General features: G+C 41.3%; 4 protein-coding genes across 4 annotated transcripts in view; all 4 read left to right on the forward strand.

Annotated features, from left to right (window-relative positions):
• The window catches only part of LOC133137573 (protein asteroid homolog 1-like), a 14,627-nt gene extending 1,819 nt beyond the window's left edge, over positions 1-12,808 (forward strand). The window contains exons 2-11 of the mRNA XM_061255905.1: positions 1-326; positions 740-929; positions 1,969-2,161; positions 2,541-2,673; positions 10,032-10,118; positions 10,486-10,605; positions 11,082-11,201; positions 11,674-11,787; positions 12,118-12,190; positions 12,696-12,808. The exon at positions 1-326 is cut by the window's left edge and continues 1,044 nt beyond it. Of these exons, the coding sequence (XP_061111889.1) occupies positions 1-326; positions 740-929; positions 1,969-2,161; positions 2,541-2,673; positions 10,032-10,118; positions 10,486-10,605; positions 11,082-11,201; positions 11,674-11,787; positions 12,118-12,190; positions 12,696-12,808 (1,469 nt within the window). The remainder of the gene's footprint in view (positions 327-739; positions 930-1,968; positions 2,162-2,540; positions 2,674-10,031; positions 10,119-10,485; positions 10,606-11,081; positions 11,202-11,673; positions 11,788-12,117; positions 12,191-12,695) is intronic.
• Positions 12,809-17,094: 4,286 nt separating this feature from the next.
• LOC133137574 (protein asteroid homolog 1-like) lies at positions 17,095-28,696 on the forward strand. Its single transcript, XM_061255906.1, has 7 exons — positions 17,095-18,459; positions 18,878-19,067; positions 20,101-20,293; positions 20,725-20,857; positions 27,223-27,315; positions 27,589-27,712; positions 28,584-28,696. The coding sequence occupies exons 1-7, from the start codon at positions 17,095-17,097 to the stop codon at positions 28,694-28,696; spliced, it is 2,211 nt and encodes a 736-aa protein (XP_061111890.1).
• A 7,802-nt stretch (positions 28,697-36,498) lies between these two features.
• On the forward strand, positions 36,499-40,331 carry LOC133137575 (protein asteroid homolog 1-like). Its single transcript, XM_061255907.1, has 4 exons — positions 36,499-37,878; positions 38,292-38,481; positions 39,489-39,681; positions 40,061-40,331. Exons 1-4 carry the CDS (start codon positions 36,499-36,501, stop codon positions 40,329-40,331), a joined length of 2,034 nt encoding a protein of 677 aa, XP_061111891.1.
• An 11,009-nt stretch (positions 40,332-51,340) lies between these two features.
• LOC133137576 (protein asteroid homolog 1-like) lies at positions 51,341-55,187 on the forward strand. Its single transcript, XM_061255908.1, has 4 exons — positions 51,341-52,702; positions 53,116-53,305; positions 54,345-54,537; positions 54,917-55,187. The coding sequence occupies exons 1-4, from the start codon at positions 51,341-51,343 to the stop codon at positions 55,185-55,187; spliced, it is 2,016 nt and encodes a 671-aa protein (XP_061111892.1).
• Positions 55,188-58,839: the final 3,652 nt, after the last annotated feature.

Genomic DNA, 58,839 nt, shown 5'->3' on the forward strand with positions numbered 1-58,839 from the left:
GGGGCCACTTGCCCTCTTTCATTCTTGACGTCCTGGTGCTGCAGAAAACCATACTGGGAGTGCAGGTGGAGAACTGCCAGCTTCCCAGCAGCCACACAACCTCCCTGCCAATCCGCCAGGTCTTCTATGGCCTGCTTCTGGATGGGAATCGGAAGCTTCTCCAGGGGCAGGACAGCGAGCAGGGAGAGACCACAAATCCAACCGAGGGCAGCCCGCTTTACCATGTGCAGGAGTTTGACAGGCTGGGTCTCAAATTCAGGGGAGCCTTCATTGACGCCATTCTTCCAACTGGGATCCAGCAGCTGCCTCTGGAGAAACTGAATGAGGTAGCTACGCTTAGTCATTGTGTCAGTGAAGCTTTTTGAGCCCTTCACACCTTCTTCAAAAAATACTATGTGGGTCCTTTAATGAGCATTTAGTTCAAATTCAGCTTTATTGCGCATCCTTCTTCATCCGCACAGTTAACCAGTTATTCCAGCTGAGTAGTACCATTCTTACGATGTGAGAATTTGAGTTTATTGCTCTCACCTCCAAAGGACATTTCTCTCAATGTTCTATCTCCTTCCAGTACTCAATAACTAGGCATTAAACCCCTTGACCTAAATTTGATGCCCAAAGATATTGTATTCATTTGCATCATACCATATGAATAATGGAGAGATCCATATCACTTCTGTTTGCTTGACTATGTTTCATGTAATCACTTGTTTTGTAGGTGCCTTTACCTGTCCGACTCCAGGTTCTCCTGGAGACTCTGGGAGCAGACGAGTCCATTACTATAGCCGATCGCCCCCACCTCAATTTACCTGTATGTGTCACCTGCTACTGGCTAAGCAGCTCCAAGCCCAAACCTAACCTGCAGATGGTCCAGGCTCTGCTGCTGGGCATTGTGTATGGAGAACTCTGCAGACTTGGAGGCAGCCAGAGAGGTACAGCCAATTGTAAGGCATACTGTCCCTCATATATGCTAGGGATTACTGTCTTTTTAGGATTATTATTTAATAGTAATAATAAATTCAATTCATATAGCGCTTCTCATTTGCGGTGGCAAATCTTTACAGCAGATTTTATAGATTATATATTTTAAAAGCAAGGCCTGTTGGCAAAAAAAAAAGGTTTTAAAAGCATCAGTAGATGGGGTAGTTCTAAAATCATCAGGGAGGGTAGTTCCAGAGGTGAGGGGCTCACGAGCAGAAGGTCTCCCTTTGTCCAGATGTAGGGGGAACCTGAAGCTGTAGGGAACAACATTTTATCAACATACACAGGCACACAATCACATCAAATCTTCTAAAATCTAGTTTTCCAGGAAGTGGATGAAAAACACTTTGGCGTGTATTATACACTAAGATGTGTTTATATGGGTATGAATTCATAAAATTGAGGGAAAAGTACATTTTCATTTCAGCTTGTCTTTAAGTGTAATTAAGAAAAAGTTCTGGGATTGCACTCATGTTTGGAATGAAAACCAGCCCACAAATTGATACCCCAGAAGCAAGATTCGGAACCAATAGTGCATGCATTGTGTAACTTATATTGGGACAGTGCAGTGGGACTGTTAACTGTGTCTGGACATACATTTTATCTATATCAGTTTAAGTTATCATTGGCACTAGTGAACATTCTATCATCTGTAGAACGCAATGTATCATATACACTAAGATGAGCAGTACAATACCACATCTGTAGTTGGTTACACATTTCGTTATGTGTACATTGAACTGTATATGTATAATGCTGCATAAATTCCACAATGGTATGGAAATAATGTTTCCAATCCAATAGCATGACTCCCATGCTGTTTGTTCTTTGCCTTTGTTCCTTGTCTCCCTTAGTGCAGCATTGGTTGAGTTCTGTAGGAAGCTCAATGGCTCATCTGAACTGATGTCACTGACAGTAATGACAGTCACTGATGCCCAGACGGGTGGTGTTACATCATCGGTAATGGTCAACACAACTCTCTCCCTCTAGGGCCAGCGGCTGAGTACCCAGGCTTGAGGGCAGTCTGTGATAGGCTGGGCAGACTACGGGTCAGAGCGAATAAGAGGAGAGGGCCTGATTTGGACGTGGCCCATGCTTACAGCCAGTGGCAGTCCTGCCTGTGGATGAGCATCTACCTGAACCAGCTGCTCTGCAGTCCACTTCCAGAGCCAGAGTGTGCCTGGTACAGAATGCCTGACTGTGCCCTTTCTCACAAAGGGCTGTTTACCCTTTCAGATAAAACAATATTCCAGGAGAAGTAGTCAGGAGAAACATGAAAGCTCAAATTGTCAGAAACAAGTATGGCCTGTTTGTTATTTTCTTACCTGATACTTTCACAAATAATGTTAATGAGTCATTAATTCCACAAATCCTAGAATTCCAGAGGTGTTGTCCCATGAATTTGTTTTAGCTATTCACATGAGCACTGCAATGATCTAACCCCCTATTGTTGACACTCCCAATCAAGAGCAGTTCAGGTCTTCTGAGTGAAAGGCTCTTGGTAAAGGGGTGAATTAGCTCGTGCCCAGGTCATGCAGACTTTTGTGTCTCTCTTGGGACAGGCTGTACAGTGGGACATTCGTGCACGGTGCTGTGGTGGAGATGAAGTGGGGCAGTACCCCAGAGGACCTGCTGATGGGAGCCCCCTTTCCTGCACAGCTCTACATGGACATCCAAGTGGCGGTGCAGCGCTCTGTGGGTGCTGACTTTTTCAAGCCCCAGTCCACAAAGAGGGAGAATGCCAGTAATTAGATCAGGGTGTTGGAGCTACACAGAAGTTTTTCTCCTCCAACAAGTACGCTGTACTAGATGATGATGCTGATGAAGAGTAGGTAGCACTCATTTTTAATGTCACTGTTTTAGGAGGAGACAGGACACATAGTGGCATTTCATTTGTAATTACAGCTCAGGAAATGCTTGCCCATTTGCACTGTACCTGTAATGTTTCTGTATCTGTCCTGCTTCTATTTATGTTTATTCTTGTTATATATTCATTATCATACAACCTTGGTTATTGTTTTCCATTATAGTTTCTCATTTGTGATCCCTTGTTATGTCTGCGTCTGAATGTTTACCAGCCGAGTCACTCCCCTGTCTGCATGTCCCACTATTCGTGTGTTTACCGGAGTTTCAGGTTTTCAATCTATGCAAATGTCTACTCCCTAATCTGGAGCCATATGTTTTACATATTTTGTTTTGCCTTCACCCTTTTGTACGTTCGGCCTTTGCTTGACTGGATATTTGACCTTTTTCCCCGTTTACTCGACTATTCTTTTGCTTTCTGCTTTTGGCATTGTCTTGGATCTCTTTGCTCTTGAACTCGGAATAAATTACAATGTTTTTAGATTATCCCCTGGTCTGCGTCCGAGTCCTCAGTGCCGTACATAACAGTACCTAGAAACACATTTTAATAGCATAGCTGGAAAGAGTTTACTTTGGCAAGGCATTCCGATATACTTTTTAATACCGCATGTACACTGTCGTCTGGATGGTAGGTGTGCATTATAAACATATAATATGCAGGTATTGCAGCATTACAGGAAAAGACTCCACACCGTTGTACTTGCCAGCAGTGGATGCACCGAGTACTAAACCAGAGGTGCCAAAATTGATGAAACCTTGATTTTGGTGAAATCTTATTTTTTTATTTTGGTTGGTTACATTGAAACATTATTAAAGTATTTTTCATGTTGGCAATTTGAGTTTCTCTCAATGATGATATTATTTATTGTGCATTGCCAGTCAGGAGTGCCAATAATTCTGGAGCCCACTGTAGATTAGTTAATGCCAGTGGTTCAAATAACATTGTAAAGTTTGACCGATTAAATCAATTATCTTCCAGCCTCCTAAACAATCCCCCAATCATTATCAGACATACTAGCTATTCACATGATCACTGCAATGATCTAACCCCCTATTGTTGACACTCCCAATCATGAGCAGTTCAGTTCTTCTGAGTGAAAGGCTCTTGGTTAAGTGGTGAATTAGCTCATGCCCAGGTCATGGCATTCCATGTGTAATTACAGCTCAGGAATTGCTTGCCCATTTGAATTGCTTGCCCATTTGCACTGTGTCTAAAAATAAAAATATATTTTAATAGCACAGCTGGATTTTTAAAACTTTTGCAATGTATTCAAATCATCAAATTCTTTTTAATGCACATACATTTCATTATGTGTATATTTCTATTTATAGAGGTCATATTTTAAAGCCTTAATTATTGACCACAATGTACGGCAGCTAAGTGCATAGAGAGGAGATCCCTTGAAATACACTTGTTTAAAAAAGGATATTGTAAAAGTGAATGAATGACCAAATATCTTTTTGATAATGTACAGCTGACAAAAGGTAAAATAGGCTCAAATAGGTGCTGAGGATATGAACAGCTTGGTTTTATCACTTGTATTTTTAGACTGTATTTGTGCTTTGCAGTTGGAGACTGATGTATCTTTCATTTTTGAAAGTTCCAAGCAGCTTAGCTTTGTATTTGAATGCATTATGTACTGGCAGCACAAATAAAATTGAGCATAGCAATGCAAACAATATGAGTCAATTTATATGGTGATACTACATACTGCCAGTCTTCACTGCCATTTGTACCACTGCAGTAGTGCAACGAGCATCTCATTTCTAGAAAAAAACAATATAGCTTCATGTTCTAGCCAATAAATATTTGTTGATGCTGCATTTGGGTAAGTTAAAAACTGTCCCTCATGACAAAGAGGTTTTCACTCAAACGTTTGAATAAAATGCACTGTGATACATCTCACCACAAATATATTTTCCCTGCATACTGTATTGATGCGAATAAATTGTAAATAAAAGCTTGATTTATATTGCTTAAGATTATGCTGCTGTGAATTCTTTCTGCAGGATTTAAGTTAAACATAGTAACAGGTGGCACCCAATGAACAACTGTTCATGGAAGTTGTAGTGCTTCACACATCTGGTGGAGAACCTGATAATTACAGCCACAATAATTGTTAGTCCATGTCCCATGCCCGGACAATGGCACTGTGTGATGAGCTTACGATTGTTAGTGTAGTTCATATGCATGATACAGTGCTTAGAGAATGGGATGTACCCAACAGGGACTGCCTCTGTACTGTTCCACTGTGAGTCCCAGGTGGATAGGCACTGTCTGTTAATAGCACAAAAGCACTCTCACCTGCAAACCTCAGGTCAATCTGTACAGCTGTCAGTCAGTCCAGACACAATGTGAGCTGCTGTGGCATTTGGAGCTGAAGCACTTTGCATCTTGAAATGATGAAAAGAGATTTTCTAGGAATTTCACATGGAAATGATGTGAAAATATATAACTTGGGGTCAATACAATCAAATACCCTTTGGAAGTACTTTGGTATAAGCAAAGTATAAGCATTTGGTCATAAAATATTGGAAGGGTTATAGATTGGCTGTCCATCTGGTATGTAAATTAGAGGCAGAATAAATGTATGTTTACAATAAATGCATGGTCATATTCTGCTTCATTTCTGCATAGATTCATTGATCTGCGTCAATCTTTGTGCCAACCATAATCTCAAATAATGTATCGGTCATTGAATGGATACATTTTTTTAAAATCCTCCTCCAGGCTCCATAATAAAATACAACAAATGGGCTTCATTCCTTCCCCGATCGTAATCTGCCATACCATTTTTAAGCACAACAGTGCCCTCTACAGAACTTTGTTTTGTTGAGATTACGAAAATATAAGCTTTCAATCACAGCTAATCAAACAAGGCATTTTATAACGAATGTCTCTACTCAAGCTCCTCCAACTTCCCTAAATACATTATTCCAAAGGTATTTTTCTATGAAAGACATACAATTTTGTATTTCCAGGCAGGACACCATGGATCTTCATTCAAATTGAGCCACGTAGGGGCAACTGCAAAATACAAGACTGATTTCCTTTTTTTTCTCTCACGTAAGTCTCCAGCAATCATGTTTATTTGTGAAAAAAATATTCTGTGCGGGGGTAAAGAAAAAGTGAACAACATTCTTCCAGCAAATTCTCTCCAAGTAGGAGAGGTTGTTTTTTTCCACAGTTGTCTACATAAACCCCTCTGTTGACATTGCTTCAATTATCCACCACTTCCAACTGTTCTTTTATATTGAGGGTGTTTTCTGATTTCAACTGCAGGAAGCCTAAATATAATTTTTAAATATTTTTGGGCATGGTCCACCTCTATGCCATGAGATATGCAAGATATGATTATTTTATTTTCTGTTATGATTTTATACTATAATTGTCTTGTTAATGTATTCTTTTATTTGTAGGTACCTAAGGTGGTCTTGGTTATGTAAATTGCATTTATCTTTTAATTTCTTTTTTTTTTTAACACAGTTTTACCTTGATTATCTCTGTCTGATAGCTGGTTCAATAATGTGGTATCTCCCAATTCTTGCATTAACTTGTACCTCCTCTCTTACTGTCCACTCAATTTCTTTCCATCTGGCCTCGTAGTTGTATTTTATTCTGGGTTTATTTCCAATCCATCTACACTCACCAAGCACTTAATTAGGAACATTTTTACTTTATTACACCTACTTATTCATGTGATTATCTATCTTGCGGCAGTGCAGTGCACACAATCTTGTAGATACGGGTCAGGAGCTTCAGTTAATCTTCACATCAACCATCAGAATGGGGAAAATGTAATCTAAGTGACCCTGGAATGATTGTTGGTGGCAGACAGGATGGTGTGAGTATCTCAGAAACTGCTGATCACCTGGGATTTTCACACATACTAATCTCCGGGGTTTGCAAAGAATGGTGCATTAAAAAAATCCAGTAAAACAGAAACGCCTTGAAAATGAGAGATGTCAGAGGAGAATGACCAGACTGGTCAAATTACTGGTCACAGTAACACATACAACCACACATGACAACAGTGGTATGCAGAAGAGCATCTCTGCACACACAACGCACCATAACTCTAAGGCTACTTCCATCCAGTATCTTAACACGCTTATCCTGAACAGGGTTGCAGGGGGGCAGGAATACACCCTGGACAGGTTGCCAGTCCATCACAGGGCACACACACCATTCACTCACACACTCATAACCACGGGCAATTTAGACTCTCCAATCAGCCTAACCTGCACTGTGGGAGGAAATCGGAGTACCCCGGAGGAAACCCACGCAAACACGAGGGGAACATGCAAAACATGTAAACTCCACACAGGGAGGCCACGGCCGACCGGGATTCAAACCCAGGACCTCCTTGCTGTGAGGCAGCAAAGCATAATGTCCAAATTATTCGCTCCCTTAACAATTATTTAAGATAAAATGAAACAAAGTGAAATTGGCAATACAATTTTACTTTCATTTTGTTAATCTCAATCAAAAAGAACTATATTGACCATCACAAGTTGGTCACAAACAGTTAAACATACCACTTAGCACTGAAAGGGCAATAATACAAAGGAATACAAACCATATGGAATGGTTGCAGACTTGCCAGGAAGAGGATGCAAGTGCATATTATCCCCACCGACATGGCAAGATGGTGAGGGAGGCCATGAGTAACCCAAGGATCGCAGTAAGAATTGCAGACATTGTTTGTGTCTTGGGGCCACCAAATCTAAAGCAAAACATAAAATGGCACCTCCATGCTGTCTTTGCGCAAACTCTTTGGAAGGGTGGCACAAAGACAGCTCTTACTGAGCACAATAAACAAAGCATCTTGAGTTTGCCAAGCCTCATTGGAATTATGCCCAGAAGAGAGTGAGATGAGACCAGCATTGAATGTTTGGCGGCAAAATGGAATGCATACAAGGAGAAGCACCTCATACATACTGTCAAATATGGAGGTGGGGGTGGGGGGATGTTTTGGGGATATTTTGCTGCCAGTGGTCCAGGGACACTGTTTAATCAATAGCATACATTGAATTCAACAAAGTACCAGGAATTTTCAGCAGTCAATCTGGTTGTCTCTGCTAGGAAGCTGGGACAGGAAGATTGTCCAGCGGGCAATGGCTCCAAACATGCACCAAATCTACACAGAAATGGTTGAGTGAAAACAACCTACATGTTCTGGAATAGCCATCTCAGTCTCCAGACTCTATCTGGTAAACTACTCAAGCACACTAAATTACTATTAGGTCCCATTCTATTTGAAACATTTTTATTTGAAACATTTTGAGGGTCCCGAATGATTGGTTTAAATTACACTCAGTGACGCACCACCAGTCATCTTTACGTCATTTCTCCAGTATTTACATTTCAAATCGAGTTTAGGCTGTGACGTCACAGTAGATGCCTTTCAGTTCAGAATTAAATAAATACAAATAATCCTGCTTTGGCAAGTATTCTGCTGAGTATACTAGAGGACAGGACATAAGTAATAGAAGATGGATATTAGAACCGGATTTTATAGCAGAATCCTCTCGGTAGGCTATTTCTTTTTCAATGTATTATATAAGTTATATATAAGGAATGGAGGAATGGTCAAAAATCTCTCCAAATGTGTTCTCTAACCTAATCACAAATAATAGAACTTAAAGACTCATGGCCCTCATCTTCAGGGGTATTAGATTTTTTATTTGAAAAATTTGAGACTTTGGTTAATAAAGTACACTTCACATGTTGGAAAATCAAGTTTTACAATAATGGTATTATTTTTTAGTCCAACGAGAAGATCGTAGGAAAGAGATAAGTGGCTTTTAAAAATAGTATTAAAGGAAAACAAACGTTATTTTCAGGCTATTCACATGTTGCTCTTTATTTGTTTATATATATTTTTTTACAAAGTATGATTTTTGGAAAATCCCCAAAGCGAGTTTCACCTCCGGATTTTCAGTTTGCTAGCATATGCATTCCACGTCTGGACAATAGATGAAATGAAATCAAATAAATGAATTAATTCACGGAAAAGTACTTATATATTGTACATTCAGCAGAAGGCCGATGATTGCAGTAACCAACATTGCTATTCAGCTTTCGCTTTTACCTGCTGTGGCTTTTCATCAGACTAGGCTGCTGAATGGAAGGCCTCGGCTATTATCTGGTTGGTATTTGTAACTATAAATAATAAGTAGTTATTTATCCATCATTGCTCATTATGAGTGCACAACCAAATGATAATACCAGCTTAATAAATAGGTTAGGCCTACCGGTTGTCACAGCGTGTTCAATATTTATTGTTGGAAAATAAAATGTATACAATCTGGTGGTATTCATATTAACGCTATGCATAGCCTCCTAATTTAATATGAAATAGTTTATTTTATTGGTCTCTTTACATGAAAAACACATAATTTATCAAATCTTCCAATCAGAGTCAAATTTCTTGGTACACAGATAAACAAACTAAACATAAGTATCTAAACAAATCATACAGATTAAATCATCGAGCAGTTAAAGACGATGGAGCACTGGTGAAATGAAAACAACAAACAAACTAATTGAATATGAAATAGGCTAAAACAATAAAAACCCCAAGATATTTACAACCTGATTATTCACGATTATATTAATCTTTGCATCGCCATGTCCCTTTCTATGGAAATAGCCTCTGGTAATGGTAAATTCTGATTGGTTGTGGGGCCACATAATTCAACAAATAAAAATGTAGTGCATTTCAGAATTCAATAAATAAAAACGAAATTTGGAAGGGACTATCCTCATTAAAAAGTTCTGGTCAGTTTAAACACGTTTTAATACGCATAGCTACGCATCAAGGCAATATGGATATGAAACCAAATTCGATTGAATTCATGCGAGAATCCAAGAGGTAGGCTATTTATTTTTAAAGTTATGAATTCCAAAATTAATTATTGTTAATTATCTTGTTGTTTTCTGAGATGCTGTCGAACTGTTTACTGTAGCCTAGCCCCAGAAAATGTAGTGCACAATTTTCCGAAAGAGATATTGTCGTTCTAAACCACTGATTTAAACAGACAGTCCAAAACCTATGGGCTTTTTCATTGAAACGTAACGTACGGTGAAGTGCAATCCCTCCAAAATGACCATAAGTGGGCCTATATTACTACCTTGTCCACACTGTAATGTATCTCGCTTTCTCTTGGCTTTTGTCATACTGCAGACTAAAGGTTACGGTTATGTTTTCGTGGAATGCATGCCGACTGTCGAAGAACATCTGGAGGTGCACGTGGTGGGGATGGAGGATGGAGTAAGTACCGTACAGCACTTTCATTTTCTTATCAGTCATTTAGTAATGACCCAGTTTTAACCCAGGAGAGACACAGTACAACTGTGGTACCATACATTATGACATCTAATTGCTTTTTAAGGGTGAACATGACAGTTTAAGAAATAGGCCAGCAGTATAGCATAATAAAGAACCTGGGCTTGTTACAGAAACATTTCAGCTTTCTTTCCCAGGTGAAATGCTGCTTTTGCACCCTTGAGTAAGGTCCTTAATCTAAACTGCTTAATTAAATATCTGCAAAAATGGCTTGTTTGTAAAGTTAGTGTGAAGTCGCTCTGTAGAAATGCACCTGCTAAATGACTAGAACTGTAATGTAACTATCCTGCAGGAGACCCACAACACCATCATCGCAGTGGCTGAGGCAGAAGCCTCCAGCCAGCTCTGCCATGGAGAGGAGGCCATCCCCAGCATTGTTGTGATGGTGGATGTGGTGGAGTTGGAGGATGTAGTAAGTACTACACAGTGCTTTCATTTTCATTTCAGTCATATCATAATGATCGCCATAATGTTGGGGCGGGGGGGGGGGGGGGGGCGTTAGCTGAGGAGGAAGTGCAGTCGTCTGGTAATCTGAAGGTTTTTGGTTCAATCCCCGCTCAGGGTGTCGAAGTGTCCCTGAGCATGACTCCTAACCCCCAATTACCCCCAAATCCCGACAAGCTGATTGGTACCTAGCATAGCAGCTGGTCACCGATCGCTGTTGGTGTGTGTGAGTGGGTGTCTGAATTTACCATCCAGTATTTCTCAGCTTTAACCCAGGAAACCCTATTTGTTTATTCTCCATGAAAGTGTTGTGCAATCCTTAAAGTCCTTAATCTCAACTACTTAATTAAATATCTGCAAAAATGGCTTGTTTGTAATGTGTGAAGTCGCTCTGTAGAAAAGCACCTGCTGAATGACTAGAACTGTAATGTCACTGTCCTGCAGGTGACCCACAACACCATCATCGCTGTGGCTGAGGCAGAAGCCTCCAGCCAGCTCTGCCATGGAGAGGAGGCTGTCCTCAGCACTGGTGTGGCGGTGGATGCGATGGAGTTGGAGGATGTAGTAAGGACTTTACACAGTGCTTTTATTCTCATTAAAGTCATTTCATAATGATCGCCATAGTGATAAGGGGGGGGGGGGGGGGGGGGGGTTAGCTGAGGAGGTAATATGGTCGTCTGGTAATCAGAAGGTTTTTGGTTCAATCCCCGCTCAGGGTGTGTTGAAATGTCCTTGAGCATGACTCCTAACCCCCAATTACCCCCAAATCGCAACAAGCTGATTGGTACCTTGCAAAGCAGCCGATTGCCAATCGCTGTTGGTGTGTGTGAATGGGTGTCTGAATTTACCATCCAGTATTTCTGTTTTAACCCAGGAAACCGTAGTTGTTTATTCTCCATGAAAGTGTTGTGTAACCTTAAAGTCATTAATCTGAACTGCTTGATTAATTTTCTGCAAAAATGGCTTGTTTTTAAAGTGTAAACTAGCTCTGTAGAAGAGCACCTGCTAAACAACTAAAACAGTAACTGTCTTGCAGGAGACCTATGACACCTCCACCATCGCAGTGGCAGAGGCAGAAGCCTCCAGTGAGCTCTGCCCTGGAGAGGAGGCTGTCCCCAGCACTGGTGTGGCAGTGGATGCAGAGGTTGTCGTAAGTATTTTACACAGTGCTTTCACTCTGGGAAACTACAACCTTAAATGTGCTTCCTTATGTTTTTTAAGGATGAACTAAAGACCAAGATACCGTAATAGACCGCAGTGTTTATATGAATTTTATGACAACATTCTTAACATTTCCTGGTAAAAAAATTCAAAAGATTTACCTGCCCAAAAACAGCGAACTGAAGAGTGATGTCTGGTCAGGTACTCAGTGTATATCTGTTGTGCCAATAGTTGTATTTATGATGTATTTTCATATGGGTCAGAACTTTGTAGAGGCCCCTGAATTTGGTCTTATGTCCTCTACCATGCCTTCATCCAGTGTGCTGCAGATGAAGAGATGGGGGCGCTGGGAGGTGGGGAAGCAGCCCATCAGCCAGAGAGCCTCCCACAGAGTGAGTCTCACAGATAATGTGCTCTGGATGGAAAATGGCGAAATGTACATTTTGCTCTTAAATTCACTGTGTATATATGCATATTCAATTGGAACCCCTCAGCTCAGTTAAATCCCGAAATTGTGTGATCAAAGGGAATCCAGAAAATGCTCTGCAACCCTTGAATGATTACTTTACTCTGGTATTATTTTACTATTTACGATCAAACTTAATTACTTAACTTAAAATGTGAAGACCAGTGAATACTTGAATAGATAGTTGACGTACTAAAACGATTCAGATTTGTTTCCCCCATTTGATTACACTGAACTCTCAGGTTTTACAGTGATATTAACAATAAGGGGACACTCTGTTTTTCTCAGAGGTGGGAAAGAAGAAAGCTTTCCGGAGCTTCTTCAGCAGGGTGTGGAAAGCCCTCAAGAGCTCGCTGTGCTGCTGCTCTGTGGAGGAGACAGAGTGAAACACCACCCACCCTGCTCCTCCCCCACCTAAACCCACCTCCCAGCCTACCCCTACCCAACCACTCCCCAGCCTATACCCCCACCCAACCATCCCCCAGCCGATACCTCCATCCACCCACATGAGAGGCAGAGGCTGGCCATTTACCTATCGCGGTAAGCCAATGATACTGCAACTGATGAGCCAGCACTGGCAACTAACAGGCCTGTGCCGACGACTGATGGGCCAGCAGTGAGCAGTGGCAAATGAGAGACAGCATATGAGCCTGACTACTGACTCTCCTAGGCTGGCAGCTCACTCACGTGGACTAGTAACCCAATCTCCGAGACAAGCAACTCATTACATTACATTACATTACATTATTGGCATTTGGCAGACGCACACTTCGTGTGGTACACTGTCACCAGAGTGACGTACAGTTGATTTGACTAAGCAGGAGACAATCCTCCCCTGGAGCAATGCAGGGTTAAGGGCCTTGCTCAAGGGCTCAACGGCAGTGCGGATCTTATTGTGGCTACACCGGGATTAGAAGCACCGACCTTGCCTCTCCCAGTCATTTACCTTAACCATTACGCTACAGGCCGCCCCAGACTCAATAGTTTAGACTAGCGTCCCACCTGCCTAGACTAGCAGACCACTCTCCCAGACTAGCAACTCACTCAGCTAGACTAGCGACCCGCCTGCCATGACTAGCAACCTACCCTTCTTGGCTGCTAATCCCTTGACTGGCAGCATATTCACCTAGGCTGGCGATTGGCTTGTTGGACTACTGATGTACCGTGATGCTGATGATCAACAAGGGGTTTAACATATACAGTGGGCTCCAGAATTATTGGCACATGAAGGAAAAATGGCTCAGACAAAGGTGATTGAGCTTGACTGCTCCGTGATTGGATCAGAGACAGGTAGATAGACATAATGCTGAGTCTAATTCCTTTGTTTTTGCAATAGACTGAATGCATTTTGGGTTGAGATAAAAAGATGAACACAAGACAAGTGTTCAGAATTTCAGCTTTTATTTCCTGGTATTTACACCTGATGTTTTAAACTACTTTAAACATAGCCTTTGGATCACCCAATTTTTAGGTGTGCAAAAGTATTGGAACAGAGTATTTAAGTAAATGAAAGTAAATAATACTTAATATTAAATTTGGTAGCATATCCCTTGCTTGCAATAACTGCATCAAGCCTGTGATCCATTGACATCGCCAAACTATTGCATTCTTCTTTTGTGATGCTTTTCAAGGCTTTTACTGCAGCTTCTTTCAGTTGTCTCCTCTTTAGGAGGTGAAATGCATGCTCTATTGGGTTAAGGTCTGGTGATTGACTTGGCCAGTCTAAAAGCTTCCACCTTTTCTCTCCAATGAAGTTCTTTGTTGTGTTAGCAGTGTGTTTTGGGTCATTGTCTTGCTGCATGACGAAGTTCCTCCCAATTAGTTTCAACGCATTTCTTCATAAGTTGGCAGACAGAATGTTTTTGTAGACTTCTGAATTCATCTTGCTGCTACCATCATGAGTTACATTATCAATAAAGATTAGTGAGCCCACTCCAGAAGCAGCCATGCAAGCCCAAGCCATGGCACTTCCTCCACCGTGCTTCACCGATTAGCTTTTATGTTTTGGATCATGAGCAGATCCCTTCTTTCTCCACTTTGGCCTTTCCATCACTTTTGTAGAGGTTAATCTTAGTTTCATCAGTCCATAAAACTTTGTTCCAGAACTTTTGTAGCTCATCTCTGTCTTCTTTGCAAATTCGTCTTCCGATTTTTACTACTGATGAGTGGTTTGCATCTTGTGGTATAGCTTCAATATTGCTGCTCTGTAAGTCTTTTTCGTACGGTTAAGATGCGGTTAAGATACCTTCTCCCCTGCCCTGTAGAGATTGTTTGTTTGTGATGTCACTGCCTGATGTTTTGTGGGTTTTCTTCACAGCTGTTTTTTCATCAACTGTTTGAGGCAAAACCCAAGGCTAAAACCAACAGTAGACATTCAGTACTATTTATTGTTTAAAGGTACAAATAAATACTTCTAACATTCAAGAGAGGAATTGCTACGACAAACAACCTCAGACCACAACACTGTTTAAGCTTCCCACAGTCTATGAATATAACGCGTAATGTAAATACAGTTAAGTGCTCTCGTTTTGGAAAGCTGACAGTGAAAACGCAACCTCTTTTCGTTGTGTTCCCCTAAGAAAATTTTCGCCAAACAGGTGACTTTATGAAATTTTGACTTTGATGCGCTGCATAACACAATTTATATGTTTTGTCTTTTTGAAGTTTTCACTTCAGCTAACCTTTTTCCTTCAGTTTAGCCCTCCTCCCTGATCTAATCACGGAGCAGTCAAGCCATTTTTTCTTCATGTGCCAATTGTTCTGGAGCCCACTGTATATGTTAAACCCCTTGTTGATCATCAACATCATGGTAAATCAGTAGCCCAACAAGTCAATCGCCAGCCTTGGTGAATGTGCTGCCAGTCAAGGGATTAGCCGGCCAAGGAGGATAGGTTGCTAGTCTAGGCAGGTAGGACGCTAGTCTAAACTATTGAGTTGCTAGGAGGGGAGATTGAGTTCCGAGTCCACGTGAGTGAGCTGCCAGCCAAGCCAGCCAAGGAGAGTCAGTAGCCTGGCTCGTGCTGTCTCTCATTCCCACTGCTGGCTCATTAGTGGTCGGCACAGGCCTGTGAGTCATCGGTGCTGGCTCATCAGTTGCTTTTATCATTGGCTTACTGTGATAGACCATATATATAAATTAAACATCTCAACTTTCAACTTTTTAGTCATAAAAGTTTATGTTACATTTTTAAAAAAGCAAAATAGAACTTGAAACATCTATGGGGCAGGTTGAAACAGCGTCCGAATTGTCAGGAAACAGACTGGAAAATTATTTGTTTTAATAAAGTCAAAGGTTGGTGAATCCAGCATTCGTACCGTTTCATCTGATAATTGTCTTGTAGTAATGGTCTATATTTTGTCTTGACTAACCACATATGGCAACATTAATATGTAAATGAATACCCGGGAAGAAATGGATAAGAGCGAGAGGTAAATACGATAATGTAATTGTACGTGGAATATACAACGTTATCGTGAAAGCTGTTGTTGCTGATGCATTTATAATAGCATGCCCCGGCTGTGCTATAGCTGTACTCCTGCATGGCTCACAGTCTCTGTTTGCTAGTGAAATGTGCCAAAACTATACTGCTTTATAACCCACAAGACAGTGATTTAAATGGCGTACATGTGGAGTCATCATCAGTTCATCGAAAAACACTTTTGTGAAAAAAGCGTGCTAAAACACAGATTTGTTAATAACTTTCAAGTTTTCAAATCACCATGCCACTCACATACAAGAAGCGGGTTGCTATAATCAGTTCTAGGATTTTTTTACTGGGGTGGCCAAGGGCTGTCTGGGGGTGGCCACTATATCTCCTGGCTTCACACGCATTAAGTATTTTTGGATGAAATCAGCCAAAATATGCGTGAGTGTAACCATGTCAAGGAAAAGACCCAATGCTGTGATCCTTGCCAGAGGTGGATGCACCCAGTACTAAACTAGGGATGTCAATAATGAACCTTGATTTTGGTGAGATCTATTTTTTATTAAAGGAAAATTCGATTTTGCTAGGTTCCATTGAAACATTGATAAAGTACAGTCTTTTTCATGTCGGCATTTTGAGTTTGTCTCAATTTAATATTTTATTTTTTGTGCACTGCCAGTCAGGGGTGCCAATAATTGGAGCCCACTATACATTAGTTAATGCGAATGCTTCAAATAATATTGTAAAGTGTGACCAATTAAATACATTCTCCTCCAGGCTCCATAACAAAAGACAAATGGACTGTTCTTGCTAACGTCGTTCCTTACCCAATCATTATACAGCCTTCCTTTTTAATTGCAACATTATAATCTAAATAACTTTTTTTGCATACATGCAACAGTATCTTTAACAGCATGAGCCCATCTTGACCCTCTAAATATTCCATATGAAGAAATACTCAAGTTAAATTCCAGAGTCTTTAATCGAAAAATACTGTATATTTGAACTTGATTAAAACAGATTGACCAGTTGTACATAAATCAGGACATCATCTCAAGGTAATAAGGTCCAGAAGTATTTTCAAGTACCTTGTGATCTGTGCAGTAAAATGCCAGTGAATTGAACTTTATCATCATCTGCTTTCATGCTAGTCGTCTGCTGGTGTGTTTCTGTCTCTGTTCAGGAGTCAAACAGGTGGCTGCTCCAGTCAGCTGGGACTCATGGCCTTAATATGAGTCATAGGATGGTTCAAAACAACAACAAGGAGCTATGGGTTCTGCACAGGGGTTTTGTGCATGCAGACAGATGGGCCCAGGGGTAGCTACCGTAGCTATGAGGAATATGTTTTATATTTGCTGGTGGAGGCTGTATATAATAACCTTGCACCTTGCACCTAGCAGAAACCATGGGTGTGAGAGCACTCACAAGTTACATTGAAGGAAATAAGAAACAGTTTTATGAGGAACGAAAGCTAAAAAACACCAAACTTGTAATTGATGGAAACAGCTTGCTCTGCAACTTTCACGTCAAATCAGGCTTGGACCAGCGGCACGGGGGAGACTATGAATCCTTCGCAAACATCATCCAACAATTCTTTGATTCCCTTACCACCTGCAACATAAAGCCCTTTGTCGTGATGGATGGGGCGATTGATTACAGTGGCAAGAAATTTCCAAGACTAAAAGAGCGAGTCCAGGGCAGGATCGAGTTGGCTAGCAAGATGTCAAGTGGGAAGGCAAGGCAGTCCCAAGTTTCTCCCTTCACACTCCTCTCCAGAGCGGTCTTCAGACAGAAGCTGTCCAGCCTTAATGTCCCCTTTATCTACTGCATGTTTGAGGCTGACCAAGAGGTTGCCTGCTTGGCCAATAAGTGGAACTGTGCAGTGCTAAGCAAGGACAGTGATTTCTATATCTTCGACTTGAAGGGTGGGTACCTCCCATACGAGTTTTTCGAGTGGCACAACATCAGCATGTGCCAGGAGACCAAGGAAAGGTACATTCCAGTCTCCCATTTCTCCATCAACAATTTCTGTGCCTGCTTCAATAACATGAACAAAGAGCTGCTCCCTCTCTTTGCGGTGATTGTTGGCAATGACTACACCAGCCCAAGGTCCATGGATGCGTTTTTCAGCCGGGTTAACTTCTCGCAAGTGGCCCAGCCTGCACACTGGTGGATGCACGCCCGCATTGATGGTCTGCTCCATTGGCTGTCCCAATTCCCTGGGCTGGAGGAAGCGATGGATGAAGTTCTTGTCCGAGACAGTGCCCAGGATATCACTCAGGATATAATCTCCGGAATGCAGGAGTACAAAGTCTCCCACAGCAACCTGGCGCAGTACTTCATGCACGGAGCTTCAGTGGACAACCTGGCAAAATACTACACACCAGCCAACCTCCCGGAGCCTGTGAGACACTTGCCCGAATGGCTGCTGGATAGACTGTCCAGGGGCCACTTGCCCTCTTTCATTCTTGACGTCCTGGTGCTGCAGAAAACCATACTGGGAGTGCAGGTGGAGAACTGCCAGCTTCCCAGCAGCCACACAACCTCCCTGCCAATCCGCCAGGTCTTCTATGGCCTGCTTCTGGATGGGAATAGGAAGCTTCTCCAGGGGCAAGGCAGCGAGCAGGGAGAGACCACAAATCCAACCGAGGGCAGCCCGCTTTACCATGTGCAGGAGTTTGACAGGCAGGGTCTCAAATTCCAGGGAGCCTCCATTGACGCCATTCTTCCAAGTGGGATCCAGCAGCTGCCTCTGGAGAAACTGAATGAGGTAGCTACGCTTAGTCATTGTGTCAGTGAAGCTTTTTGAGCCCTTCACACCTTCTTCAAAAAATACTATGTGGGTCCTTTAATGAGCATTTAGTTCAAATTCAGCCTTATTGCACATCCTTCCTCATCCGCACAGTTAACCAGTTATTCCAGCTGAGTAGTACCATTCTTACGATGTGAGAATTTGAGTTTATTGCTCTCACCTCAGAGCCAAAGGACATTTCTCTCAATGTTCTCTCTCCTTGCAGTACTCAATAACTAGGCATTAAACCCCTTGACCTAAATTTGATGCCCAAAGATATTGTATTAATTTGCATCATACCATATGAATGATGGAGAGATCCAAATCACTTCTGTTTGCTTGACTATGTTTCATGTAATCACTTGTTTTGTAGGTGCCTTTACCTGTCCGACTCCAGGTTCTCCTGGAGACTCTGGGAGCAGACGAGTCCATTACTATAGCCGATCGCCCCCACCTCAATTTACCTGTGTGTGTTACCTGCTACTGGCTAAGCAGCTCCAAGCCCAAACCTAACCTGCAGATGGTCCAGGCTCTGCTGCTGGGCATTGTGTATGGAGAACTCTGCAGACTTGGAGGCAGCCAGAGAGGTACAGCAAATTGTAAGGCATACTGTCCCTCATATATGCTAGGGATTACTGTATTTTTTGTATTATTATTTAATAATAATAATAAATTCAATTTATATAGCGCTTCTCATTTGCGGTGGCAAATCTTTCCAGCAGATTTTATAGATTTTAAAAGCAAGGCCTGTTGGCAAAAAAAAAGGCTTTAAAAGCATCAGTGGATGGGGTAGTTCTAAAATCATCAGGGAGGGTGAGGGGCTCACGAGCAGAAGGTCTCCCTTTGTCCAGATGTAGGGGGAACCTGAAGCTGTAGGGAACAACATTTTATCGACATACACAGGCACACGATCACATCAAATCTTGTAAAATCTAGTTTTCCAGGAAGTGGATGAAAAACACTTTGCCATGTATTATACACTAAGATGTGTTTGTATGGGTATGAAGAATTTATTAAATTGAGGAAAAAGTACATTTTCATTTCAGCTTGCCTTTAAGTGTAATTAAGAAAAAGTTCTGGGATTGCACTCGTGGTTGGAATGAAAACCAGCCCACAAATTGATACCCCAGAAGCAAGATTCAGAACCAATAGTGCATGCATTGTGTAACTTATATTGGGACAGTGCATTCTGTTAACTGTGCCTGGACATACATTTTATCTATATCAGTTTAAGTTATCATTGGCACTAGTGAACAGTCTGTCATCTGTAGAACAAAATGTATCATATACACTAAGATACAACCACATCTGTAGTTGGTTACACATTTTGTTATGTGTACATTGAACTGTATATGTATAATGCTGCATACATTCCACAATGGTATGGAAATAATGTACCCAATGCAATAGCATGACTCCCGTGCTGTTTGTTTTTTGCCTTTGTTCCTTGTCTCCCTTAGTGCAGCATTGGTTGATTTCACAGTTATGTTGATTTCAGAGTTCTGTAGGAAGCTCAATGGCTCATCTGAACTGATGTCACTGACAGTAATGACAGTCACTGATGCCCAGACGGGTGGTGTTACATCATCGGTAATGGTCAACACAACTCTCTCCCTCTAGGCCCAGCGGCTGAGTACCCAGGCGTGAGGGCAGTCTGTAATAGGCTGGGCAGGCTACGGGTCAGAGCGAATGAGAGGAGAGGGCCTGATTTGGATGTGGCCCATGCTTACAGCCAGTGGCAATCCTGCCTGTGGATAAGCATCTACCTGAACCAGCTGCTCTGCTGTCCACTTCCAGAGCCAGAGTGTGCCTGGTACAGAATGCCTGACTGTGCCCTTTCTCACAAAGGGCTGTTTACCCTTTCAGATAAAACAATATTCCAGGAGAAGTAGTCAGGAGAAACATGAAAGCTCAAATTGTCAAAAACAAGTATGGCCTGTTTGTTATTTTCTTACCTGATACTTTCACAAATAATTTTAGTGAATCATTAATTACACAAATCCTAGAATTCCAGAAGTGTTGTCCCATGAAGTTCTATTAGCTATTCACTAACATTATTTGTGAAAGTGTCAGGTAAAAGAAAATGATAAACAAACCACACTTGTTTTTGACAATTTTACAAATAATAATAATAATATTAAAATAATAATAAATAATAATCAAGAGCAGTTCAGGTCTTCTGAGTGAAGACGTGAATTCGCTCGTGCCCAGGTCATGCAGACTTTCGTGTCTCTCTTGGGACAGGCTGTACAGTGGGACATTCGTGCACGGTGCTGTGGTGGAGATGAAGTGGGGCAGTACCCCAGAGGACCTGCTGATGGGAGCCCCCTTTCCTGCACAGCTCTACATGGACATCCAAGTGGCGGTGCAGCGCTCTGTGGGTGCTGACTTTTTCAAGGCCCAGTCCACAAAGAGGGAGAATGCCAGTAATTAGATCAGGGTGTTGGAGCGACACAGAAGTTTTTCTCCCCCAACAAGTACGCTGTACTAGATGATGATGCTGATGAAGAGTAGGTAGCACTCATTTTTAATGTCACTGTTTTAGGAGGAGACAGGACACATAGTGGCATTCCATTTGTAATTACAGCTCAGGAAATGCTTGCCCATTTGCACTGTACCTGTAATGTTTCTGTATCTGTCCTGCTTCTATTTATGTTTATTCTTGTTATATATTCATTATCATACATCCTTGGTTATTGTTTTCCATTATAGTTTCTCATTTGTGATCCCTTGTTATGGCTGCGTCTGAATGTTTACCAGCCAAGTCACTCCCCTGTCTGCATGTCCCACTATTCGGGTGTTTACGGTAGTTTCGGGTTTTCAATCTATGCAAATGTCTACTCCCGAATCTGGAGACGTGTGTTTTACATGTTTTGTTTTGCCTTTTGTACGTTCGGCCTTTGCTTTACTGGATTTTTGACCTTTTGCCCGTTTACTCGACTATTCTTTTGCTTTCTGCTTTTGGCATTGTCTTGGTTCTCTTGGCTCTTGAACTCGGAATAAATTGCAACGTTTTTAGATTATCCCCTGGTCTGCGTCCGAGTCCTCAGTGCCGTACATAACAGTACCTAAAAACACATTTTAATAGCATAGCTGGAAAGAGTTTACTTTGGCAAGGCATTACGATATACTTTTTAATACCACATGTACACTGTCGTCTGGATGGTAGGTGTGCATTATAGACATATAATATGCAGGTATTGCAGCATTACAGGAAAAGACTCCACACCGTTGTCCTTGCCAGCAGTGGATGCACCCAGTACTAAACCAGAGGTGCCAAAAATGATGAAACCTTGATTTTGGTGAAATCTATTTTTTATTAAATTATTTTTTGATTTTGGTTGGTTCCATTGAAACATTAAAGTATTTTTCATGTTGGCATTTTGAGATTCTCTCAATAATGATATTATTTATTGTGCATTGCCAGTCAGGAGTGCCAATAATGATGTGAATTAACTGTAAATAAAAGCTTGATTTATATTGCTTTAGATTATGCTGCTGTGAATTCTTTCTGCTGGATTTAAGTTAAACATAGTAACAGGTGGCACCCAATGAATAACTGTTCATGGAAGTTGTAGTGCTTCGCACATCTGGTGGAGAACCTGATAATTACAGCCACAATAATTGTTAGTCACACCCATGTCCCATGCCCGGACAATGGCACTGTGTGATGAGCTTACGATTGTTAGTGTAGTTCATATGCATGATACAGTGCTTAGAGAATGGGATTTACCCAACAGGGACTGCCTCTGTACTGTTCCACTGTGAGTCCCAGGTGGATAGGCACTGTGTCTGTTAATAGCACAAAAGCACTCTCACCTGCAAACCTCAGGTCAATCTGTACAGCTGTCAGTCAGTCCAGACACAATGTGAGCTGCTGTGGCATTTGGAGCTGAAGCGCTTTGCAGCTTGAAATGATGAAAAGAATTTCACATGGATATGATGTGAAAATATATAACTTGGGGTCAATACAATCTAATACCCTTTGGAAGTACTTTGGTATAAGCAAAGTATAAGCATTTGGTCATAAAATATTGGAAGGGTTATAGATTGGCTGTCCATCTGATATGTAAATTAGAAGCAGAATAAATGTATGTTTACAATAAATGCATGGTCATATTCTGCTTCATTTCTGCATAGATTCATTGATCTGCGTCAATCTTTGTGCCAACCATAAGCCTAAATCTCAAATAATGTATAGGTCATTGAATGGATACATTTTTTTTAAATCCTCCTCCAGGCTCCATAATAAAATACAACAAATGGGCTTCATTCCTTCCCCGATCGTAATCTGCCATACCATTTTTAAGCACAACAGTGCCCTCTACAGAACTTTGTTTTGTTGAGATTAAGAAAATATAAGCTTTCAATCACAGCTAATCAAACAAGGTATTTTATAACGAATGTCTCTACTCAAGCTCCTCCAACTTCCCTAAATACATTATTCCAAAGGTATTTTTCTATGAAAGACATACAATTTTGTATTTCCAGGCAGGACACCATGGATCTTCATTCAAATTGAGCCACGTAGGGGCAACTGCAAAATACAAGACTGATTTGCTTTTTTTTCTCTCACGTAAGTCTCCAGCAATCATGTTTATTTGTGAAAAAAATATTCTGTGCGGGGGTAAAGAAAAAGTAGGAGAGGTTGTTTTTTTCCACAGTTGTCTACATAAACCCCTCTGTTGACATTGCTTCAATTATCCACCACTTCCAATTGTTCTTTTATATTGAGGGTGTTTTCTGATTTCAACTGCAGGAAGCCTAAATATAATTTTTAAATATTTTTGGGCATGGTCCACCTCTATGCCATGAGATATGCAAGATATGATTATTTTATTTTCTGTTATTATTTTATACTATAATTGTCTTGTTAATGTATTATTTTATTTGTAGGTACCTAAGGTGGTCTTGGTTATGTAAATTGCATTTATCTTTTAATTTCTTTTTTTTTTTAACACAGTTTTACCTTGATTATCTCTATCTGATAGCTCGTTCAATAATGTGGTATCTCCCAATTCTTGCATTAACTTGTACCTCCTCTCTTACTGTCCACTCAATTTCTTTCCATCTGGCCTCGTAGTTGTATTTTATTCTGGGTTTATTTCCAATCCATCTACACTCACCAAGCACTTAATTAGGAACATTTTTACTTTATTACACCTACTTATTCATGTGATTATCTATCTGGCGGCAGTGCAGTGCACACAATCTTGTAGATACGGGTCAGGAGCTTCAGTTAATCTTCACATCAACCATCAGAATGGGGAAAATGTAATCTAAGTGACCCTGGAATGATTGTTGGTGGCAGACAGGATGGTGTGAGTATCTCAGAAACTGCTGATCACCTGGGATTTTCACACATACTAATCTCCGGGGTTTGCAAAGAATGGTGCATTAAAAAAATCCAGTAAAACAGAAACGCCTTGAAAATGAGAGATGTCAGAGGAGAATGACCAGACTGGTCAAATTACTGGTCACAGTAACACATACAACCACACATGACAACAGTGGTATGCAGAAGAGCATCTCTGCACACACAACGCACCATAACTCTAAGGCTACTTCCATCCAGTATCTTAACACGCTTATCCTGAACAGGGTTGCAGGGGGGCAGGAATACACCCTGGACAGGTTGCCAGTCCATCACAGGGCACACACACCATTCACTCACACACTCATAACCACGGGCAATTTAGACTCTCCAATCAGCCTAACCTGCACTGTGGGAGGAAATCGGAGTACCCCGGAGGAAACCCACGCAAACACGAGGGGAACATGCAAAACATGTAAACTCCACACAGGGAGGCCACGGCCGACCGGGATTCAAACCCAGGACCTCCTTGCTGTGAGGCAGCAAAGCATAATGTCCAAATTATTCGCTCCCTTAACAATTATTTAAGATAAAATGAAACAAAGTGAAATTGGCAATACAATTTTACTTTCATTTTGTTAATCTCAATCAAAAAGAACTATATTGACCATCACAAGTTGGTCACAAACAGTTAAACATACCACTTAGCACTGAAAGGGCAATAATACAAAGGAATACAAACCATATGGAATGGTTGCAGACTTGCCAGGAAGAGGATGCAAGTGCATATTATCCCCACCGACATGGCAAGATGGTGAGGGAGGCCATGAGTAACCCAAGGATCGCAGTAAGAATTGCAGACATTGTTTGTGTCTTGGGGCCACCAAATCTAAAGCAAAACATAAAATGGCACCTCCATGCTGTCTTTGCGCAAACTCTTTGGAAGGGTGGCACAAAGACAGCTCTTACTGAGCACAATAAACAAAGCATCTTGAGTTTGCCAAGCCTCATTGGAATTATGCCCAGAAGAGAGTGAGATGAGACCAGCATTGAATGTTTGGCGGCAAAATGGAATGCATACAAGGAGAAGCACCTCATACATACTGTCAAATATGGAGGTGGGGGTGGGGGGATGTTTTGGGGATATTTTGCTGCCAGTGGTCCAGGGACACTGTTTAATCAATAGCATACATTGAATTCAACAAAGTACCAGGAATTTTCAGCAGTCAATCTGGTTGTCTCTGCTAGGAAGCTGGGACAGGAAGATTGTCCAGCGGGCAATGGCTCCAAACATGCACCAAATCTACACAGAAATGGTTGAGTGAAAACAACCTACATGTTCTGGAATAGCCATCTCAGTCTCCAGACTCTATCTGGTAAACTACTCAAGCACACTAAATTACTATTAGGTCCCATTCTATTTGAAACATTTTTATTTGAAACATTTTGAGGGTCCCGAATGATTGGTTTAAATTACACTCAGTGACGCACCACCAGTCATCTTTACGTAATTTCTCCAGTATTTACATTTCAAATCGAGTTTAGGCTGTGACGTCACAGTAGATGCCTTTCAGTTCAGAATTAAATAAATACAAATAATCCTGCTTTGGCGAGTATTCTGCTGAGTATACTAGAGGACAGGACATAAGTAATAGAAGATGGATATTAGAACCGGATTTTATAGCAGAATCCTCTCGGTAGGCTATTTCTTTTTCAATGTATTATATAAGTTATATATAAGGAATGGAGGAATGGTCAAAAATCTCTCCAAATGTGTTCTCTAACCTAGTCACAAATAATAGAACTTAAAGACTCATGGCCCTCATCTTCAGGGGTATTAGATTTTTTATTTGAAAAATTTGAGACTTTGGTTAATAAAGTACACTTCACATGTTGGAAAATCAAGTTTTACAATAATGGTATTATTTTTTAGTCCAACGAGAAGATCGTAGGAAAGAGATAAGTGGCTTTTAAAAATAGTATTAAAGGAAAACAAACGTTATTTTCAGGCTATTCACATGTTGCTCTTTATTTGTTTATATATATTTTTTTTTACAAAGTATGATTTTTGGAAAATCCCCAAAGCGAGTTTCACCTCCGGATTTTCAGTTTGCTAGCATATGCATTCCACGTCTGGACAATAGATGAAATGAAATCAAATAAATGAATTAATTCACGGAAAAGTACTTGCCTATGTTGCACATTCAGCAGAAGGCCGATGATTGCAGTAACCAACATTGCTATTCAGCTTTCGCTTTTACCTACTGTGGCTTTTCATCAGACTAGGCTGCTGAATGGAAGGCCTCGGCTATTATCTGGTTGGTATTTGTAACTATAAATAATAAGTAGTTATTTATCCATCATTGCTCTTTATGAGTGCACAACCAAATGATAATACCAGTTTAATAAATAGGTTAGGCCTACCGGTTGTCGCAGGGTGTTCAATATTTATTGTCGTTGGAAAATAAAATGTATACAATCTGGTGGTATTCATATTAACGCTATGCATAGCCTAATTTAATATGAAATAGTTTATTTCATTGGTCTCTCTACATGAAAAGCACATAATTCATAAAATCTTCCAATCAGAGTCAAATTTCTTGGTACACAGATAAACACACTAAACAAGTAAGTATCTAAACAAATCATACAGATTAAATCATCGAGCAGTTAAAAACGATGGAGCACTGGTGAAATGAAAACAACAAACAAATTAATTGGATATGAAATAGGCTAAAACAATGAAAACCCCAAGATATTTACATCCTGATTATGCACGATTATATTAATCTTTGCGTCGCCATGTCCCTTTCTATGGAAATAGCCACCGGTAACGGTAACTTCTGATTGGTTGTGGGGCCACATAATTCAACAAATAAAAATGTAGTGCATTTCAGAGTTCAAGAAATAAAACGAAATTTGGAAGGAACTATCCTCATTAAAAAGTTCTGGTCAGTTTAAACACGTTTTAATACGCATAGCTACGCATCAAGGCAATATGGATATGAAACCAAATTCGATTGAATTCATGCCAGAATCCGAGAGGTAAGCTATTTATTTTTAAAGATATTAATTAATTCTTGTTCACCTAGCTTATTTTGTCTCTGACCGAAATATTTTGTTGTTTTCGGAGATGTTGTCGAACTGTTTACTGTAGCCTAGCCCCAGACAATTTAGTGCACAATTTTCCGAAAGAGATATTGTCATTCTAAATTTAGATTTAAACTGACAGTCCCAATTTGTTTTTATATGGGCAAAAAAACAAAAAAAAACCTATGGGCTTTTTGATTGAAACGTAACGTACGGTGAAGTGCAATCCCTCCAAAATGACCATAAGTGGGCCTATATTACTCGAAGGACAAAACTGTTCATAGCCTAGTCCACACTGTAATGTATCTCGTTTTCTCTTGGCTTTTGTCATACTGCAGACTAAAGATCACGGTTATGTTTTCGTGGAATGCATGCCGACTGTCGAAGAACATCTGGAGCTGGAGGTGGACGTGGTGGGGATGGAGGATGGAGTAAGTACCGTACAGCACTTTCATTTTCATCTGGTCACCGATCGCTGTTGGTGTGTGTGAGTGGGTGTCTGAATTTACCATCCAGTATTTCTCAGCTTTAACCCAGGAAACCCTATTTGTTTATTCTCCATGAAAGTGTTGTGTAATCCTTAAAGTCCTTAATCTCAACTGCTTAATTAGTATCTGCAAAAATGGCTTGTTTGTCATGTGTGAAGTCGCTCTGTAGAAAAGCACCTGCTAAATGACTAGAACTGTAATGTAACTGTCCTGCAGGAGACCCACAACACCATCATCACAGTGGCTGAGGCAGAAGCCTCCAGCCAGCTCTGCCATGGAGAGGAGGCTGCCCTCAGCACTGGTGTGGCGGTGGATGCGATGGAGTTGGAGGATGTAGTAAGTACGACACAGTGCTTTCATTTTCATTTCAGTCATTTCATAATGATCGCCATAATGTTGGGGGGGGGGGGACGTTAGCTGAGGAGGAAGTGCAGTCGTCTGGTAATCAGAAGGTTTTTGGTTCAATCCCCACTCAGGGTGTGTCGAAGTGTCCCTGAGCATGACTCCTAACCCCCATTTACCCCCAAATCGCAACAAGCTGATTGGTACCTTGCAAACAGCCGATTGCCAATCGCTGTTGGTGTGTGTGAATGGGTGTCTGAATTTACCATCCAGTATTTCTCTGTTTTAACCCAGGAAACCCTATTTGTTTATTCTCCATGAAAGTGTTGTGTAACCTTAAAGTCATTAATCTGAACTGCCTGATTAATTATCATATGGGTCAGAACTTTTTAGAGGCCCCTGAATTTGGTCTTATGTTCTCTACCATACCTTCATCCAGTGTGCTGCAGATGAAGAGCTCAGGTGCTCAGTTAAATCCAGAAATTGTGTGATCAAAGGGAATCCAGAAAATGGTCTGCAAACCTTGAATGATTACTTTACTATGGTATTATTTTACTATTTATGATCAAACTTAATTACTTAACTTAAAATGTGAGGACCAGTGAATACTTGAATAGATAGTTGACCTACTAAAACGATTCAGATTTGTTTCCCCCATTTGATTACACTGAACTCTCAGGTTTTACAGTGATATTAACAATAAGGGGACACTCCTGTTTTTCTCCGAGGTGGGAAAGAAGAAAGCTTTCCGGAGCTTCTTCAGCAGGGTGTGGAAAGCCCTCAAGAGCTTGCTGTGCTGCTGCTCTGTGGAGGAGACAGAGTGAAACACCACCCACCCTGCTCCTCCCCCACCTAAACCCACCTCCCAGCCTACCCCCACCCAACCACTCCCCAGCCTATACCTCCACCCAACCATCCCCCAGCCGATACCTCCATCCACCCACATGAGAGGCAGAGGCTGGCCATTTACCTATCACGGTAAGCCAATGATACTGCAACTGATGAGCCAGCACTGGCAACTAACAGGCCTGTGCCGATGACTGATGGGCCAGCAGTGAGCAGTGGCAAATGAGACAGCATATGAGCCTGACTACTGACTCTCCTAGGCTGGCAGCTCACGTGGACTAGTAACCCAATCTCCTAGAAAAGCAACTCATTACATTACATAACATTACATTATTGGCATTTGGCAGACGCTCTTATCCAGAGCAACGTACAGTTGATTAGACTAAGCAGCAGACAATCCTCCCCTGGAGCAATACAGGGTTAAGGGCCTTGGTCAAGGGCTCAACGGCCATGCGGATCTTATTGTGGCTACACCGGGATTAGAACCACCGACCTTGCGTCTCCCAGTCATTTACCTTAACCATTACGCTACAGGACTACAGACTAGCGTCCCACCTGCCTAGACTAGCAGACCACTCTCCCAGACTAGCAACTCACTCAGCTAGATTAGCGACCTGCCTGCCATGACTAGCAACCTACCCTTCTAGGCTGCTAATCCCTTGACTGGCAGCATATTCACCTAGGTTGGCGATTGGCTTGTTGGACTACTGTGATGCTGATGATCAACAAGTGGACTCCGGAATTATTGGCACATGAAGGAAAAATGGCACAGACAAAGGTGATTGAGCTCGACTGCTCCGTGATTGGATCAAAGACAGGTAGATAGACATAATGCTGAGTCTAATTCCTTTGTTTTTGCAGTACAATGAATGCATTTTGGGTTGAGATAAAAAGATGAACACAAGACAAGAGTTCAGAATTTCAGCTTTTTTTCCCTGGTATTTACACCTGATGTTTTAAACAACTTTAACCCTTTGGGTTAAGGTCTGGTGATTGACTCAACGCATTTCTTCATAAGTTGGCAGACAGAATGTTTTTGTAGACTTCTGAATTCATCTTGCTGCTACCATCATGAGTTACATTATCAATAAAGATTAGTGAGCCCACTCCAGAAGCAGCCATGCAAGCCCAAGCCATGGCACTTCCTCCACCGTGCTTCACCGATTAGCTTTTATGTTTTGGATCATGAGCAGATCCCTTCTTTCTCCACTTTGGCCTTTCCATCACTTTTGTAGAGGTTAATCTTAGTTTCATCAGTCCATAAAACTTTGTTCCAGAACTTTTGTAGCTCATCTCTGTCTTCTTTGCAAATTCGTCTTCCGATTCTTACTACTGATGAGTGGTTTGCATCTTGTGGTATAGCTTCAATATTGCTGCTCTGTAAGTCTTTTTCGTACGGTTAAGATGCGGTTAAGATACCTTCTCCCCTGCCCTGTGGAGATTGTTTGTTTGTGATGTCACTGCCTGATGTTTTGTGGGTTTTCTTCACAGCTCACAATTTTTCATCAACTGTTTGAGGCAAAACCCAAGGCTAAAACCAACAGTAGACATTCAGTACTATTTATTGTTTAAAGGTACAAATAAATACTTCAAACATTCAAGAGAGGAATTGCTACGACAAACAACCTCAGACCACAACACTGTTTAAGCTTCCCACAGTCTATGAATATAACGCGTAATGTAAATACAGTTAAGTGCTCATGTTTTTGAAAGCTGACAGTGAAAACGCAACCTCTTTTCGTAGTGTTCCCGTAAGAAAATTTTCGCCAAACAGGTGACTTTATGAAATTTTGACTTTGATGCGCTGCATAACAGAATGTATATGTTTTGTCTTTTTGAAGTTTTCACTTCAGCTAACCTTTTTCCTTCAGTTTAGCCCTCCTCCCTGATCTAATCACGGAGCAGTCAAGCCATTTTTTCTTCATGTGCCAATTGTTCTGGAGCCCACTGTATATGTTAAACCCCTTGTTGATCATCAACATCATGGTAAATCAGTAGCCCAACAAGTCAATCGCCAGCCTTGGTGAATGTGCTGCCAGTCAAGGGATTAGCCGGCCAAGGAGGATAGGTTGCTAGTCTAGGCAGGTAGGACGCTAGTCTAAACTACTGAGTTGCTAGTAGGGGAGATTGAGTTCCGAGTCCACGTGAGTGAGCTGCCAGCCAAGCCAGCCAAGGAGAGTCAGTAGCCTGGCTCGTGCTGTCTCTCATTCGCCACTGCTGGCTCATTAGTGGTCGGCACAGGCCTGTGAGTCATCGGTGCTGGCTCATCAGTTGCTTTTATCATTGGCTTACTGTGATACTATATATATAAATAAACATCTCAACTTTCAACTTTTTAGTAATTATAGTTTATATTACATTTTTTAAAAAGCAAAATAGAACTTGGAAATCTATGGGGCAGGTTGAAACAGTGTCCGAATTGTCAGGAAACAGACTGGAAAATTATTTGTTTTAATAAAGTCAAAGGTTGGTGAATCCAGCATTCGTACCATTTCATCTCATAGTAGTTTCATCTGTAGTAATGGTCTATATTTTGTCTTGACTAACCACATATGGCAACATTAATATGTAAATGAATACCCGGGAAGAAATGGATAAGAGCGAGTGCTAAATACGATAATGTAATTGTACATGGAATATACAACGTTATAGTAAAAGCTGTTGTTGCTGATGCATTTATAATAGCATGCCCCGGCTGTGCTGTAGCTGTACTCCTGCATGGCTCACAGTCTCTGGTTGCTAGTGAAATGTGCCAAAACTATACTGCCTTATAACCCACAAGACAGTGATTTAAATGGCGTACATGTGGAGTCCTCATCAGTTAATCGAAAAAACACTTTTGTGAAAAAAGCGTGCTAAAACACAGATTTGTTAATAACTTTCAAGTTTTCAAATCACCATGCCACTCATACAAGAAGCGGGTTGCTATAATCGGTTCTAGGATTTTTTTACTGGTGTAGGCAAGGGCTGTCTGGGGGTGGCCACTATATCTCCTGGCTTCACGCACATTAAGTATTTTTGGGGGAAATTAGCCAAAATATGCGTGAGTGTAACCATGTCAAGGAAAAGACCCAATGCTATGATCTTTGCCAGAGGTGGATGCACCAAGTACTGAACTATGTCAATAATGTTGAAACCTTTATTTTGGTGAGATCTATTTTTTATTAAAGGAAAATTAGATTTTGCTAGGTTCCATTGAAACATTGATAAAGTACAGTCTTTTTCATGTTGGCATTTTGAGTTTGTCTCAATTTAATTTTTTTTTTTTTGTGCACTGCCAGTCAGGGGTGCCAATACTTGGAGCCCAATATACATTAGTTAATGCCAATGCTTCAAATAACATTGTAAAGTGTGACCAATTAAATACATTCACCTCCAGGCTCCATAACAAAAGACAAATTGTTCTTGCTAACGTAGTTTCTTACAGAAATCATTATACAGCCTTCCTTTTTAATTGCAACATTGGAATGTAAATAACTTTTTTTGCAACGGTATCTTTAACAGCATGAGCCCATCTTGACCCTCTAAATATTCCATATGAAGAAATACTCAATATTTTTTCGAATATTTTTAAGTTAAATTCCAGAGTGTTTCATAGAAAAATACTGTATATCTGAACTGGATTCAAACAGATTGACCAGTTGTACACAAATCAGGACATCTCAAGGTAATAAGGTCCAGAAGTATTTTCAAGTACCTTGTAAAATGCCAGTGAATTGAACTTTATCATCATCTGCTTTCATGCTAGTCGTCTGCTGGTGTGTTTCTGTCTCTGTTCAGGAGTCAAACAGGTGGCTGCTCCAGTCAGCTGGGAGTGTACGTCAGAATTGCCTCAAGAAATTGAAGTCACTGAGCTCAAATATTTTGCTGTAACCTACGCTCACCAAGCACTTTATTAGGAACATTTTTACTTTATTACACCTACTTATTCATACGATTATCTATCTCAGCCGATTGTGTGGCAGCAGTCCAATGCTTACAATCATGTAGATATGGGTCAGGAGCTTTAGTGAATGTTCACATAAACCATCAGAATGGGGGAAAAATTTGATCTAAGTGACTTTGACTGTGGAATGATTGTTGGTGGTAGACAGGGTGGTTTGAGTATCTCAGAAACTGCTGATCTCCTGGGATTTTAATACACAGTAGTTTCTAGAGTTTGCAAAGAATGGTGCAAAAAAACTAAAATAAAATCCAGTGAGCAGCAGTTCTGCCGACAGAAACGCCAGACTAGTCACAGCTGACAGGACGGTGACAATAATGCAAATAACCGCACATTACAACAGTTGTATGCAGGAGAGCATCTGAACACAGAATGCATCATAACTCTAAATGGATAGTCTACAGCAGTAGAAGTCTAAAAGATAAGTCTAATAAATATCTAATAAAGTGCTCACTTAGTGTATAGCCTACTTGCATATTTTTGTGAATGCTGTTCTGTGTTGGGTGTGTGTCCCAGGTGTGTTAGGTTCTCCCACTTCCTGATTGTTTCCCACACCTGATTGTCCTTTCCCTCTCATTACCTGTGTATATAAACCCCTCTGTTTGTGTAGTTTGTTGGCAGATTGTTATGTGTCCTGACCATACTCTCCAGTGTTTCTTTCTGATTAACCCATTTTGTCTTAGACTTGCACCTCTTGATTTATCCTTCTGTTCTGATTCGACCCATAGTTTTTGGACCCTGTTTGGTTTATTGGTGTTTTGTTTCTGGAATCTGTTTTTGTTTGGACTGCCTGTGTGTTATCGACCCTTTCCCTGTGACATCGACTTTGTTTTGGATTATCTGTCACATTTCATGTTTGTCATGTCATGTTTTATGTTTAGTTATTGTCTTGGTTATGTTATTATCATGTCACGTATTATGTTAGTCTAGTATCACCACGTTTTTATGTTTCATGTCATGTTATGTTTCATGTTTAGTTGTTGTTACGATATAATTGTTAGTCTTGCCATGTCATGTTATTTAGTTTGTCATATTTCGCAAACTTGTTATGTCACAATTTATGTTTCGTTGTACTGGTCATTGATTAGCATACACTTTCATGTCTTTCTTCAAATCTTGCATTCCTGCTTTCTCTCTCTCCCTTTCTGTCACTCACACCCTAATTGTTTCAATTTCCCTTGTCTACTTACTATTCTACTAATGCTAGATCAGGATTGGGTAATACTAACATTCTAATCATGTATTCATGTTACCGTACGTTTCTTGTGCATGTCATTTACTAATTTACTAATGCTAGGGCAGGATAGGTTTATTACTAACGATTACTAATTACCTCGGTAACTTGTCAATCCTCCACACCTGATTTCCATTCTCTTGCTGCTCTCAAGCTAATTGTCTACACCTGCATATAAAGCTCAGTTTCATGTCTTGTCTTTGTGAAATTGTTTGCCTCCTGTTCGTAAGTGCAGCGCTTTAGCGGCTTTTGTAAAGCCATTGGCTACCCGTTCTGATCCAAGCCTGTTTACCGGCCAAAGATTATTGACTTCTGTTTTGTTGACCATTGCCTGCCTGTACCATGTCTTTGCCTGCTGTTTTTGTACTTTTGCCCCACGGAGCAGACTTTGGTCTTGACTCTTGCACCGTCATCGTCCCTGAGTCTGCCTATCGCCCGCCTGTACTCCTACCCCGCTGACAGCTTTCCTGGCTACCAGACTTTTTGCATGGTGTACCGATTACAAGACTGCCTTCTCCCTCGCTACTGCGCTTTGGTTTTGGCTGGATTTTACATGTACAAACATTGCTTGTTTTTTGACTACGCTCTGTGGAAATTCCCCGAATAAAGCCCTGACAGGACTTTATTACATCATTGTTTCTGAGTCGTGCATTTGGGGTCCAAACCCCCCACGCACCCGTCTCTTTGTCCCTACTATCTCTTTGCTGTTGTACTGACCCATTGCCTGGACTGTTGTTTACAAACTGCCTGGTCTCTATTGCTACTGCTTGCTGGTTATCGGCCCTTGCCTGTGTACTCTACTGCAAGTTTAGTAAAGATTTTAAAATTGCTCCTGTGGTCTTGCTACTGGGTCTATTGTTCTGGTTCCTGACACAGTGGATCATTCAGACGCTGCCTCCCTGTCTCCTCAGGTTATAGGGATTGATGTGGGAGCTGGGCACAGTGTCGTTCTAGGGGCAGGTACTGTACATACACATGGGTGCACGTGTGCACATTCCACTACTCATTTGCAGACCGTGGAGTGTTTGTTGGTGCCAGACAGGGTAGTGTGAGAAACTGTTCATCTCATGGGATTTTAATGCACAAAAGTCTCTAGAGATTGCAAAGAATGGTGCGAAAAACAAAAAACATCTAGTGAGCAGCAGTTCTGCAGGCAAAAATGGCTTGTTAATGAGAGAGGTCAGAAGAGAAGGGCTAGACTGGTCGAATATGACAGTAACGCGAATAACCACACATTACAATAGTGGTATGCAGAAGAGCAATTCTGAACACACAAAGCGCCAAATGTTGCTCCTGCTGTAGCCTATCCACTTAGAGGTTTGATGAGTTTACAGTGCAAAAAACTAAACAAAAAACATCCAGTTAGCAGCTGTTCTGCAGGCAAAAAATGCGTTATTAATGAGGTCATAGGGAAAGGGCAGGTTGGTCAAATCTATCTATTGTTAATTAAGTTTCAAAATATCAGTGTGGAAATGTTTGATATTCTCCATTAATTTACAATAGTGCTCAGAGGGGCTCATAGCACAGACAAACTTCAAACACTTCACTGCTTAGGTTAGCTGTGGGCGTGCTTTCCTGACAAGTCATGTCTGTGGCTTAGGTTACCTAAGGGTATGTCTTGTTAAATATGCATGTCTACGGCTTTGGCAGTGGCATCAGGAATAGTATCCAAAATTCAGAACGGACAAGGGCACCTCTGAGAAAAAATACACTAAATGTAGGAAGTGGCAGGGATTTTTGGTTTCTACAACTTCGATAGTAGAAGCAAGCGGTGACGTCCGTTCCATATCACAGAGTTCAGTGCTGTGTAGAGTGTACACATTGAAAGTCATTTATCAGTAATTGTCAGTATTCAGTAATATGTTCATGTCTCTTTAAGAGATCAAGTTCAGTTTCGATTTGCCAGAATTTGCATTGTATTGTTATTAGATCAGTTTATCGCTTTGGCAGTGACATAAGGAATAGCATTCAGAATTCAGAACAAGCAAGAACACGTCTGTGAATAAAATACACTAAATGCAGGAAGTGTTTTGAAGTACGTTAACTTATTCAGATAGTTAGCATCTCTCATTCTGAAGCCACGGTGACACATTTGAGATGTAAGTAAACTTTTTTGCTTGCTTACAGACAGTTCATGTCTTTTAAGGATGCATTATTGGCACTCACCATGAGCTTATTCTAAGGATTTGATGGCTAGCGAGTCCATGCTTATTTATCTTAATTTAGTTCACCTCCTTTAATCTTTCACGGCATCATCAGCCCAATACTTCAAAATTAGTGTAAGCTAGTAAGCTGTTAAAGCAACCCATGTTGCTAGTTTACCACATCCAAGCTGAGCCAATACAATTCCAGGTGACTATACTGTAGTAATAAATATGAATGAAAGCCTATCATTCTTTTAATTATTATTTATTCTCTATTGTAGTCAATTTCCTGATAGAACTTTGTGATAAAAGCATAGATACTATATTAATTATAGCTGGAACCAGTTTCTGCTCCAGCTGGATGGTCTGTTACCTGTACCAAGCTGCTCCATCAGCTGGACAGGGTCTTGCCAGAATGGTTGATTTATCTACCAGCTTGTTACAGGTTTGACCATCTCCAAACCAGCTGGTCCAGCGAAAAACCAGGCTAGAACCAAGCTGGCATTTCCACCAAGGTTTTAAACAATTTTACAATGGCTGTAGCTATGAGGAATATGTTTTATATTTTCTGGTGGAGGCTGTATATAATAACCTTGCCCTTGCCCCTAGCAAAAACCATGGGTGTGAGAGGACTCACAAGTTACATTGAAGGAAATAAGAAACAGTTTTATGAGGGACGAAAGCTAAAAAACACCAAACTTGTAATTGATGGAAACAACTTGCTCTGCAACTTGTACATCAAATCAGGCTTGGACCAGCGGCACGGGGGAGACTATGAATCCTTCGCAAACATCATCCAACAATTCTTTGAGACCCTTACCACCTGCAACATAGAGCCCTTTGTCGTGATGGATGGGGCGATTGATTACAGTGGCAAGAAATTTCCAACACTAAAAGAGCGAGCCCAGGGCAGGATCGAGGAGGCTGGCAAGATATCAAGTGGGAAGTCAAAGCAGTCCCAATTTTCTCCCTTCTCACTCCTCTCCAGAACGGTCTTCAGACAGAAACTGTCCAGCCTTAATGTCCCCTTTATCCACTGTATGTTTGAGGCAGACCAAGAGATTGCCTGCTTGGCCAACGAGTGGAACTGCGCAGTGCTAAGCAAGGACAGTGATTTCTATATCTTCGACTTGAAGGGTGGGTACCTCCCATACGAGTTTTTCGAGTGGCACAACATCAGCATGTGCCAGGAGAACAAGGAAAGGTACATTCCAGTCTCCCATTTCTCCATCAACAATTTCTGTGCCTGCTTCAATCACATGAACAAAGAGCTGCTCCCTCTCTTTGCGGTGATTGTTGGCAATGACTACACCAGCCCAAGGTCCATGGATGCGTTTTTTAGCCGGGTTAACTTCTCGCAAGTGGCCCAGCCTGCATACAGCAGGATGCACGCCCGCATTGATGGCCTGCTCCAATGGCTGTCCCAATTCCCTGGGCCGGAGGAAGCGATGGATGAAGTTCTTGTCCGAGACATTGCCCAGGATATCACTCAGGATATAATCTCCGGAATGCAGGAGTACAAAGTCTCCCACAGCAACCTCGCGCAGTACTTCATGCACGGAGCTGCAGTGGACAACCTGGCAAAATACTACACATCAGCCAACCTCCCGGAGAGAGGCCAAGAGAGGCCTGTGAGACACTTGCCCGAATGGCTGCTGGATAGACTGTCCAGGGGCCACTTGCCCTCCTTCATTCTTGACGTCCTGGTGCTGCAGAAAACCATACTGGGAGTGCAGGTGCAGAACTGCCAGCTTCCCAGCAGCCACACAACCTCCTTGCCAATCCGCCAGGTCCTCTATGGCCTGCTTCTGGATGGGAATAGGAAGCTTCTCCAGGGGCAGGACAGCGAGCAGGGAGAGACCACAAATCCAACCGAGGGCAGCCCGCTTTACCATGTGCAGGAGTTTGACAGGCAGGGTCTCAAATTCAGGGGAGCCTTCATTGACGCCATTCTTCCAACTGGGATCCAGCAGCTGCCTCTGGAGAAACTGAATGAGGTAGCTACGCTTAGTCATTGTGTCAGTGAAGCTTTTTGAGCCCTTCACACCTTCTTCAAAAAATACTATGTGGGTCCTTTAATGAGCATTTAGTTCAAATTCAGCTTCATTGCGCAGCCTTCCTCATCCGCACAGTTAACCAGTTATTCCAGCTGAGTAGTACCATTCTTACGATGTGAGAATTTTAGTTTATTGCTCTCACCTCCAAAGGACATTTCTCTCAATGTTCTCTCTCCTTGCAGTACTCAATAACTAGGCATTAAACCCCTTGACCTAAATTTGATGCCCAAAGATATTGTATTCATTTGCATCACACCATATGAATAATGGAGAGATCCATATCACTTCTGTTTGCTTGACTATGTTTCATGTACTCACTTGTTTTGTAGGTGCCTTTACCTGTCCGACTCCAGGTTCTCCTGGAGACTCTGGGAGCAGACGAGTGCATTACTATAGCCGATCGCCCCCACCTCAATTTACCTGTGTGTGTTACCTGCTACTGGCTAAGCAGCTCCAAGCCCAAACCTAACCTGCAGATGGTCCAGGCTCTGCTGCTGGGCATTGTGTATGGAGAACTCTGCAGACTTGGAGGCAGCCAGAGAGGTACAGCCAGTTGTAAGGCATACTGTCCCTCATATATGCTAGGGATTACTGTCTTTTTAGGATTATTATTTAATAGTAATAATAAATTCAATTCATATAGCGCTTCTCATTTGCGGTGGCAAATCTTCACAGCAGATTTTATAGATTATATATTTTAAAAGCAAGGCCTGTTGGCAAAAAAAAAGGTTCTAAAATCATCAGGGAGGGTAGTTCCAGAGGTGAGGGGCTCACGAGCAGAAGGTCTCCCTTTGTCCAGATGTAGGGGGAACCTGAAGCTGTAGGGAACAACATTTTATCGACATACACAGGCACACAATCACATCAAATCTTGTAAAATCTAGTTTTCCAGGAAGTGGATGAAAAACACTTTGGCCTGTATTATACACTAAGATGTGTTTATATGGGTATGAATTCATTAAATTGAGGAAAAAGTACATTTTCATTTCAGCTTGTCTTTAAGTGTAATTAAGAAAAAGTTCTGGGATTGCACTCATGGTTGGAATGAAAACCAGCCCACAAATTGATACCCGAGAAGCAAGATTCAGAACCAATAGTGCATGCATTGTGTAACTTATATTGGGACAGTGCATTCGGTTAACTGTGCCTGGACATACATTTTATCTATATCAGTTTAAGTTATCATTGGCACTAGTGAACATTCTATCATCTGTAGAACGCAATGTATCATATACACTAAGATGAGCAGTACAATACCACATCTGTAGTTGGTTACACATTTCGTTATGTGTACATTGAACTGTATATGTATAATGCTGCATAAATTCCACAATGGTATGGAAATAATGTTTCCAATCCAATAGCATGACTCCCATGCTGTTTGTTCTTTGCCTTTGTTCCTTGTCTCCCTTAGTGCAGCATTGGTTGAGTTCTGTAGGAAGCTCAATGGCTCATCTGAACTGATGTCACTGACAGTAATGACAGTCACTGATGCCCAGACGGGTGGTGTTACATCATCGGTAATGGTCAACACAACTCTCTCCCTCTAGGGCCAGCGGCTGAGTACCCAGGCTTGAGGGCAATCTGTGATAGGCTGGGCAGACTACGGGTCAGAGCGAATGAGAGGAGAGGGCCTGATTTGGATGTGGCCCATGCTTACAGCCAGTGGCAGTCCTGCCTGTGGATGAGCATCTACCTGAACCAGCTGCTCTGCTGTCCACTTCCAGAGCCAGAGTGTGCCTGGTACAGAATGCCTGACTGTGCCCTTTCTCACAAAGGGCTGTTTACCCTTTCAGATAAAACAATATTCCAGGAGAGGTAGTCAGGAGAAACATGAAAGCTCAAATTGTCAGAAACAAGTATGGCCTGTTTGTTATTTTCTTACCTGATACTTTCACAAATAATGTGAGTGAATCATTAATTACACAAATCCTAGAATTCCAGAGGTGTTGTCCCATGAATTTGTTTTAGCTATTCACATGAACACTGCAATGATCTAACCCCCTATTGTTGACACTCCCAATCAAGAGCAGTTCAGGTCTTCTGAGTGAAAGGCTCTTGGTGAAGGGGTGAATTAGCTTGTGCCCAGGTCATGCAGACTTTCGTGTCTCTCTTGGGACAGGCTGTACAGTGGGACATTCGTGCACGGTGCTGTGGTGGAGATGAAGTGGGGCAGTACCCCAGAGGACCTGCTGATGGGAGCCCCCTTTCCTGCACAGCTCTACATGGACATCCAAGTGGCGGTGCAGCGCTCTGTGGGTGCTGACTTTTTCAAACCCCAGTCCACAAGGAGGGAGAATGCCAGTAAGTTAGATCAGGGTGTTGGAGCTACACAGAAGTTTTTCTCCCCCAACAAGTACGCTGTACTAGATGATGATGCTGATGAAGAGTAGGTAGCACTCATTTTTAATGTCACTGTTTTAGGAGGAGACAGGACACATAGTGGCATTCCATTTGTAATTACAGCTCAGGAAATGCTTGCCCATTTGCACTGTACCTGTAATGTTTCTGTATCTGTCCTGCTTCTATTTATGTTTATTCTTGTTATATATTCATTATCATACATCCTTGGTTATTGTTTTCCATTATAGTTTCTCATTTGTGATCCCTTGTTATGTCTGCGTCTGAATGTTTACCAGCCGAGTCACTCCCCTGTCTGCATGTCCCACTATTCGTGTGTTTACCGGAGTTTCAGGTTTTCAATCTATGCAAATGTCTACTCCCTAATCTGGAGCCATATGTTTTACATATTTTGTTTTGCCTTCGCCCTTTTGTATGTTCGGCCTTTGGTTGACTGGATCTCTTGGCTCTTGAACTCGGAATAAATTACAACGTTTTTAGATTATCCCCTGGTCTGCATCCGAGTCCTCAGTGCCGTACATAACAGTACCTAGAAACACATTTTAATAGCATAGCTGGAAAGAGTTTACTTTGGCAAGGCATTCCGATATACTTTTTAATACCGCATGTACACTGTCGTCTGGATGGTAGGTGTGCATTATAAACATATAATATGCAGGTATTGCAGCATTACAGGAAAAGACTCCACACCGTTGTACTTGCCAGCAGTGGATGCACCGAGTACTAAACCAGAGGTGCCAAAATTTATGAAACCTTGATTTTGGTGAAATCTTATTTTTTTATTTTGGTTGGTTACATTGAAACATTATTAAAGTATTTTTCATGTTGGCAATTTGAGTTTCTCTCAATGATGATATTATTTATTGTGCATTGCCAGTCAGGAGTGCCAATAATTCTGGAGCCCACTGTAGATTAGTTAATGCCAGTGGTTCAAATAACATTGTAAAGTTTGACCGATTAAATCAATTATCTTCCAGCCTCCTAAACAATCCCCCAATCATTATCAGACATACTAGCTATTCACATGATCACTGCAATGATCTAACCCCCTATTGTTGACACTCCCAATCATGAGCAGTTCAGTTCTTCTGAGTGAAAGGCTCTTGGTTAAGTGGTGAATTAGCTCATGCCCAGTCATGGCATTCCATGTGTAATTACAGCTCAGGAATTGCTTGCCCATTTGAATTGCTTGCCCATTTGCACTGTGTCTAAAAATATATTTTAATAGCACAGCTGGATTTTTAAAACTTTTGCAATGTATTCAAATCATCAAATTCTTTTTAATGCACATACATTTCATTATGTGTATATTTCTATTTATAGAGGTCATATTTTAAAGCCTTAATTATTGACCACAATGTACGGCAGCTAAGTGCATAGAGAGGAGATCCCTTGAAATACACTTGTTTAAAAAAGGATATTGTAAAAGTGAATGAATGACCAAATATCTTTTTGATAATGTACAGCTGACAAAAGGTAAAATAGGCTCAAATAGTTGCTGAGGATATGAACAGCTTGGTTTTATCACTTGTATTTTTAGACTGTATTTGTGCTTTGCAGTTGGAGACTGATGTATCTTTCATTTTTGAAAGTTCCAAGCAGCTTAGCTTTGTATTTGAATGCATTATGTACTGGCAGCACAAATAAAATTGAGCATAGCAATGCAAACAATATGAGTCAATTTATATGGTGATACTACATCTTCACTGCCATAGTCTTCACTGCCATTTGTACCACTGCAGTAGTGCAACGAGCATCTCATTTCTAGAAAAAAACAATATAGCTTCATGTTCTAGCCAATAAATATTTGTTGATGCTGCATTTGGGTAAGTTAAAAACTGTCCCTCATGACAAAGAGGTTTTCACTCAAACGTTTGAATGAAATGCACTGTGATATATCTCACCACAAATATATTTCCCCTGCATACTGTATTGATGCGAATTAACTGTAAATAAAAGCTTGATTTATATTGCTTAAGATTATGCTGCTGTGAATTCTTTCTGCTGGATTTAAGTTAAACATAGTAACAGGTGGCACCCAATGAACAACTGTTCATGGAAGTTGTAGTGCTTCACACATCTGGTGGAGAACCTGATAATTACAGCCACAATAATTGTTAGTCACACCCATGTCCCATGCCCGGACAATGGCACTGTGTGATGAGCTTACGATTGTTAGTGTAGTTCATATGCATGATACAGTGCTTAGAGAATGGGATTTACCCAACAGGGACTGCCTCTGTACTGTTCCACTGTGAGTCCCAGGTGGATAGGCACTGTCTGTTAATAGCACAAAAGCACTCTCACCTGCAAACCTCAGGTCAATCTGTACAGCTGTCAGTCAGTACAGACACAATGTGAGCTGCTGTGGCATTTGGAGCTGAAGCACTTTGCGTCTTGAAAAGATGAAAAGAGATTTTCTTGGAATTTCACATGGAAATGATGTGAAAATATATAACTTGGGGTCAATACAATCTAATACCCTGGAAGTACTTTGGTATAAGCAAAGTATAAGCATTTGGTCATAAAATATTGGAAGGGTGTCCATCTGGTATGTAAATTCGAGGCAGAATAAATGTATGTTTACAATAAATGCATGGTCATATTCTGCTTCATTTCTGCATAGATTAATTGATCTGCGTCAATCTTTGTACCAACCATAAGCCTAAATCTCAAATAATGTATAGGTCATTGAATGGATACATTTTTTTTAAATCCTCCTCCAGGCTCCATAATAAAATACAACAATTGGGCTTCATTCCCGATCGTAATCTGCCATACCATTTTTAAGCACAACAGTGCCCTCTACAGAACTTTGTTTTACATAGGATCTAGCACACATGGAACGGTATCTTTATATTATGATCCTATCTTGAGCTTGTAAATATTCTATTCCATAGACGAAAAAATATATGTGAACTTGATTAAAACAGATTGACTTGATTTGTGGCTGACTCAATTCTTGTTTTTATTTGTACAAAAATATTTGCCATGAGATTATAGTACATTCATGATAACAAGGAGATATAAGCTTTCAATCACAGCTTATCAAACAAGGTATTTTATAACAAATTAAGATCCATGGTGTCCTGCCTGGAAATACAAAATTGTATGTCTTTCATAGAAAAATACCTTTGGAATAATGTACTATTTTGTACATTTGTATTTCCAGGCAGGACACCAGGGATTTTCATCCAAATTGAGCCACGTAGGGGCAACTGCAAATACAAGACTGATTAGCTTTTTTTTCTCTCACATAAGTCTCCAGCAATCATGTTTATTTGTGAAAAAAATATTCTGTGCGGGGGTAAAGAAAAAGTGAACAACATTCTTCCAGCAAATTCTCTCCAAGTAGGAGAGGCTGTTGTTTTCCACAGTCTACATAAACCCCTCTGTTGACATCGCTTCAATTATCCACCACTTCCAATTGTTCTTTTATATTGAGGGTGTTTTCTGATTTCAACTGCAACTGCCTAAATAGAATTTTTTTATATTTTTTGGCGTGGTCCATCTCTGCCGTGAAATATGCAATTTTCAATATTTTATTTTCTGTTACTATTTTATACTATAATTGTCTTGTTAATGTATTCTTTTATTTGTAGGTACCTAAGGTGGTCTTGGTTCTGTAAATTGCATTTATCTTTTAATTCCTTTTTTTAACACAGTTTTACCTTGATTATCTCTATCTGATAGCTGGTTCAATAATGTGGTATCTCCCAATTATTGCATTAACTTGTACCTCCTCTCTTACTGTCCACTCAATTTCTTTCAATCTGGCCTTGTAGTTGCATTTTATTCTGGGTTTATTTCCAATCCATCTACACTCACCAAGCAGTTAATTAGGAACATTTTTACTTTATTACACCTACTTATTCATGTGATTATCTATCTTGCGGCAGTGCAGTGCACACAATCTTGCAGATACGGGTCAGGAGCTTCAGTTAATGTCCACATCAACCATCAGAATGGGGAAAATGTAATCTAAGTGACCCTGGAATGATTGTTGGTGGCAGACAGGATGGTGTGAGTATCTCAGAAACTGCTAATCACCTGGGATTTTCACACATACTAATCTCCGGGGTTTGCAAAGAATGGTGCATTTAAAAAATCCAGTAAAACAGAAACGCCTTGAAAATGAGAGATGTCAGAGGAGAATGGCCAGACTGGTCAAATTACTAGTCACAGTAACACAATTAACCACACATTGCAAAAGTGGTATGCAGAAGAGCATCTCTGCACACACAACACACCATAACTCTATGGCTTCTTCCATCCATTATCTTAACCCACTTATCCTGAACAGGGTTGCAGGGGGGCAGGAATACACCCTGGACAGGTTGCCAGTCCATCACAGGGCACACACACCATTCACTCACACACTCATAACCACGGGAAATTTAGACTCTCCAATCAGCCTAACCTGCACTGTGGGAGGAAATTGGAGTACCCCGGAGGAAACCCACGCAAACACGAGGGGAACATGCAAAACATGTAAACTCCACACAGGAAGGCCACGGCCGACCGTGATTCAAACCCAGGACCTCCTTGCTGGGCGGCGGCAAACCATTATGACCAAATTATTCGCTCCCTTAACAATTATTTTAGATAAAATGAAACAAAGTGAAATTGGCAATACAATTTTACTTTCATTTTGTTAATCTCAATCAAAAGGAACTATATTGACCATCACAAGTTGGTCACAAACAGTTAAACATACCACTCTGCACTGAAAGGGCAATAATACAAAGGAATACACCAGGAAGAGGTGTATTCCTTGCCAGGAAGACTTGCCAGGAAGAGGATGCAAGTGCATATTATCCCCACCGACATTCGGGAAGATGGTGAGGGAGGTCATTGATGTTTGGGGGATGTTTTGTTGTCAGTGGTCCAGGGACACTGTTTAATCAATAGCATACATTGAATTCAACAAAGTACCAGGAATTTTCAGCAGTCAATCTGGTTGTCTCTGCTAGGAAGCTGGGACAGGAAGATTGTCCAGTGGGCAATGGCTCCAAATATGCACCAAATCTACACAGAAATGGTTGAGTGAACACAACCTACATGTTCTGGAATAGCCATCTCAGTCTCCAGACTTAAATCCCATCTAAAACCTGTGGCATGAACTGAAGAAGGCGGCCCAGAAATGCAAACCCAAGGACATTAATGATTCTGAATAGTTCTGCATGTTACGAGTAAGTGTAGGCCTATCACTAGCCTACTGTGAAAACTACTGATAAACTACTCAAGCACACTAAATTACTATTAGGTCCCATTCTATTTGAAACATTTTTATTTCAAACCATTTGAAAGTCCCAAATTATTGGTTTAAATTACACTCAGTGACGCACCACTTTACGTCATTTCTCCAGTATTTATATTTCAAATCGAGTTTAGGCTGTGACGTCACAGTAGATGCCTTTCAGTTAAGAATTAAATAAATACAAATAATCCTTCTTTGGCGAGTATTCTGCTGAGTATACTAGAGGACAGGACATAAGTAATAGAAGATGGATATTAGAACCGGATTTTATAGCAGAATCCTCTCGGTAGGCTATTTCTTTTCATATTAAGTTATATATAAGGAATCCTCCGGAGGAATGGTCAGAAATCTCTCAAAATGTGTTCTCTAACCTAATCACAAATAATAGAACTTAAAGACTCATGGCTCTCATCTTTGCCAGGGGTATTAGATTTCTTTATTTGAAAAATTTGAGACTTTGGTTAATAAAGTACACTTCACATGTTGGAAAATCAAGTTTTACAATAATGGTATTATTTTTTAGTCCAACGAGAAGATCGTAGGAAAGAGATAAGTGGCTTTTAAAAATAGTATTAAAGGAAAACAGACGTTATTTTCAGGCTATTCACATGTTGCTATTTATTTGTTTATATATATTTTTTTTTACAAAGTATGATTTTTGGAAAATCCCCAAAGCGAGTTTCACCTCCGGATTAGTAAAGTACGAGCTAGCCTATGTTGTATATTCAGCAGAAGCAGTAACCAACATTGCTCTTCAGGTTTCGCTTTTACCTGCTGTGGTTTTTCATCAGACTAGGCTGCTGAATGGAAGGCCTCGGCTATTATCTGGTTGGTATTTGTAACTATAAATAATAAGTAGTTATTTATCCATCATTGCTCTTTATGAGTGCACAACCAAATGATAATACCAGTTTAATAAATAGGTTAGGCCTATCGGTTGCCGCAGGGTGTTCAATATTTATTGTCGTTGGAAAATAAAATGTATACAATCTGGTGGTATTCATATTAACGCTATGCATAGCCTAATTTAATATGAAATAGTTTATTTTATTGGTCTCTTTACATGAAAAGCACATAATTTATAAAATCTTCCAATCAGAGTCAAATTTCTTGGTACACAGATAAACAAACTAAACATAAGTATCTAAACAAATCATACAGATTAAATTATCGAGCAGTTAAAGACGATGGAGCACTGGTGAAATGAAAACAACAAACAAACTAATTGAATATGAAATAGGCTAAAACAATGAAAACCCCAAGATATTTAAAACCTGATTATGCACGATTATATATTTATCTTTGCGTCGCCATGTCCCTTTATATGGAAATAGCCACCGGTAACGGTAACTTCTGATTGGTTGTGGGGCCACATAATTCAACAAATAAAAATGGAGTGCATTTCAGAGTTCAAGAAATAAAACGAAATTCGGAAGGGACTATCCTCATTAAAAAGTTCTGGTCAGTTTAAACACGTTTTAATACGCATAGCTACGCATCAAGGCAATATAGATATGAAACCAAATTCGATTGAATTCATGCCAGAATCCGAGAGGTAAGCTATTTATTTTTAAAGATATTAATTCATTCTTGTTCACCGAGCTTATTTTGTCTCTGACCGAAATATTTTGTTGTTTTCGGAGATGCTTACTGTTTACTGTAGCCTAGCCCCAGAAAATTTAGTGCACAATTTTCCGAAAGAGATATTGTCATTCTAAACCACTGATTTAAACAGACAGTCCCAATTTGTTTTTATATGGGCAAAAAACAAAAAAACCTATGGGCTTTTTGATTGAAACGTAACGTACGGTGAAGTGCAATCCCTCCAAAATGACCATAAGTGGGCCTATATTACTCGAAGGACAAAACTGTTCATAGCCTAGTCCACACTGTAATGTATCTCGCTTTCTCTTGGCTTTTGTCATACTGCAGACTAAAGGTTACGGTTATGTTTTCGTGGAATGCATGCCGACTGTCGAAGAACATCTGGAGCTGGAGGTGGACGTGGTGGGGATGGAGGATGGAGTAAGTACCGTACAGCACTTTCATTTTCATTTCAGTCATTTAGTAATGACCCAGTTTTAACCCAGGAGAGACACAGTACAACTGTAGTACCATACATTATGACATCTAATAGGGTGAACATGACAGTTTAAGAAATAGGCCAGCAGTATAGCATAATAAAGAACCTTGTTACAGAAACATTTTAGCTTTCTTTCCCAGGTGAAATGCTGTTTTTGCACCCTTGAGTAAGGTCCTTAATCTGAACTGCTTAATTAAATATCTGCAAAAATGGTTTGTTTGTAAAGTCAGTGTGAAGTCACACTGTAGAAAAGCACCTGCTAAATGACTAGAACTGTAATGTAACTATCCTGCAGGAGACCCACAACACCATCATCGCAGTGGCTGAGGCAGAAGCCTCCAGCCAGCTCTGCCATGGAGAGGAGGCTGTCCCCAGCATTGTTGTGATGGTGGATGTGGTGGAGTTGGAGGATGTAGTAAGTACTTTACACAGTGCTTTCATTTTCATTTCAGTCAGTTCATAATGATCGCCATAATGTTGGGGGGGGGGGGGGGGGGGGGGGCTGAGGAGGAAGTGCAGTCGTCTGGTAATCTGAAGATTTTTGGTTCAATCCCCACTCAGGGTGTGTCGAAGTGTCCCTGAGCATGATTCCTAACCCCCAATTATCCCCAAATCCCAACAAGCTGATTGGTACCTAGCATAGCAGCTGGTCACCGATCGCTGTTGGTGTGTGTGAGTGGGTGTCTGAATTTACCATCCAGTATTTCTCAGCTTTAACCCAGGAAACCCTATTTGTTTATTCTCCATGAAAGTATTGTGTAACCTTAAAGTCATTAATCTGAACTGCTTGATTAATTATCTGCAAAAATGGCTTGTTTTTAAAGTGTGAACTAGCTCTGTAGAAGAGCACCTGCTAAACAACTAAAACAGTAACTGGCTTGCAGGAGACCTATGACACCTCCACCATCGCAGTGGCAGAGGCAGAAGCCTCCAGTGAGCTCTGCCCTGGAGAGGAGGCTGTCCCCAGCACTGGTGTGGCAGTGGATGCGATGGAGTTTGAGGATGTCGTAAGTATTTTACACAGTGCTTTCACTCTGGGAAACTACAACCTTAAATGTGCTTCCTTATGTTTTTTAAGGATGAACTCAAGACCAAGATACCGTAATAGACCGCAGTGTTTATATGAACATTCATAACATTTCCTGGTAAAAAAATTCAAAAGATTTACCTGCCCAAACACAGCGAACTGAAGAGTGATGTCTGGTCAGGTACTCAGTGTATATCTGTTGTGCCAATAGTTGTATTTATGATGTATTTTCATATGGGTCAGAACTTTGTAGAGGCCCCTGAATTTGGTCTTATGTTCTCTACCATACCTTCATCCAGTGTGCTGCAGATGAAGAGATGGGGGCGCTGGGAGATGGGGAAGCAGCCCATCAGCCAGAGAGCCTCCCACAGAGTGAGTCTCACAGATAATGTGCTCTGGATGGAAAATGGCAAAATGTACATTTTGCTCTTAAATTCACTGTGTATATATGAATATTGGAACCCCTCAGCTCAGTTAAATCCAGAAATTGTGTGATCAAAGGGAATCCAGAAAATGGTCTGCAAACCTTGAATGATTACTTTACTATGGTATTATTTTACTATTTATGATCAAACTTAATTACTTAACTTAAAATGTGAGGACCAGTGAATACTTGAATAGATAGTTGACGTACTAAAACGATTCAGATTTGTTTCCCCCATTTGATTACACTGAACTCTCAGGTTTTACAGTGATATTAACAATAAGGGGACACTCCTGTTTTTCTCAGAGGTGGGAAAGAAGAAAGCTTTCCGGAGCTTCTTCAGCAGGGTGTGGAATGCCCTCAAGAGCTCGCTGTGCTGCTGCTCTGTGGAGGAGACAGAGTGAAACACCACCCACCCTGCTCCTCCCCCACCTAAACCCACCTCCCAGCCTACCCCTACCCAACCACTCCCCAGCCTATACCCCCACCCAACCACCCCCCAGCCGATACCTCCATCCACCCACATGAGAGGCAGAGGCTGGCCATTTACCTATCACGGTAAGCCAATGATACTGCAACTGATGAGCCAGCACTGGCAACTAACAGGCCTGTGCCGATGACTGATGGGCCAGCAGTCAGCAGTGGCAAATGAGACAGCATATGAGCCTGACTACTGACTCTCCTAGGCTGGCAGCTCACTCATGTGGACTAGTAACCCAATCTCCTAGAAAAGCAACTCATTACATTACATTATTGGCATTTGGCAGACGCTCTTATCCAGAGCGACGTACAGTTGATTAGACTAAGTAGCAGACAATCCTCCCCTGGAGCAATGCAGGGTTAAGGGCCTTGCTCAAGGGCCCAACGGCCGTGCGGATCTTATTGTGGCTACACCGGGATTAGAACCACCAACCTTGCGTCTCCCAGTCATTTACCTTAACCATTACGCTACAGGCCGCCCCAGACAATAGTTAGACTAGCGTCCCACCTGCCTAGACTAGCAGACCACTCTCCCAGACTAGCAACTCACTCAGCTAGATTAGCGACCCGCCTGCCATGACTAGCAACCTACCCTTCTTGGCTGCTAATCCCTTGACTGGCAGCATATTCACCTAGGCTGGCGATTGGCTTGTTGGACTACTGATGTACTGTGATGCTGATGATCAACAAGGGGTTTAACATATACAGTGGACTCCAGAATTATTGGCACATGAAGGACAAATGGCACAGACAAAGGTGATTGAGCTTGACTCAAAGTATTTTTGGGGGAAATCAGTGTAACCATGTCAAGGAAAAGACCCAATGCTGTGATCCTTGCCAGAGGTGGATGCACCAAGTACTGAACTAGGGATGTCAATAATGATGAAACCTTGATTTTGGTGAGATCTATTTTTTATTAAAGGAAAATTAGATTTTGCTAGGTTCCATTGAAACATTGATAAAGTACAGTCTTTTTCATGTTGGTATTTTGAGTTTGTCTCAATTTTATTTTTTATTTTTTGTGCACTGCCAGTCAGGGGTGCCAATAATTGGAGCCCACTATACATTAGTAAATGCCAATGCTTCAAATAACATTGTAAAGTGTGACCAATTAAATACATTTTCCTCCAGGCTCCATAACAAACGACAAATGGACTATTCTTGCTAACGTCGTTCCTTACCCAATCATTATACAGCCTTCCTTTTTAATTGCAACATTGGAATCTAAAGAACTTTTTTTGCATACATGCGACAGTATCTTTAACAGCATGAGCCCATCTTGACCTGCTAAATATTCCAAATGAAGAAATACTCAATATTTTTTAGAATATTTTTAAGTTAAATTCCAGAGTGTTTCATAGAAAAATACTGTATATCTGAACTTGATTAAAACAGATTGACCAGTTGTACACAGATCAGGACATCATCTCAAGGCAATAAGGTCCAGAAGTATTTGCAAGTACCTTGTGATCTGTGCAGTAAAATGCCAGTGAATTGAACTTTATCATCATCTGCTTTCATGCTAGTCGTCTGCTGGTGTGTTTCTGTCTCTGTTCAGGAGTCAAACAGGTGGCTGCTCCAGTCAGCTGGGACTCATGGCCTTAATATGAGTCATAGGATGGTTCAAAACAACAAGGAGCTATGGGTTCTGCACAGGGGTTTTGTGCATGCAGACAGATGGGCCCAGGGGTAGCTACCGTAGCTATGTTTTATATTTGCTGGTGGAGGCTGTATATAATAACCTTGCCCTTGCCCCTAGCAGAAACCATGGGTGTGAAAGGACTTACAAGTTACATTGAAGGAAATAAGAAACAGTTTTATGAGGAACGAAAGCTAAAAAACACCAAACTTGTAATTGATGGAAACAACTTGCTCTGCAACTTGTACATCATATCAGGCTTGGACCAGCGGCACGGGGGAGACTATGAATCCTTCGCAAACATCATCCAGCAATTCTTTGAGACCCTTACCACCTGCAACATAGAGCCCTTTGTCGTGATGGATGGGGCGATTGATTACAGTGGCAAGAAATTTCCAACACTAAAAGAGCGAGCCCAGGGCAGGGTCGAGGAGGCTGGCAAGATATCAAGTGGGAAGGCAAGGCAGACCAATATTTCGACCACACTCCTCTCCAGAACGGTCTTCAGACAGAAACTGTCCAGCCTTAATGTCCCCTTTATCCACTGTATGTTTGAGGCAGACCAAGAGATTGCCTGCTTGGCCAACGAGTGGAACTGCGCAGTGCTAAGCAAGGACAGTGATTTCTATATCTTCGACTTGAAGGGTGGGTACCTCCCATACGAGTTTTTCGAGTGGCACAACATCAGCATGTGCCAGGAGAACAAGGAAAGGTACATTCCAGTCTCCCATTTCTCCATCAACAATTTCTGTGCCTGCTTCAATCACATGAACAAAGAGCTGGTCCCTCTTTTTGCGGTGATTGTTGGCAATGACTACACCAGCCTAAGGTCCATGGATGCGTTTTTCAGCCGGGTTAACTTCTCGCAAGTGGCCCAGCCTGCATACAGCAGGATGCACGCCCACATTGATGGCCTGCTCCACTGGCTGTCCCAATTCCCTGGGCCGGAGGAAGCGATGGATGAAGTTCTTGTCCGAGACAGTGCCCAGGATATCACTCAGGATATAATCTCCGGAATGCAGGAGTACAAAGTCTCCCACAGCAACCTGGCGCAGTACTTCATGCACGGAGCTGCAGTGGACAACCTGGCAAAATACTACACACCAGCCAACCTCCCGGAGCCTGTGAGACACTTGCCCGAATGGCTGCTGGATAGACTGTCCAGGGGCCACTTGCCCTCTTTCATTCTTGACGTCCTGGTGCTGCAGAAAACCATACTGGGAGTGCAGGTGGAGAACTGCCAGCTTCCCAGCAGCCACACAACCTCCCTGCCAATCCGCCAGGTCTTCTATGGCCTGCTTCTGGATGGGAATCGGAAGCTTCTCCAGGGGCAAGGCAGCGAGCAGGGAGAGACCACAAATCCAACCGAGGGCAGCCCGCTTTACCATGTGCAGGAGTTTGACAGGCAGGGTCTCAAATTCAGGGGAGCCTTCATTGACGCCATTCTTCCAACTGGGATCCAGCAGCTGCCTCTGGAGAAACTGAATGAGGTAGCTACGCTTAGTCATTGTGTCAGTGAAGCTTTTTGAGCCCTTCACACCTTCTTTAAAAAATACTATGTGGGTCCTTTAATGAGCATTTAGTTCAAATTCAGCTTTATTGCGCATCCTTCTTCATCCGCACAGTTAACCAGTTATTCCAGCTGAGTAGTACCATTCTTACGATGTGAGAATTTGAGTTTATTGCTCTCACCTCCAAAGGACATTTCTCTCAATGTTCTATCTCCTTCCAGTACTCAATAACTAGGCATTAAACCCCTTGACCTAAATTTGATGCCCAAAGATATTGTATTCATTTGCATCATACCATATGAATAATGGAGAGATCCATATCACTTCTGTTTGCTTGACTATGTTTCATGTACTCACTTGTTTTGTAGGTGCCTTTACCTGTCCGACTCCAGGTTCTCCTGGAGACTCTGGGAGCAGACGAGTCCATTACTATAGCCGATCGCCCCCACCTCAATTTACCTGTATGTGTTACCTGCTACTGGCTAAGCAGCTCCAAGCCCAAACCTAACCTGCAGATGGTCCAGGCTCTGCTGCTGGGCATTGTGTATGGAGAACTCTGCAGACTTGGAGGCAGCCAGAGAGGTACAGCCAATTGTAAGGCATACTGTCCCTCATATATGCTAGGGATTACTGTCTTTTTAGGATTATTATTTAATAGTAATAATAAATTCAATTCATATAGCGCTTCTCATTTGCGGTGGCAAATCTTTACAGCAGATTTTATAGATTATATATTTTAAAAGCAAGGCCTGTTGGCAAAAAAAAAAGGTTTTAAAAGCATCAGTAGATGGGGTAGTTCTAAAATCATCAGGGAGGGTAGTTCCAGAGGTGAGGGGCTCACGAGCAGAAGGTCTCCCTTTGTCCAGATGTAGGGGGAACCTGAAGCTGTAGGGAACAACATTTTATCAACATACACAGGCACACAATCACATCAAATCTTGTAAAATCTAGTTTTCCAGGAAGTGGATGAAAAACACTTTGGCGTGTATTATACACTAAGATGTGTTTATATGGGTATGAATTCATTAAATTGAGGGAAAAGTACATTTTCATTTCAGCTTGTCTTTAAGTGTAATTAAGAAAAAGTTCTGGGATTGCACTCATGTTTGGAATGAAAACCAGTCCACAAATTGATACCCCAGAAGCAAGATTCAGAACCAATAGTGCATGCATTGTGTAACTTATATTGGGACAGTGCAGTGGGACTGTTAACTGTGTCTGGACATACATTTTATCTATATCAGTTTAAGTTATCATTGGCACTAGTGAACATTCTATCATCTGTAGAACGCAATGTATCATATACACTAAGATGAGCAGTACAATACCACATCTGTAGTTGGTTACACATTTCGTTATGTGTACATTGAACTGTATACGTATAATGCTGCATAAATTCCACAATGGTATGGAAATAATGTTTCCAATCCAATAGCATGACTCCCATGCTGTTTGTTCTTTGCCTTTGTTCCTTGTCTCCCTTAGTGCAGCATTGGTTGAGTTCTGTAGGAAGCTCAATGGCTCATCTGAACTGATGTCACTGACAGTAATGACAGTCACTGATGCCCAGACGGGTGGTGTTACATCATCGGTAATGGTCAACACAACTCTCTCCCTCTAGGGCCAGCGGCTGAGTACCCAGGCTTGAGGGCAGTCTGTGATAGGCTGGGCAGACTACGGGTCAGAGCGAATAAGAGGAGAGGGCCTGATTTGGACGTGGCCCATGCTTACAGCCAGTGGCAGTCCTGCCTGTGGATGAGCATCTACCTGAACCAGCTGCTCTGCAGTCCACTTCCAGAGCCAGAGTGTGCCTGGTACAGATTACCTGACTGTGCCCTTTCTCACAAAGGGCTGTTTACCCTTTCAGATAAAACAATATTCCAGGAGAAGTAGTCAGGAGAAACATGAAAGCTCAAATTGTCAGAAACAAGTATGGCTTGTTTGTTATTTTCTTACCTGATACTTTCACAAATAATGTTAATGAGTCATTAATTCCACAAATCCTAGAATTCCAGAGGTGTTGTCCCATGAATTTGTTTTAGCTATTCACATGAACACTGCAATGATCTAACCCCCTATTGTTGACACTCCCAATCAAGAGCAGTTCAGGTCTTCTGAGTGAAAGGCTCTTGGTGAAGGGGTGAATTAGCTCGTGCCCAGGTCATGCAGACTTTCGTGTCTCTCTTGGGACAGGCTGTACAGTGGGACATTCGTGCACGGTGCTGTGGTGGAGATGAAGTGGGGCAGTACCCCAGAGGACCTGCTGATGGGAGCCCCCTTTCCTGCACAGCTCTACATGGACATCCAAGTGGCGGTGCAGCGCTCTGTGGGTGCTGACTTTTTCAAGCCCCAGTCCACAAGGAGGGAGAATGCCAGTAAGGAAGATCAGGGTGTTGGAGCTACACAGAAGTTTTTCTCCCCCAACAAGTACGCTGTACTAGATGATGATGCTGATGAAGAGTAGGTAGCACTCATTTTTAATGTCACTGTTTTAGGAGGAGACAGGACACATAGTGGCATTCCATTTGTAATTACAGCTCAGGAAATGCTTGCCCATTTGCACTGTACCTGTAATGTTTCTGTATCTGTCCTGCTTCTATTTATGTTTATTCTTGTTATGTATTCATTATCATACATCCTTGGTTATTGTTTTCCATTACAGTTTCTCATTTGTGATCCCTTGTTATGTCTGCGTCTGAATGTTTACCAGCCGAGTCACTCCCCTGTCTGCATGTCCCACTATTCGGGTGTTTACGGTAGTTTCAGGTTTTCAATCTATGCAAATGTCTATTCCCTAATCTGGAGCCGTATGTTTTCCATGTTTTGTTTTGCCTTCGCCCTTTTGTACGTTCGGCCTTTGATTTACTGGATTTTTGACCTTTTTGCCCGTTTACTCGACTATTCTTTTGCGTTCTACTTTTGGCATTGTCTTGGATCTCTTGGCTCTTGAACTCAGAATAAATTACAGCGTTTTTAGATTATCCCCTGGTCTGTGTCCGAGTCCTCAGTGCCGTACATAACAGTACCTAGAAACACATTTTAATAGCATAGCTGGAAAGAGTTTACTTTGGAAAGGCATTACGATATACTCTTTAATACCACATGTACACTGTCGTCTGGAAGGTAGGTGTGCATTATAAACATATAATATGCAGGTATTGCAGCATTACAGGAAAAGACTCCACACCGTTGTCCTTGCCAGCAGTGGATGCACCCAATACTAAACCAGAGGTGCCAAAAATGATGAAACCTTGATTTTGGTGAAATCTATTTTTTACTCAATTATTTTTTGATTTTGGTTGGTTCCATTGAAACATTAATGAAGTATTTTTCATGTTGGCATTTTGAGTTTCTCTCAATGATGATATTATTTATTGTGCATTGCCAGTCAGGAGTGCCAATAATTCTGGAGCCCACTGTAGATTAGTTTATGCCAGTGGTTCAAATAACATTGTAAAGTTTGACCGATTAAATTAATTCTCTTCCAGCCTCCAAAACAAAAGCCTACAAATGAATGTTTTTGCTCATTTCATTCCTCCCCCAATCATTATCAGACATACAATTTAAAGCCCAACAGTGCCCTCTACAGAACTTTTTTTCCCACACATGCAACAGTATATAACACCATGAGCCCATCTTGAGCCTGTAAATATTCCATATGAATAAATACTCAATATTTTTAAGAAAAACATTAGGCCAATATCTTGATTTTGTGTTTTGGATTTTTGATGGGAAGTTCCATAGATTAATTTTATAGATGTGCAGTTGACATCTGAAGTGGCCTGTAGCATAGTGGTTAAGGTAAATGCCTGGGACACACAAGGTTGGTGGTTCTAATCCTGGTGCAGCCACAATAAGACACCGCACAGCCGCTGGGCCCTTCAGCAAGGCTCTTAACCCTGCATTGCTCCAGGGGAGGATTGTCTCCTGCTTAGTCTAATGTGCTTCTGCTAAATGCCATTAATGCAAATAATGCAATGAAGCAGCTCACCCTCAGCAGCGCCACCCAGTCTCCTAAACAGAGAGGCCGTGTTAATGACAGCACCAACACAGCCATGCACAGAGCGAGGAGTTCTACCATTCTGCACATTTACTGTATGTTCACAGTGGCGTGTGGTCTATATGAATGTAACATGAAGGCCACATACAGCACAGGAGAACTGGAATTTATGGGTCTATTGGAAGTTAATCAGCCTCTCCCAGTAACTCATTTCAGACACTGAAATGGAAATGATTAGCTTCTGCTTTCCTCATTGTGCGTTCTGGTTACACACTCCCAGTCACAGCGGCTGACAGGGTCAGGCCAGCTAGGAGCTCGCAGCAGATAGAGTGGTCACTGTGGTATCCCCTAGTGAGATGGAAAAATTGGAGAAAGGAGAGGTTAGAGCAGGGATGAAGATTACCTCCGTCTTACCTGGGTTGAGCTTTAGATGGTGGTTGCCCATCCAGCTCTGGATGTCTCTCAGGCAGGCAGAGATACGGGTAGAGACCTGTGTGTCTGATGGGGGGAAGGAGAAAAAGAGTTGGGTGTCATCGGCATAACAATGATATGAGATGCCATGAGCAGAGATAACGGGGCCAAGGGATCTTCTGTAGTAGAAGTGTAGTAGTAGAAGCAAGCGGTGATGTCTCTTCCATATCATAGAGTTCAGTGCTGTGTAGAGTGTACATATTGAAAGTAGTTTATCTGCAGTAATTGTCAGTATTAAGTAATGTGTTCATGTCTCTTTAAGAGATTTCACATAAAGTTGAGTTTCGATTTGCCAGAATCTGCGTTGTATTGTTATTACCCTAAATCCTCAAATTGTGGCCGGGGTCTTTTATTTACTTAGGCTGCACAAAGCACAGGCCTTTATTTGGGGCAGGCTTCTGTTGTAGAATTTAATTCTTAGAAATAAAGTAAAAAGCTACACTTAAAGTGGGCCGACACTGTTCAACACTTCCTGTAACCGTTCAGAAATCAATTAGTGTTGGCTAATCAGGAACACCGTTTGGTAAGTCATAGTGTCAGTCTTAACAGAGTTAGTTTATTGCAAATATTCTCAAACACAATAAATCAAATGCAAGTCCAGAATCCAATAAAATCACAACTTGCCAGACACGCCTTCATGAACAATAATAAATTAGCGTAGATAACAGCAAGTTAAGGATCTTTTTTTCCTAAAGTGCGTTTTATTGTGATACATGCGTTTCGTTTGGAGCAGCATACCGGTAGGCTATGTTGAAGTTTGATCAAAATGCCCTTATTGAAAATCAGGAATGATGAATTTTGATTTAAATACTTTCAGAATCATGTGCAAAAATACCCTTTCCTAAATGTTACTATATATCTCTATACTATATTTCAAATGCTGTTTAGTACTACAATGATAAGCCATACTGTTTGAAGAATTATTATTAATTATGTTCAAATGAATAAGTCAGTCATCTTGAGCAATTAGAACTGTGTGTCTGTTAAAACACATTGAGCTGCAAAGTACAGTCTGTTTAATGAAAGTGCAGAGAACACTTAATCAGGTGTTTACAAACCATGGCATTGGATGTGGCCTGTTTTGACTCTGTGATGCAGCCCAAGAGATGTGGGTCTTTGCAAAGAGATGTTTTGAGTTAGTGATCACCAGCTCAATTTGCCTGCATCATTATATAGGCGAAAGGTTAAGACAGCTCAGCTTTCATAGAGTGACAGAAAATATTAAGGCGGGTTAAGAGAGACAATGTGATGATTTATGACAAAGGATTGGTTAGCTATAATGTATAAAGACTAGGATACTTCCTACTGTTACTTTGGAATTCTCTGATCTCTGGAAGTTCTCTGGAGCGCACAGACTCCCCAGATTAATCTGTTTTATTTTTAATTAAAGATTTATAATGAGCAACTACTGAGTCTGAATATTTTTTCAACATCATTGCTGCCAAAACAACTTCACCTACATAAAAGGGACGAGGAGGAAAAGAGACAAAAAATATTTCCTCAACAGCTATCAACAGATTTTCGCTTTGGTTTGGGATTTAATTTACTTTTGGACTGTTTGATTCTATTGCTAAATGTTGGGACTGATGGGCACTGAAATCTGTGGGGTATTTGATGGTTCACTGTTAAGTTTTATGTAGTTGAA

Source organism: Conger conger, chromosome 9, assembly GCF_963514075.1.
Source record: "Conger conger chromosome 9, fConCon1.1, whole genome shotgun sequence".
Classification (NCBI taxonomy): Eukaryota; Metazoa; Chordata; class Actinopteri; order Anguilliformes; family Congridae; genus Conger; species Conger conger.

Coding starts and splice junctions, on each gene's coding strand:
- LOC133137575 (XM_061255907.1), top strand. CDS start 36,499: ATGGGTGTGAGAGGACTCACAAGTTACATTGAAGGAAATAAGAAACAG. Junction 37,879..38,291: donor CTCTGGAGAAACTGAATGAG/GTAGCTACGCTT, acceptor GTCCGACTCCAG/GTTCTCCTGGAGACTCTGGG. Junction 38,482..39,488: donor ACTTGGAGGCAGCCAGAGAG/GTACAGCCAGTT, acceptor CTCTCCCTCTAG/GGCCAGCGGCTGAGTACCCA.
- LOC133137576 (XM_061255908.1), top strand. CDS start 51,341: ATGGGTGTGAAAGGACTTACAAGTTACATTGAAGGAAATAAGAAACAG. Junction 52,703..53,115: donor CTCTGGAGAAACTGAATGAG/GTAGCTACGCTT, acceptor GTCCGACTCCAG/GTTCTCCTGGAGACTCTGGG. Junction 53,306..54,344: donor ACTTGGAGGCAGCCAGAGAG/GTACAGCCAATT, acceptor CTCTCCCTCTAG/GGCCAGCGGCTGAGTACCCA.
- LOC133137574 (XM_061255906.1), top strand. CDS start 17,095: ATGGGTGTGAGAGCACTCACAAGTTACATTGAAGGAAATAAGAAACAG. Junction 27,316..27,588: donor TGGTGGGGATGGAGGATGGA/GTAAGTACCGTA, acceptor ACTGTCCTGCAG/GAGACCCACAACACCATCAT. Junction 27,713..28,583: donor GGAGTTGGAGGATGTAGTAA/GTACGACACAGT, acceptor CCCACCTCCCAG/CCTACCCCCACCCAACCACT.